Source organism: Bufo bufo, chromosome 6, assembly GCF_905171765.1.
Source record: "Bufo bufo chromosome 6, aBufBuf1.1, whole genome shotgun sequence".
Lineage (NCBI taxonomy): Eukaryota > Metazoa > Chordata > Amphibia > Anura > Bufonidae > Bufo > Bufo bufo.
The window spans coordinates 92,492,606-92,564,694 of NC_053394.1; positions in this window are offsets into that span (position 1 = coordinate 92,492,606).

Here is a 72,089-nt window from a genome sequence, read left to right on the forward strand (position 1 = left end):
GGTACAAATATTCGCTTTGCTTTTTGCATCTATTTTCTAGCTTTCATTGTCTTCTATACGGTTATAGTAACGGCATCCATTTCTTTCATTTTTACTCCTCTCTTCCTGTTTCTATCTCCCTAACTCCGCCTTGTCTCAGTTTCCTCCTTTGAGGTACTCTATGTCTGTCTTTCAATGTATAAACATCAAATAGCTCACCCCATTCCAGGTTTATATACATTATTGGGAGAACTGGCAGTCATATACTCTTAGCAAATATCATTAGGCTAGTTTCACACTAGCGGCACGGACCTCTGGCAGGCTGTTCCGGCGGGTGGACATCCTGTCGGATCCCTCCTGCCGCTAGTGAATGCGTGCCCCTGGACTACATGTCGTAGTTTTATTCCGGCGGCCTTTCGGCATGCACTACCGTTCTACCGCCGGAACTCCGCCCCGCCCCCATTATAGTCAATGGGGCCAGAGCAGTAGTCCAGGGGCTCGCATTCACCTGCCGGAACAGCCTGCCGGAGGACTGTGCCGCTAGTGTGAAAGTACCCTAAGTCATACAACTCAGGATAGCTGACAGTAAATGTATACTCAGCACTGGACTTCTCCATTGTATCCACTCCCCCATGCTCATTTTTTCCATCCTATGCTACTTTGAAACCTTTCCTCCTTGTCCTTGCCTTCCTTGTTTTCCCCTTATATATTCTATAGCCAAAAGTAAGACCAAAGGTTTGCGACATACTGTTGTGTGTATTTAGTTGTCTTTATGTCCTTTTTCTCCAGATGGACCAGAATCTGTCTATGGAACTACATTACCATGTTGCTTATATCATATTTCTCAAACCAATCCTTAAAGGGAATGTGCCATCAGAAAATGACCTTTGGTTTAAATCATGCTTTTATCTTAAAACTATTTTTAAAGAATTGTTATTTTTAATTTTCCATTTCAACATTTATAATTAAACCAAAACCATAAAAACATGCAGTTTTCGCACTGGTCACTAAGCCTTATAATAAGCGCCACTTGTTCTGTACAGATCACTTTACTGCAGTCATATATTATTCTAAACCTGCCTGTAATGATATCACCTCTGTTTATAGATAAGACTGGATCCACCATTTACAATAGGTGATTGTCAAACCTTATCTATTCTTTCCTTGTACAATGACCTCTGCACAGGTGACAGTACATGCCTAGAAAACTCTCCCATAGAAGTCAGTGAGGTCCCCTCCTGTCCATTGCTTCTGGACCATGTGGCTGCCGTAAAGCAATTGTTTTAATGCTGTGTAAATGCTGTTAGGAACAGCTCAGGCAAGATGGCCGCCCTCATTATCCTGTTCAGGAACTAGAATAAATAAATTTGCAATCAGAAAATAAAAACAGGTTAGAAAAAAAGGATTTGTGTTGCTATCTGAATTTAACTGGCAGATGAAGTTTTTGCTGACTTATTTTCTTTAAGTGGCTTGTCCCAAGATCTCCTTGGTGAGAGCACCTTAATTGACATGAGGAGACTTATAGGCCATACATGCTTCTCTGCCTCTAATGCCACCAGATGTAAGGCAGCTAGTACTTACCAGATTCTTTACATCTGATGGCATTAGAGGCAGAGCTTGCTAAGAGCTGACTTTCATCCTTTTCTTCCCAGAATTCCAGAGGAGCTTGTATAGCCTTTAAGCCTCTTCACGCAGATTAAGGCGGTTTTCCCAAGGAGAGATAGTACCCCCCAAATCCTGACTTAGGTCTTTCACCCAGTTAAGCCAGTACTTTGCTCTGCAATCACCACTGGCTGGCTTTTTTAATATCCAAGTCATGTCTCAAGGCCTATTTAAAGGGAACCTGTCACCGGGATTTGGGGTATAGAGCCGAGGACATGGGTTGCTAGATGTCCGCTAGCACATCCGCAATACCCAGTCCCCATAGCTTTGTGTGCTTTGTGTGCAAATTAACTATTATCAGAGCTTGAAAATATGACTCTTCTCTGGTCACACAAGTAAGATATGACTCTTTTATGTTAATTTGCATATGTATCAAATCAAGTTTTTTTACACAATAAAAGCACACAGAGCTATGGGGACTGGGTATTGCGGATGTGCTAGCGGCCATCTAGCAACCCATGTCCTCAGCTCTATGCCCAAAATCCCGGTGACAGGTTCCCTTTAAAGGGTTGAACGTTGATTTATAGGATAGCTGCCTTACGGCTGGTGGTATTCGAGGCAGGGCTTGCTAAGAGCTCATATGCATCATTTTGTTCCAAGATACAAAATTACAAAGAGTATCTGGTTGGTGGGTTTCTAGCAGGGAGTATTGTTTCCCAGTGTGAATAGAATAACAAGTCAATCATATGTGGCCCCTCTGTTTATTATCTATTGGGCTGCTAGAGACGGCTAAATACAGTGCTCGGCTATTTCCACCAGGACTATAGAGAATGAATGGAGTGGCAGCATGCATGTGCGAATGCCACTCCATGCAGGGACCCCTGATCCTGTGATAGATGGGGGTCAAAGGTGTCGAACTCTTATTGTGCATCCTGTGACTACGGGCTAAGTTTGTATCTTGGGACATTTAAGATGGCCCACAAGTTATATATTGGGGAAGTCTCCAAGAGACGAAATGCAGGTGTTAATTATTGATTTAGAAAATGAAGTCACAAGTCACAGTATTAAGGACTTGACTTGTTAAAGTTTCTTGAGAACTGGATTGAAAAACTCTGTTTTAAGCAATCAACGTCACAATTTAGTGATTGCTACAACAGGAATTGCCAAATATGTCTTCTCATGAGCAAATATAGTAATCTTTATCTTCTATGCAATAGGTTATTTGTGAGCAAAACAATACCCATCATCTTGCCTGGAATTATGTTTTACAGTTATTAGTACAATTATGTTTCCGCTGTCTTCAAGACAATCATTGTCTAAACAAATGGTTATTAGTGTTTACTTATGCTTTGGAGGCGCATCATCAGACTATTACTATACACGTTGAATATGACAGCTTTCAATTGCTTTTTTATCAGCTAATTAAAAAGTGTTTGCATTTGAAAGCAATCCGGATGTATTCAAGTCTCTGAAATGATGGATGCTTTCTTCGCCACAAGAAATTTCTGAACTAAATGACAAGACAACACCTACTTTTGTTTTGGTTTTCATTTCTTTCAGATTTCAAGATAAAGTTCCTTGTTGTAGCAGTATGTGCAGCTATGTTTGAGATGTCATTTTATGTATACTAGCTGTCATCTTTAAAGCCTTTCATACAAGGTCAATATTGACTTTAAAGGGGGGGAGGGGGCATTTCTCAAAGCAAAACAACAAGCCTTCCATTGAAATCTAATGTGTCTGGTGTTGAGGAGGGAATTCCAGAAAGAAAATACTAGCACGGGAGGCTTTCTGGATTTTCATGTTAAATAGTAGAGCCCCAGGGGCATAGCTATAGGGGGTGCAGAGGTAGCAGTCACTACCGGGCCCAGGAGCCTGAGGGGGCCCAAAGACCCTTGTGGTGCATAAGAAGACACCGGTATTATAGAAAGTCCATGCTGGTCAAGTTACACCTCTGGCTCAAGGGAAGGGGGTTAAATCAAGAATTTGGCATGGGGGCAGGGGTGCAGTTTAAATTTTAGCCTCGGGCAGCACGAAGGCTATGCGCTTCCTGCCCTTGGCCACAAAGCACTGAGGGAAGGGGGGCCCCAAGCTGAACTCTTGCACCAGGGCCCATGAGCCATTAGCTACGCCCCTGTAGAGCCCCATATGGTCTTAACCTTAGGAAGGATATTATGCATTTTTATTGATAATTCATCTTTAATTATCAATGCCAGCACATGTCCATAAGCGCACGAGGTGTTACAGATATGCTGTGTCCCTTTTTTTTTTTTTTCTCCCCTTCATTTCCCCTTCCCCCCCCCCTCCTCTCTATCCACCTGGGGCGGGAAGGTGTGAGCCTTTAAGTTCTGGATCAGTTCACACACACCTGAGGCCACGACCAAGAGCCTAGGCGGCTCGAAACATGTCGGCTAAACGGGAGTAAGAGGGAGAAGGCTGCTCTATGTCCTGTCCTGTTCTATATATATTCAGTGCAATAAAGAAATGTCGAAAATAGGACCCTTCAGTGTCGGATCACCTTTGTTTTTACGTGACTATAGAAGTTTGACTTCAACTTTTGCCGTGAACGACGGAATTACAGGTGAGCTGGACTTTTGAAACTATTGATCTGGTGTTGGTAGTCACACATGTGTAATAGCTCAGATTGAACGTCTGGATCTTCTAAGCTTACTTTCACACTTGCGGCATAGGATTCCGCCAGGCAGTTCCGTCGTCGGAACTGCCTGTCGGATCTGGCAATCCGGACGCAAACGGATGGCATTTGTCAGATGGATCCGGATGACAAATGCATTGAATTACCGGATCCGTCTCTCCGGTGTCATCTGGAAAAACGGATCCGGTATAATTTTCTTTTTGCATTTTTAAAGGTCTGCGCATGCGCAGACCGGAAATCCAGATCCGTTTTGCCAGAACACTTAATGCCGGATCCAGCACTAATACACTTCAATGTAAACGGCATTCCAGCAAGTGTTCAGTATTTTTGGGCGGAGAGAAAACTGCAGCATGCTGCGGTATTTTCTTCCTTCAAAAACGTAAGAGGGACTGAACTGATGCATCCTGAACGGAATTCTCTCTATTCAGAATGCATTAGGATAAAACTGATCAGTTTTTTTCCGGTATTGAGCCCCTGTGACGGAACTCAATACTGGAAAAAATAAACGCTAGTGTGAAAGTACCCTTATACAAGGAAGGAAGAGTAATTCTATTTTATAGACTGGCCAGTAACAATTCACACACTAGACACAGCTTGTTATCATTATCACTAGACACAATGGGCCAGATTTATCATTAGCTTAGGTCAGAATAATCGAGTGAAAAAGTCCCAAAAAAAATCCCAAACGCTAAAACTGCACACAAATTTGCGACTTTTTTCTGCTCTGCACTATGCTCGCCAGTTTTCTGAAAGTGGGCGTGTTTTCTTATGTAAATGAATCTCTAGACAGATTTACTATTGGGACGATTTAAAAAGTCGCAAAAAAGTCGCAATTTCACTCCAGTGAGGACCATGCTTATCTTATGAGACTTTTTAATAGAACATGCGACTTTTTCATAAAAACGTGCGACTTTTTTGTAAAGATGTGCGACTTTTGTAAAGCTGCTTACTGACAGATAAACTGCTACCGTCAAACCACATTTATTACAGTCTTAAAGGGCCGATCATAAATCTGACTTGGCTAAAACTGACTTTAGCCATATGTGAAAGTGGAGTGAGCTGTCAGTCATGATAAATCTGGCCCAATAAGTGGAGGAGGAATAAAAACAGGTGGCGCCATAACAAATATGTTACATCAGTAGCTAGACAAAGGAGCATTAAAAAAACATACAAAAGTGTTTTCTGTGAACTTACAAGAGAAATAGTTCATATTTTTTGCTTTTTCCAATCGTAGCTCCTGGAGGTCTTGTTTCTTGCATGAAATGTCATTAAATTTTTAGGCATTATTCTGAGTTAAAGAACAAGTAATTCAGCCATTGCTTTTTATCTTTTTTATCCTTTGTTCACCATTCCTAGATTAGTTATAGCGCAAAAGCTTTACAGTATGGGTTGATATTAATACATGGATATAAAATATGTATATGTCTTTATGTCTATGCTACTTTTGTAATATTTGTAAAAAAAATAGTTTGACTCATTTTTTTAATCTAATTATGTTTATTTTGTGTTAGTTTTGGTTTTTGCTTTTTTTCCAGTCCCCAGGCTTTAGAACTTGGTGATAGGCAGCAGGAGCATTGCCTTATATCAGTTCCATCACTGCGCTCATTCCATTTTGCTAGTTTGTATATACAGGGAGTGCAGAATTATTAGGCAAGTTGTATTTTTGAGGATTAATTTTATTATTGAACAACAACCATGTTCTCAATGAACCCAAAAAACTCATTAATATCAAAGCTGAATATTTTTGGAAGTAGTTTTTAGTTTGTTTTTAGTTTTAGCTATTTTAGGGGGATATCTGTGTGTGCAGGTGACTATTACTGTGCATAATTATTAGGCAACTTAACAAAAAACAAATATATACCCATTTCAATTATTTATTTTTAGCAGTGAAACCAATATAACATCTCAACATTCACAAATATACATTTCTGACATTCAAAAACAAAACAAAAACAAATCAGTGACCAATATAGCCACCTTTCTTTGCAAGGACACTCAAAAGCCTGCCATCCATGGATTCTGTCAGTGTTTTGATCTGTTCACCATCAACATTGCGTGCAGCAGCAACCACAGCCTCCCAGACACTGTTCAGAGAGGTGTACTGTTTTCCCTCCTTGTAAATCTCACATTTGATGATGGACCACAGGTTCTCAATGGGGTTCAGATCAGGTGAACAAGGAGGCCATGTCATTAGATTTTCTTCTTTTATACCCTTTCTTGCCAGCCACGCTGTGGAGTACTTGGACGCGTGTGATGGAGCATTGTCCTGCATGAAAATCATGTTTTTCTTGAAGGATGCAGACTTCTTCCTGTACCACTGCTTGAAGAAGGTGTCTTCCAGAAACTGGCAGTAGGACTGGGAGTTGAGCTTGACTCCATCCTCAACCCGAAAAGGCCCCACAAGCTCATCTTTGATTATACCAGCCCAAACCAGTACTCCACCTCCACCTTGCTGGCGTCTGAGTCGGACTGGAGCTCTGTGCCCTTTACCAATCCAGCCACGGGCCCATCCATCTGGCCCATCAAGACTCACTCTCATTTCATCAGTCCATAAAACCTTAGAAAAATCAGTCTTGAGATATTTCTTGGCCCAGTCTTGACGTTTCAGCTTGTGTGTCTTGTTCAGTGATGGTCGTCTTTCAGCCTTTCTTACCTTGGCCATGTCTCTGAGTATTGCACACCTTGTGCTTTTGGGCACTCCAGTGATGTTGCAGCTCTGAAATATGGCCAAACTGGTGGCAAGTGGCATCTTGGCAGCTGCACGCTTGACTTTTCTCAGTTCATGGGCAGTTATTTTGCGCCTTGGTTTTTCCACACGCTTCTTGCGACCCTGTTGACTATTTTGAATGAAACGCTTGATTGTTCGATGATCACGCTTCAGAAGCTTTGCAATTTTAAGAGTGCTGCATCCCTCTGCAAGATATCTCACTATTTTTGACTTTTCTGAGCCTGTCAAGTCCTTCTTTTGACCCATTTTGCCAAAGGAAAGGAAGTTGCCTAATAATTATGCACACCTAATATAGGGTGTTGATGTCATTAGACCACACCCCTTCTCATTACAGAGATGCACATCACCTAATATGCTTAATTGGTAGTAGGCTTTCGAGCCTATACAGCTTGGAGTAAGACAACATGCATAAAGAGGATGATGTGGTCAAAATACTCATTTGCCTAATAATTCTGCACGCAGTGTATAGTGTCACGAACAAGCGGGTGTGAACCCACTGTGCCATGTGTCCTACCTCCTCTAAGGACGTTGTCTAAGTGAATCTCTCGATCTTCACAGTTCCCCTGATGGTGGAGATAGACTTTCCCAAGGGGAACACCAGGTCGCTACCTCTTGAGGAGGATAGGAACATGAGCAGCTGGTCCAGGTGGACCAAGAGGTACCTAAGAAAGGTACCAGAGGTGCAGGACTGAAGGATGAAGCAGAAGTGTAGTCAGACAGGCAAAAGGTCAGGGCAGGCGGCACAGGTACAGGTCAGGGTATCCGGATCGGCAACAGGAGAGTCAAGGCAAGCAGGCAGGGATCTAACAGGTAGCAGAGTCCAGGAATACTGGTACGAGTCAGGAACACCAGCGGAAATCAGGAACCTTAGCAGGACACAAGGACCTTGACACTGAGGTATCTGGGAAGGGGACTGATCCACTTATATATGCACAGTAGGGCTAGGATTGGTCAGCAAGGTCACATGACCTAACCCATAAAGCCCAGGAAGTGACGCTCGCCAGCCCTTAAGGAAGTGCTGCATGAAACAAGCAGCAAGCATGCTGTGGCCAGGGCTAAGAGGAAACTGTGGAGCGAATCCCAGAACAACAGTACCTACACAGACAGAGCCCAGGACTGCAAGGGTGAATGGGAAGCACTGGCGGCAGATCACCGCAGAACACGGCGCCCGGGACAGCGGTGGTAAGCAGGGGAACAGCGGCGCACAGCAGCCACTGATACATATAGTCAACCTAAGACAAAACAAAGAAGGACATTTGGTATTAGACAATAATAGTATTAATTGCATTTACTACCTATAAGAAACTGATTAATATGGACTAAATCCGAAATTCACTCTTAGTGTGTTATTATATTTATATATTTACCAGTTGATTTGCTGCTTTGAAATACTTAGTATATCAGGAGATGATGAATTACATTCCCTCATTATCAAAGCACCTTGTGTAGTCTTCTATTCCTTCTTCTGACAGATTACTTTACTTTATGATGTGTTACAACAAGCACATTGAGACAACAAAATCCTGTGTGATTTATTCATGGATATTCCTGTGTGATTTATTCATGGATATTATGGAACACTAATGCAATGCAATAAATCTTTATTGGAGGATATGCAGTTTTATAATTATTACGGTCTAGAAGTAAATCTTAAAATACTTACTGAACACATTCATTTTCACCTATTTGTTCAGGCGATCAAATTGATTTACAAATCTGCATGATTTATTTTCAAAAAGGCAATTATAAAATAGTCTAGATTTACTTTGGTAGGAAACCACCAGAAATATTGACATTGATTTAGTTGGGTTGTGTACTGTAGTGGTTTCACAACAGAGACTGTCTGTGTGTCACATTCTAACAAAAGAACGTCATAGAGGGGATCCCAGCTTGAGATCCACTCTAGTAGAACTTGAAAGTCCAAGCCTCACAAGGATGGCCATTGAATTTAAGACATATTCAAGTTTTTATTTTATGTTTATTTCTTTATATAATAGGAAATAATCCAACTTTCTAATATATATATACCTTTCATATATCAGGGAGTTGACCCCTATATCCTGTAAAATTGTATAGCCCATATATCAGTCCTGTGTAATGCATCCTTGGCCTAACTGAAACATGAAATCAGTGATGTGACACCCTACACTTCACGTAATCTCTGACATTCTGTAAGCAACAGAGTTACATGACATTCAAGTGGTGGGGCAGCACACAGGGCACATTCATCTGATAATTAAATAGGACTAGTGTTGGAATAATGATTTTTATTGTGGTTATTAGGCCCCTTTCACACGGGCGAGTTTTCTGTGATGGGAACGCATTGCACCCGCACTGATTCCGAACCCATTAATTTCTATGGGGCTGTGCACATGAGCGGTGATTTTCACGCATCACTTGTGCGTTGCGTGAAAATCGCAGCAAGCTCTATTTTGTGCGTTTTTCACGCAACGCAGGCCCCATAGAAGTGAATGGGGCTGCATGAAAATCGCAAGCATCCTCAAGCAAGTGCGGATGCGGTGCGATTTTCACGCATGGTTGCTAGGAGACGATCGGGATGGGGACCCGATCATTATTATTTTCCCTTATAACATGGTTATAAGGGAAAATAATAGCATTCTTAATACAGAATGCATAGTCCAATAGGGCTGGAGGGGTTAAAAAAATAAATAAAAATTTAACTCACCTTAATCCACTTGTTCGCGCAGCCGACATCTCTTCTGTCTTCTTCTTTGAGGAATAGGACCTTGGATGACGTCACTGTGCTCATCACATGGTCCATCACATGATCCATCACCATCACCAGTGACGTCATCAAAGGTCCTTTTCCTCACAGATGAAGACAGAAGAGATGCCGGCTGCGCGAACAAGTGGATTAAGGTGAGTTCAATAATTTCTTATTTTTTTTAACCCCTCCAGCCCTATTGTACTATGCATTCTGTATTCAGAATGCTATTATTTTCCCTTATAACCATTTTATAAGGGGTAATAATACAATCTACACAACCTTGAACCCAAACCTGAACTTCTGTGAAGAAGTTCGGGTCTGGGTACCACATTCAGTTTTTTATCACGCGCGTGCAAAACGCATTGCACCAGCGCGATAAAAACTGAACAACGAAACGCAATCGCAGTCAAAACGGGTTTGCCGCAACGCATCCGGACCTTATCCGGACACGCTCGTGTGAAAGAGGCCTTACAGTAGCTAAATTACCGTATGTATTTATATTGCTGCCTGTCTCTAGGTGATATTGTAAAATGGCTGACTGTATATTAGTGAAAAAGCAGCTGACTGTTTCAAATTTCTTATCCTAGACCAGCAGAGGGCAGATATATACCATGAAGTTTCCACGGAATAGACTGAGTACCTAAGGAGGAACCCTCACACACTGCTGCAATAACCCTTGCTCTCCCTAGATTATTCCTCTCTCTAGCTAAATTCCTCTCCCTTTAACCCTCTCTTCCCCTGCTAATAATCCTATCTTCCTCTCCCCTAGGAAACATCAGGACTGCTGCTGCACTCCCTCTTTGCATCCCTTCATCTCCCCCTTTTAGTGCCTATAGCTCCATACCCTGGTTATCCTTAATTTTCCTCAGATTCATGGATAGTGAAGAACTTCCAGATAAGAGAGCAGCAGTTCTATGCAAGAGTGTTTGTGAGTGTGTATAGCAGTGGGTCAGTGGAAAACATACTGTGTTTGTACTGTGACTATAACCACATACAGTATTAGTATACTGACATCATATTAATCTTTATGTATTGAAGATTATTGACATTCTGCTATACATGTGTATTGTACTAAGTTTAATACCTGGTGTGAGTGATAGATAGTAAACTTGTTATATTTTATTATAAACGTCGGTCTTAATAACCCCTGTGTTGGAGGGGGATCTGCCAAAGTTACAGATGTAGCAGGGTTAACACACAAACTCTTAACTCAAATCTCTTAACTCATTGTGTTATCTTGAAACAAAAGCCCTTGAAAAGCAATTGAAGTGTTTGCATTACGCATTTAGTTTATAGTTTAGTTAACTCTTCTACATCTGTATGTAAAGGCGCTGGCATCTACATAACTTCACTGCAGTGGCGCAAGTAGAAATGACTTTTTTTTATATTTTTTTATATTTTTTTTATTTTTTGTGTGTCTCTCTCTTTCCCTCCTATTATTAATATCCTTTGTCTCAAATAATCTTTCTTTTTTGGACTAAGCTGAAATGTAGGGTGTCTAATTGGATTGCCCGTTACAATATTTAATTATATTGCAAACTTTAGCGTTATTATATGTTAACAGATATATTGTTTCTGATTAAGATAACTATACATCTGTATTTTCGAGATAATTGTTGGGAAGGGTTGTGACAGTGGTGGGTGAAGAGAGAGGAGGAAAGGAGGGAGAAAAATGGTAGTGGAGGAGGTAGCGAGGAAAGTGGAAGTGGAAAAGGGAAAAAGAGAGAAGAGTAAGTTTAAAAATTCCCCCCAAGAAAAAGGAGGAACAGCATAGCCCTACTGGTGTAAGTGGTAGGAGATCAGTAACAGGGTTAGAGAGTGGGTCCAAACAACAGGGTTTATATAAATTTCTGGTCCCTAACTCCCCAGGTTCCAGTTCTCTACAGAAAGAAAAAATAATAGATACAGAGTCCCATGTTTTGATGCAGGAGAACTGGACTACGGGTGGAGTGGGAGAGCGGGGATCCTCTGCGGTACCCACAGAGATAGATGTAAAAATGATGAAGGACGAGGATGGAAAATGTAATGGGTAATATAGTGACACAGATCGGGGCAGTGCAAACTGATGTTAGTGTAATACGGGATGAGCTGGAGAAAATAAGGCAGCGACTACAGAAACAAGAGGGTTCCAGGGGACTATCCCAGACATATGTTGGTGAAATGTTTACTTGCTAAGGATCGAGACATAATATTGGCTGATGCTAGAACCTCCGAAAAATATCAGATACATGGTGAAAAGATAAGACTCTTCCCAGATTACTCAGCTGACACTAATGTACGTAAAAAAGAGTTCATAACCGTTAAAAAGAGACTAAGGGAGGCAGGTTTGAAGTATAGTTTGCTTTTTCTGGCAAAATTAAGAGTGGAATACAAAGGAAGGATTGATTTTTTTAAGACGCCAGTAGAGGTCAGCGAATGGGCGGACGGGATGGGCCTTTGAGGGGGGGTGAAGGGGGGATAAGGAGCCATTATGCTAAGTAATGGAGCCGCCCCGACTGCTGATCAGCAGAGGGGGGGCTATTCAGGGTGGGAGGGGGAGGTATTTTGGAGAAGAGGGGACGTGGTTGTGTTTTTTTTTTTTCTTCCCTCTCTGCTAGATGGTTAGGATTCTTTTATTGAACGTGAGAGGTTTACGAGAGAGAGTAAAGAGATATGCTATCCTTGAGTGGATGAAGAGGTTCTTGCCAGCCATCATTTGCCTCCAAGAGTCACACCTAGATAAAGAATCTTTAAGGTGGTTGGAGAAGAGATGGATAGTGGAAGGGTTCCATTCGGTATATACTACTTATTCAAGAGGGGTCTCAATTCTGATACACGATAAGATTAAATTTGAGTGTGCTGCATACGAGGCCGACAACTGTGGTAGGTACCTCTTCTTACAATGTAATATAGAAGGGGTTAAAATGGTAATCGCAAATATATATATTCCACCACCATATAAGCCAGATGTCTTGTATGAATTGCATAGATTCATGTTGTATAGACAAGAATGCATAATGATTGCGATAGGAGACTACAATGCTGTAATGGATCCACTCAGGGATAGAATGTCTAGCAGAGGGGGAAGAACACAAAATGTAGATTTGTTTAAACTGGCCTTGGAATTTAACTGGATAGATGTTTGGCGCTATCAGAACCCGGAAGAAACCATGTATTCCTGTTATTCTAAATCACATCAAACCTGGTCAAGAATAGATATGGTCTTGGGAAATAAAAATCTAATGTCCCAAATTTAGGATTAAGATAAAGTATTTGCCTATGGCTTTATCCGACCATAGTGCTGTGGTAATGGAACTGGATCTGAACAGAAAGAATAACTTGCCAATGTTTAAGTTTAACTCTCATTGATTATCATTGATTTCAGATAAAGAAAGTATAATGGTGGAATTAAAAAAAAAATTCCAGGAGAATAATACCTCCGCTAGCAGACTGATAGTTTGGGATACTGCCAAGGCGTACTTAGGCCTCATGCACACGACAGTATTCTTTGGCGGTCCGCAAAAAGCTGTTCCGTTGTTCCGTGATCCGTTTCCGTTTTTGTTTCCGTGTGTCTTCCTTGATTTTGGAGGATCACCAGACATGAAAAGTGAAAAAAAAAATCAAGTTTGCCTTGCAAATGATAGGAAAAAAACGGACGCGGATGAAAATCTTGTGTGCCTCCGTGTTTTTTCACGGACCCATTGACTTGAATGGGTCCGCGAACCGTTGTTTGTGAAAAAAATAGGACAGGTCATATTTTTTTGACGGACTGGAAACACGGATTACGGACGCGGATAACAAACGGTGCATTATCCATGTTTTCAACGGACCCAGTGAAAGTCAATGGGTCCGCAGAAAATCACGGAAAACGGAACAACGGACACGGAACACAACAACGGTCGTGTGCATGAGGCCTTAAGAGGACTGTTGTTTAAAAAGGTGAATTACTGGAAGAAAAGTACTAAAGAAAAAGGTAATGTACTGGAAAAAAAATTTGAAGAAGCAAGAATAGCATGTATAATGAACCTCACTGAAAATAATAAGAAGGAATTGGAGGAGGAACAGGAAAAGTTAAAAATACATCAGTTAGATAGAAGTAGGAAAGAATTGCTTTTCCAAGGGTTTCGGTTAGCCTGAGAGGGAGAAAAGGTTGGTAAAATTTTAGCATGTATTGTAAAAAATCAAAGAGGGAAATCCTGGATAGGGCGATCAGAGACAATACGGACAAAATAATTAGTTCACCTGAAGGAGTTAAAAAAGTTTTTGTGGACTATTTCCAGGAACTTTATAAGTCTGGGGTACAATATTCGAAAATAGATTTGGACCTATATTTAGACCAGATTGCGTTGAGAAAGATATCCCAGGCCCAAAAGGAATATCTGGAAAAATAAATAACGATTTTAGAAATAAATGAGGCTTTGGGTAAGGTGAAACCTGCACAAACACCAGGGTATGATGGCCTCCCCTTTGAAATATATAAGACTTTTGCCCAGGTATTAATACCAGAATTAAAAATAACAATGTGTGAGGCTCAAAAAATAGGGGACTTACCAGATTATATGAAAGAAGCAATTATCACATTAATTCCAAAAAAGGGTAAAGAACAATTAGACCCCGGGTCATATAGACCAATATCTTTGTTAAATATGGACGTTAAAATTCTGGCAAAGGTCTTGGCAGGCAGGCTTTCTAAGGTGATCATAGGTATAATTCATGAAGATCAGACAGGTTTTATACCCGGTAGAACGATTTATTCAAATATAAGAAGGTTGTACCTTAATATTGAGGCTAATAGAACAGAAATTGGTGAGAAAGCTATACTTTCATTGGATGCCCAAAAGGCATTTGATTGTATTGAGTGTGAGTATTCATAGGCAGTCTTGAAATGGGTTGGCATAGGGGAGGGATTTATAAGATGGATTCAACTTATATATTCCAACCCGAGGGCTAGGGTGATGGTGGATGGGAGCTTGTCCCTGCCTCTTGCCCTCTATCGGGGCACTAGGCAGGGATGCCCTCTCTCCCATTACTATTTGCTATTGCGATTGAGCCCTTGGCAAGCATAATAAGAAATGATAGGGAGTGTAAAGGTTTTCAATATGTGGAAGGAGATGAAAAATTATTAATGTATGCTGACGATATTTTATTATTTATGCACAATACTGGGGATCAGTTTAATAGAGTAATAGATATAATAGATACGTTTTTTTTTTCTGGTTTAAATATTAATTGGGGGAAATCCCATATGATGTTATTAGGAGACGGGCAATCACAGAGGGACTCAAGGGTGCATGTGCTTGAGAAACACGAGAGTTTTAAATATTTAGGTATACAAATCTCCGGAAATATAGAAGAATATGAAAAGTTAAATGTACTCCCCGTAATAAAAGAACTTAGAACTAAAATACATATTTGGAAAAGATTACCACTGTCAATTCAGGGTCGGGTAAACCTAATAAAAATTATTTTTCTTCCAAAAATACTCTGTCTTACAAAATGCCCCATTGAGGATGCCGCAGAAGATTTTTAGGTTATTAGATAGTCTAATGGGGGATTTTATTTGGAAAGGTGCTATCCCTAGGATGAAAAAAGAAGTGCTTCAGCTCCTGTAAGAATTAGCTGTTCCTAACAGTTTTTTTTATTATTTAATAACACAATATAGTCAGATAAAAGGTAGTTTGAACGGTTTAGTAGGAAGGCAGGAATTAAATAAATTGGGTTGGAGAGTGGAATGGAATCACTTAGAGGTATTGGAATCGGGCACACTAGGGAAAAATATTATAGGAAATAGAATACTGAATTCATTGGAGTACATATGGGTGGAAGTTAAAAAAATAGTTTTTTTGCAGTATACACCTATTTGGAAAAATTTTAATTTAAAGGAATTGCAAACGATTAGGATTTATATAGACTGGGAAAAAAAGGGGATGAAATATTTAGGTCAAGTATTTGAGGAAGATAAACGGGTTACAATACTTGCCAGAGGAAAATGGGAAAAAGAACTTCAGTCTTTTACGGAAGAGAAATGGAAAGATGCTCTCAGAAGTTATACTATGGTGTCGGATAGGGGTTCACATAAGATATCCCAGTTTTTTATAGTGCATACACCGATCTCTTCGGATGTTAAAGAGAATGGGTGTGAGAACTTCAGATAAGTGCCCAAAATGTAGGGGAGAGAATGCAGATCTTATACACTGTTTTTGGAGATGCCCTAGACTTTTTAGGTATTGGAAAGAAATAGCAGAGATTGTATTAGTATTTTTGGATGTTCAAGTTTTTGAAGACCCAGTAGTCTGCATATTAGGGGCAACTGAACATCTGAAGTTAAATAAAGAGATACGATTGGTTTTGGGTAAAGTACTATTTCAAGCTAGACTCCTTATACTTAGGAAATGGGTAAATGAAGATCCCCCTACAGTGGGACAGTGGCGAGAAGCAGTTGTCAATCTGATTAAAGTAGAACGGGTGACTGAGAGCTATACTAAAAAATCATGCTTATGTGTGTTTTTATTTATTTATTTTTTTTATTTTTTTTTCTCTCGTCCCTCTCTCTCTCTCTCTCTCTCTCTCTCTCTCTCCAAGGGTGGCGGGTGGGTATTTGGAATAAAAAGTTATTATAATATTTACTAATATGTAATATGGACTTTTGTATTGTTGCATTGTTGTGATTTTTGTATATGTTTTTATAAATTGAAATAAAAAATAATAAAAAAATAAATAAATAAATAACTAGGCGCCAAAGCAAATTTTTTGAACAGGGCCCCCAGCAACTTTTTTGCAACCCCTTCCTCCTGTGCAACCCTACTCTTGTGGCAAGTCAAGATCTCTTTCTCAGACAAGGTCCGGCAGCCGTTTTGTCCGTTTCCTACAGTGTATCTGTATGTAATATCATTTTATAATACTGTTGAGGGGAGCTCTGACAATAAAATATTTTAGTCCTCGTCAGGGGTGGTCCCCTTTTCTGTAGCTATGCCCCTGCTTTGTTGCATCCACCGCCGGTCTAAATCTACACCAGCTTCCTAGCTGGCATAGATTTAGAAAATTTTCTATGCCTAAAACAGGAGTGGAAAATGATAAATGAGACAGGCCTGATGGCTTGACCCCTTCCCCACCCCTTCTCCACCCATACCACACACCATTTTTTAGACCTGTGGTAAGTGGGGAAAATAACCTTTGAACCGCAATCTGTGACAGATATACGCCAGAAAACTAAGTGTCATGTATCCCCATGCATATCATAGTATTGCAAGGGAACAGGAAAGCGTTTGTATAAGGGAAAAGGAAGGAAACTAGGAGATCCTATTGACCCTTGTGCATAGGCAAAATATTAACATTAGCTTATTATGAACATTAATTATTGATATTGGACATTAATATTATTAGTTAAGATTGCACCCTTTTACATTGTCAAGCCAGCCAGGAGAATATGGGTATTGATTATTAATATTCGATATTAATAATTCATATTTAACCCTTTTACACTGTTAGAGAACAGGTGGCCCATGCCATCCATTTCAATGAAGTGTTGGTTTAGCATGCACACCACTGCACCATTTGAAATTTATGGGAGTGTTGGAGATGGCTGAACACTGTACTTGTCTGCAGCAGTTCCTTTGCAGCTGTGTCATATCAAGTAGATGTGGATTCAATAAAAGTGAGCAATAACTGAAAAATATTAAATGGTTTAAACAATAATCTTAAAAGGGGGCATGGCGTGCAAATGGTTAGAAAAAATAAAAAGCATATACTCACTGATCCTCTGCCATTTCAGTAGGTCATTGTTGTGATATATTTCCTACTCCTGTTCTTGACACATCAGAAAATGGCTGGGAATATTAATCAGCCAATTACTAACTGCACAGATGACCCACCTCAGCCAGTTATTGGATGAGCAGCTTTTGCAAGCATTTACTGCCAGGTCGAGAACAGGCGCAGAGAAGGGAGCAAAGTGGGGAACCAGGAACCGAAGGAACAGCAGTGGTGGGGGATAACAAGAATAGAATAAGCATTTAATTTTTTTTTTTAACCATTTGCAGGCCATGTCCACACTTTCTGACTATGCAGAAGAGTGACTTATTAGTGATGAGCGGCAGGGGCAATATTCGAATTCGTGATATTTTGCGAATATTTGGGCGAATATTCGCCATATATTCGCGAATTCGAGAATTTGTTATCTCAGTCATTATTTTCTTGATTGCGTAAATCGGCAATTGAAAAATTTGCAATAAAAATTTGCAGTACGTAAATTCGCAATCAACACTACTCCTAAAGTCAAAGATATTGCAGCCTTCTCATTGGCCCACAAGCTAGAAGCAGGGAGGGATCATGTGTACTGTTTAAAAAAAAATCTTGAATATTTGAAATTACGAATATATATCACTACATTCTAAATATTCGCGAATTCTCGAAGTACTGATATTCGCGATAAAAATTAGCAATTCGAATATTCGTGATCAACACTATTAGTTATCTGCTGAAATAATTTTCCAAAATGTATTGTCTATGTGTGTATATTTTGTCTATCAATTGTATAACTAACATTTTTCCAAAAATGTCCAGCTTTAGAATCCAAATGTGTTTAGCAAGGATGAGCGAATTGATTCTAAATAATTCCGATTCTTTACAAATTTCTAAAATACTTGTCTACCAAACGAATCCAAAGTTTTTGCAATTCACTTCAGACAAATATAAAAATGGTGCACAGTTCCATTTTGCTGTTAATTTTGGCAGGGAAAAATCATAAGGGAGGAAGAAGATGGAGAACCACAAAACACTGGGAGGAAGTGGGGGGCAGGCTGATTTGCTCAGAAGCTGAAAGACAGCATAATAGGGGAAATGAGAGATTCCTATACTGACTAAGAAGAAGCATCATACTGTGTGCAGTTTCTGAACTGGTAGGAGTGTGTGTGGCAGTGTCTGCCAAAATAATTAGAGTCAGAAGCAACTATTGTAGTGTGATAGGGACACTGTAGGGAAAGTATAGGGAAAGAATAGAAATATATAATTGCATAGATTTTAGAGAACATGATCAGGGAAAGCTTTGAGTTAAAATTTTGAGTTGAGCACAGGTGGCTGGTCACACTGTGCTTAAAGCTACTTGCTGCTGCAGCAATTCAGCCTAATAGTTCTACAGTACATTACAATACCAATCCCCTGCAAGAAAAAAAAAACCTTTTTATATGAACAGAGAGACAGCCTTTTTTTTCAAGACCTCACGTATCTACAGTTAATTATTGCCAGCCCAGCACCCTAATACCATTCTGCTGTAAATGCTGAGCCAATGCATTTTTTTTTTCGAGTGCATTATATCCATCCATGTTGGTAAATGCATTGCATTTAGGGATGAGCGAATCAATTTCGGATGAAACATCCTAAGTCAATTTGCATAAAACTTCTTTAGAATACTGTATAGAGCGAGCACTCCGTACATTATTAGAATGTATTAGCTCCGATGAGCTGAAGTTATTATTTCGCGAAGTCTCGTGAGACTTCGGGTAATAACTTCAAGAATTCATTTCTACAGTTAAAACCTTTTTACCGAACTTGGTTTTGGTTCCAAGTTACCTGAGTCCAAGATACCTGAACCTGAGTTCGGTAAAAGGTTTTTTACAGTAGAAATACATTTTTGAAGTTATTACCCAAAGTTTTGCCAGACTTCGCGAAGTAATAACTTCAGCTCATCGGGGCCAATACATTCTAATACTATACGGAGTGCTTTTATGCAAATCGACTTAGGATGTTTCATCCGAAGTCAATTCGCTCATCCCTAGTTGCATTATAGCCAAAGTACTTTATGGCAATAATTATATTTTTATACCAGTGATTCTGAAGAAGAGTTCAAAGAAATTTCACCACCAATACTGCATCATTATATTGGTGGTAGCAGGTGCGTTATTGTGTTTGAGGGTACAAAAATGTCATTGTTGAACCATTGATATTAAATGCCAATTGCATAGATCAAAAAAAAAATACTGCCAACACTGCAATGTTATTTTTGTGGCAGCAGGTGCATTATTGCATTGCACTGTGTGTTTAATGGTACAAAAATTTTATTGTTTATTGAACCAATTATAAATTCATACAAAGAGATTTCAGTGCCAACACTGCATTGCTATATTTATGGTAGGTGGTACATTATTGTATCGCACCATGTGTTTTATAGTACAAAAATATAATTGTTAAACCAGTTCAAATGAGCTCTTAACAAGCTTTGCCTCTAATGCCACCAGATGTAAGGCAGCTATCCTATGTCAATATTCAGCTCTTAAAATAAGCCTTGAGACATGACTTGGATATTAAATAAGCCAGCACCTCATCTGCAGACAGCTGTTTCAGGGTGATTGCCCATCATCAGTGCAGAGCAGAGAGTACTGGTTTAATTGGTTAGGAGGCCTGTGTCCGAGCAAGGGGGAACTAACTCTCCTTAGGGAGAGAGCACCTTAATCAGTGTGAGGAGACTTATAGGCCATACATGCTCCTCTGGAATTCTTGGATAGAAGAAATGCAAATGAGCTCTTAACAAGCTTTGCCTCTAATGTCACCAGATGTAAGGCAGCTATCCTATAAGTCAATATTCAGCTCTTAAAATAAGCCTTGAGACATGACTTGGATATTAAATAAGCCAGCACCTCATCTGCAAACAGCTGTTTCGGGGTGATTGCCCCTCATCAGTGCAGAGCAGAGAGTACTGGCTTAACTGGCTAGGAGGCCTGTGTCCGAGCAAGGGGGGGAACTAACTCTCCTTAGGGAGAGAGCACCTTAATCAGTGTGAGGAGACTTATAGGCCATACATGCTCCTCTGGAATTCTTGGAGGGAAGAAATGCAAATGAGCTCTTAACAAGCTCTGCCTCTGATGCCACCAGATGTAAGGCAGCTATCCTATAAGTCAATATTCAGCTTTTCAATTTTAAGAGCTGAATATTGCTTAACCCAGTTCAGTAATATGAAATGCAGACATAGTTCCAAGAAATTTAACCTCCATTCCCAAAGTAAATTGCCAATAGCAGTGTCCAATATGTTTGTAGAAGAGGACGGACGGAAATAAAAGCTTTAGTATAGCCACCTTCCACCTGAAATGAGCTGTGTTGTACCTACATAACAGGTAGACAAGGTCTACACTGAGCAGAAAAAATTCTGCAGGAACTTCTGTCCTGCATTCAATTGATTGATGGAGGTGCAAGAGGTCACTCTCCACTGCTCTCTCAATAAACTTTGTCAATATACCACTATATCTTGAGATGGGAATAGCCCTTTTATACCATATTGTTTAATTACTATTTTTTCAAATCCCTAAAAATTTCAGATAAACATCTGATAAAAGTAGTTTTCCAAGATTGTGATCACCCATGTCATGTTCAGATGCAGACTTCAGTTAGATTTTACTACAACCACTAAATGACCACACTTTGCAAGTCCCTTTTCCTAGGACTCTGCCAATCAGCTGTGTGAAGAGGCCCTGGCACTCTGTAAGTGCTTAGGCCTATTCCTAGGCCATGTGCTGTCATGTTCATAAGTCACATGGCCTTGGAGCAGCTCAGCACCATTCAAGTAAATGGGGCTGAGCTGCAATAATAAGCATAGGCGTTATACAATGTAATCCAATGGTGCTGTGTTTGGCAGGCTGTGGGGCGGCCATGGCACTCACAGGAGTGCCGTCGTCTCCTCAAACAGCTGGTCTTCAGGGGTTGGGCCCCCACTGATCTCATATTAATAATCTATCCTGAGGATAGGTTATCAATATATAAATCCCAGAAAACTCCTTTAAGCAAGGACCAAAAATTGGTATTTGTTACATTATCGTCATTTGTATTAAGTCCAAGCTTTTAAATTATTACTGTGCCTATGACGGTGACCATGACATGTTTAAACTAGGCATTTTGGTACTGGTGTGCACATCAATCTGATTACCTAATCTCGCTCCAAATCTGTTATCAACAAACTGCAGCCTCTCGAAGATGTCATTGGGGAAATTTATTTTTTAGAATGCTAGATTCAACAAAATAATCCCACAGATAAAAATTACATTTCATCTAAAAACGCAATGGAGGATTAAATAAAAGGTTTAAAAGTAATATTCAAAAAGAACACACGATAAAGCACTAATTAATTAGTGGAAGCAATGACTACATCAAAAGTCCCTTTTTAAAAATAAAATGTGACAATTTACAAAACTGAAAGCTATTAATAATTGCACATAAAATGTTCTCCTTATCAAGATAAATGCAATCTTAAAATTTTTTTAATGAGATTCAACTTCACAAAAAATCTGCATGACCTTCACCTTACAGTATGTTTCTAGGGCTCTTGCACAGTTTGTCACAATATTCTGCTAGTCACAGGATCTTATCTGTGAAATAAATAAATAATAATCTGCATACTGATCTTAAATTAGCTTGTCATCATGTATAGTTAATTATCTGCATTTAAACTTGAAAGATTTTTTTTAGTACCACAAGAGAATCTGTCCTGGACTTGAAAAGGCTGAATAATTATTTTCATGTCAGTAAAAGAGAGATGTTACAAGCAATGCTGATGCATGACACTCTGACACCCTCGAGAATGGCAGCGATAATGTTCTTTCAAGTTACAAATTTTTAGGAAACTGTACAACGGTGACATCCTGTGGATGAGAAGTATGTTGGATTTTTTTTTATATATATATATATATATATATATATATATTTGGTTTTTATTTGATTTTTTTTTTTGGTGTCTAGACTTCTTGAGTTCAAAAGACAAACTCATTAAGTAATCATTGTTTGTGTTGAACAATTAATGCCGTATTTCCAGCAATATATACTTATCTAGGCAAACACTGCAAATGCCTAATTGCAATTAGCAGAGGACGTGCATCTTAATGACTTGCTACAAAATTGATGGAGTACTCAATTTAAATAAGAATGTGTGTACGCATTGTCTAGGTTCACATTTAGATGCAGAATGGCCTAGTTCACGTTCAAGTATTACTTGCTTATTGCTACAGCTTTACTTTTGAAAGCTCCAAAATGTATTTAACTGAGTTTCTATTAGAATTGTATTAAGTCGTTCACCAAATAATAACTGGCAAAGCTGCATAAAAAATAAATCCCCACTAAATACATACTCTGGGATGCTGTAAGCATAAGTAGCCAGTAAAGCCAATCATAAGCATTAGATGGCTGAGAGTAGATTGTGCAATTTTTAGCTTTTGCTCTCCTGCAAGAAAAAAGGGTAAGAATACGGCCACATGTGCAGGTTTTGTTAGGCTGAGTTCACATGGGCGAGTATTCCGCGCGGGTGCAATGCGGGAGGTGAACGCATTGCACCCGCACTGAATCTGGACCCATTTATTTCTATGGGGTTGTGCACATGAGCTGTGATTTTCACGCATCACTTATGCGTTGCGTGGAAATCGCAGCATGCTCTATGTTGTGCGTTTATCACGCAACGCAGGCCCCATAGAAGTGAATGGGGCTGAGTGAAAATCACAAGCATCCGCAATCAAGTGCGGATGCGGTGCGATTTTCACGCATGGTTGCTAAGATGACAGTCTATTCACTGTATTATTTTCCCTTATAACATGGTTATAAGGGAAAATAATAGCATTCTTTAATACAGAATGCTTAGTAGGTGGTCAATTGAGGGTTAAAAAATAAAAAATAATTAACTCACCTTCTCCTCTTGATCGCGTAGCTGCCGGTCTCTTCTTACTTCTTTAATCATGAGCTGCCGGCTAAAGGACCTGTGGTGACTTCATATCACATGGTCCAATCACATGATCCATCACCGTGGTGATGGACCATGTGATTGGACCATGTGATCTGACGTCACCACAGGTCCTTTAGCCGGCAGCAACAGGAACGCCCGGCGGCCGACACAGCTCGCAGGCGGTCTCTTACAGCAGGCCGGCCCGAGATTGTGTGAGGCGAGCCTGGCGAGCTGAGCTACTGCAGCTGCCAGGTCAGGTTCCGGAGCGTGGAGGAGGAGCTTAGGGGCGCAGGCGCAGCGTCAAAGTGCTGCACCTTCACAGAGAGCCGCGGAGGGATCCGCTCAATGTGTGAGGTGAGGGCGGCAGCCGGTGCTCTGCAGACAGGGAGGGAGCAGAAGACTTCAAATAGTGAGTACCTGTTCTTATTGTTTTTTTTTTGTTTTTTTTACCAAATATCTTTCATTAAATGGGGCAGGGTCTAAGTTAGGGGGACAGGGGACTGGATAAGGGTGACAGACACTGGGTATGATTAAGGGGCAGGGGACTGGCTTTGGTTGACACTGGGTATGATTAGGGGGGCAGGGGACTGGGTAAAGGTGACACTGGGTATGATTAAGGGGGGCAGGGGACTGGGCAAAGGTGACAGGGTATGATTAAGGGGGGCAGGAGACTGGCTATGGGTGACACTGGGTATGATTAAGGCCCTTAATCATACCCAGTGTCACCCATAGCCAGTCTCCTGCGCCCCTTAATCATCCCCTGTCACCTTTGCCCAGTCCCCTGCCCCCCTTAATCATACCCAGTGTCACCCAGAGCCAGTCCCCTGCCCCCTTAATCATACACTGTCACCTTTACCCAGTCCCCTGCCCTTCTTAATCATACAGAGTGTCACCCTTACCCAGTGCCCTGCCCCATCAATTAGACACTGCCCCCCTTAATCATACCCAGTGTCACCCATAGCGAGTCTCCTGCCCCCCTTAATCATACCCTGTCACCTTTGCCCAGTCCCCTGCCCCCTTAATCATACCCAGTGTCTGTCACCCTTAATTTAAGGGGGGCAGGGTCTAATTAAGGGGGCAGGGGACTGGGTAAAGGTGACAGGGTATGATTAGGGGGGACAGGGGACTGGGAAAAGGTGACAGGGTTTGATTAAGGGGGAGGCAGGAGACTGGCTATGGGTGACACTGGGTATGATTGTACTTGTTTGCACTTGCACTTAAATTATCTGTAATAAAAAAAAAATGTTTGTTACAAAGATTGTTTTCCTCTTTGTGTATGTTTAGGTGAACCGGGGGGGATTGGGGGGGGGGGGGTGCCACAAGATTAGCCCGCACAGGGCCCTGAACACCTAAGGCCAGCCCTGTTCACAGTCACTGTAGTCAGCTGCGTGACAACCTATGGCTGAGGGATCAGTCACTAGAAAGAGCAGCCTGAGTACTAAGAGCCTAAGGGAAGCATCTAGCGACTGAACCTTACTACATAGAAGTTTATTTGCAGTAGTGTCTACTAATAAACCCCAGAATTCTGTACACAAGTAGAAAAGTGAAAGAAGACCAAGGTGACTGAATAAGTAATAAAGATCTATTCCAGGTTATTATTAGTGATAAGCGGCATCGGCAATATTCGAAATCGTGATATTTCGCGAATATTTAGTAGAATATTCGTCATATATTCAAGATTATATTCTCGATTGTGAAAATCGCCAATGCATTATTCGCGTAATGCGTGCGAAATACTGGCGTGGGTCACTTATGCTATATTTTTCAAGCTGGTATAAGTTTCCTGAGACTGGAGAAAATGGTTGGCACGGCAGAACATTACAATAGCTTTATATGCAGATAGAGTGCTCCAATATATTCGCGCTTGAGAATTTTCGGCAATTAATGATGCGCATATTTTTCCACAATACGTGCAACTTGTGACATCACAGCACTATGTCTGTAGCATATATGTATGGACAGCAGAACTTATAACACTGCCTAACACCCTGCACTAGAACCTATCAGCTACACTGTAGATCAATCTAACCTACACTGACTATCTCCCCCTAACTATCTGAATTATATATATAAGTTAACTGTCTAATGTGATACAACAAAGCACAGAGCACAGCAACGACACTGCTGTCTCTTTCATAACTGCAATAGACTTTAGAAAATTGCTGCTGGGGAGGTTCTTATATAGCAGTGATGTCGAACCTTTTAGAGACCGAGTGCCCAAACTGCAACCCAAATCCCTCTTATTTATTGCAAAGTGCCAACACGGCAATTTAACCAGAATACTACAGTCCTATAGTATATATTCCATGTACTTTATCACTTATCTAAAATATCCTGCCTACATTCAGCGCCCTGCCTGTGCTGTTCATAGTGCGCCCTGCGCTGATGAATGCCAGGAGAAGTCTAAGGCATATTGGTACACTGTAGACTTTTTCCAGGGGCGGGTTTGCCGCCTCTGGCACCCGTGCCATAGGTTCGCCACCACTGTTATATAGTAAGGGGTAGGCAACTTTTCTATTGGCTGCTAGGGATGTTGCTAAGCTGTGACAAAGCCTTCTCATTGGCCCACAAGCTAGAAGAAGGGAGGGATGATCCCCTGATGTGTACTGTGTTAAAAAAAAAATGTATAAAATATTCGTCATTACGAATATATAGCACCATATTCTAAATATTCGCAAATTCTCAAAGTACCGATATTCGCGATAAAAAATCGCTTTTCGAATATTTGCGCTCAACACTAGTTATTATGTTTTATAGCAGTTAGCCCCAAATTATAAAGGTGAACTTGGGCTTTAACAAGTAATATTGATGCTTTTACAAGAAATAATTGAGAAACCATATTCTTTATAACACAAATAACCAGTGATATTTCGCATACTTCTTATTCATAGCTTTACAGAAATACTTTATTCCTAAATGGAAAATACATAATAAGAATTGTCCAGATTTGACAAACAAGATCATTACTAAAGCAAATCATTTCCTTTATACTGTAGCAATCCTTTACATAGCGCAGCTTCTGACAGTAATAAGCACACACCTTTCCTTGCAGACTTGCAAGTTCCAAGGGAAAATATAAGACTCTCAAGTCTTTCAAAAAAACACACAGTTCCCTATGGTTCCAATTAGAAGTAAACTGTATCTCGGAATGACAAGGTTCCGTAATTTCTGAGCAAGATTTTGGCGACCGCAAGCTTTTGGATTTCCCTTATTCTGACAGAAAAGGCTTGCTCAATAAATAATGCAGCGAGCAATAAAATATTTATTTGCACAAAATTGTAAATACATCTGATACATTGACAAGCAAAATATATAGTTAAAATATAAGCTGGCCAATTATCTGTGCCTTCCATGGAGTTGATGTTAAAGGGGCTGTACTACGAAAAAGATCCTACATTTTTCAAACCAGCACTTGGATCTGAATACTTTTGTAAATGCATGTAATAGCCAGTGAGTTAGGGTCTAGTCACACATCCGTATGTGCATTTCACATTTTGCGGACCGCACATCGCCGGCGCTAAAATAGAAAATGCCTAATCTTGTCCGCAATTGGGGAAGGCACACGGGCGGCATCCGTGTGTATTATGGGCCTCGGTCAAAGATTTCTTTAAAAAAAGGACAAAATCTTGCAGCATGCTGCTCTATCTTGTCCAGTAAGATGACAGGCACTATGATGGAAACCATATGGAACCAATTATAGTCCATTGTGCATTGTTGGTGTTTATTATGTGACTAATCTATATTTTTTTTATGCATTACATTTTTATGTTCTGACGATGGAACAGAAGAAGAGAATGCCACATGGATATGTGATTAAAGCCTAAGATGTGCATGTGGCAGCCATTTTACCCAAGGATTCTAACGATTAGTTTCACAGCAGGTAATTGGCCCTAAAACACTAAGGAAAGTCAGAAAACTGGTCCAGAATTACTATACAGTTTATGGCAGTTTTGGGCATAAACTGCTGCAAATATTATAAAAGGGGGGATAGGACAAATCTGTTAATAGTGACTTTTCTAGTTAGTCGTCAACTTGCCCCCAAAGGTATGCATAGCCTTGAAACATCTTCCAGCTGCACGCAACTGTTTCTTTAACTCCCATAGCAGTGAATTTGTAAAGACTTACAGTGTGGTTAACAGTATTTACCCAACTGGATCAGATTGTAGTTAATACTTCTTTATCATTTTATCAAATCTAATAATAGGAAGTAAGTGACTACACTAAAGATATGATTGTAATTATTAAAAGTAAAGTATATAAAGTTTCCATTATTATGTAGTTACATGTCAAGGTATTTAAAGGGTTATCCGGAAAACAAAATAAAAGTTTGAAAATATTGAAAAAACACATGTTAGGCCTCTTTCACACTACCGTATGGCTATTTCAGTGTTTTGCGGTACGTTTTTCATGGATCCGTTGTTCGTTTTTTTTTGTTTCCATTGTGTTTCCGTTTAATTTTTCCGTATGGCATGTACAGTATACAGTAATTACATAGAAAAAATTGGGCTGGGCATAACATTTTCAATAGATGGTTCCGCAAAAAAACGGAACAGATACGGAAGACATACGGATGCATTTCCGTATATGTTCCGGTTTTTTTGCAGACCCATTGACTTGAATGGAGCCACGGAACGTGATTTGCGGGCAATAATAGGACATGTTCTATCTTTCAACGGAACGGAAAAACGGAAATATGGAAACGGAATGCATACGGAGTACATTCCGTTTTTTTTGCGGAACCATTGAAATGAATGGTTCCGTATACGGAACGTATACGGAACGCAAAAAACGGCCCGCAAAACTGAAAAAAAACAAAAACGGTAGTGTGAAAGAGGCCTTAATGTGAATACATTTCTAAATTCCTAATTTACTGTATAACAGCTGATTTTGTCTAGGTGTGATCAGTGGCTGCTGTCAGATTCCTTCATATGGAATCTGTCCCAAAGACAGCAGGATGTCTTAAGTTAGAATGTAGCACAAGGAGCAGGAGATGTATGAAAGCTTGTCACCTGTGCCTGCCTTGGAGATCATCTCTCACCCATACTCACTGGCGTGAAGAACCAGACACATGCCGGGAAGTGTTTGCTAATGACAGCCCTCCCCCACAGCAGCATGCCAGTCTGGTCCTTCATTCCAGTAGCACAGATGGAGTAATAGTACTCAAGAATGGACGTGTCCTCACCAGTAAAGTGGTCAGAATATGACAGGCTAAACAATGAGACGAAGCATAGTCAGGACACTGCAAAGGGTCAGAGCCAGGAGTAGGACAGGCAGACAATCTACAGTGTGAAGTAGAGGTAGCCCCGGAGCAAGGCGGAGGTAATGGGCAGGATCATAATTAAGCGTCCAAATCCACAGAAACAAATAGGCAAGAAAAGGATTGTACCTTAATCATTAAGTTCTTTTTTTTTGGATGGGGGGGGGTTGTGGCACTCACATTTTAAGATACTGCTCTGTGAATTTTCTGTTTGTATGTCTGTACGTATTTAAAGAAAAAAAAAGAAAAAAGATTTTGTACCCAAATTGTAGCAGTAAAATTGTTATAATTAAGTTGAGCAAATCGTAGTATCTGAAACATTTCAGCACAAAGGAAATTTCTTTGTGAAATTTGGTGAAGCCGCTGAATCGAAGTTTTCATAATTTTACTTAACACTAGTTATAATCTTACAATTTTATGAATCCCTTAAAGGGATTAACCCATCTGGGACATAGATAGATTATCACTAGGATTTGCTATTAATGTCAAATTGGTTTGGTTCCACCCCTATCTCCAGAACAGGACCCCCGAAAGTAAACAAAGAGCAGCCGCACATGCACAACCATACTCCGTTCACTGATACTAGAGTTCCGAAAATAGCCATGCACTAGCTCAGCTATATCCTGCAGTCTAATAGCAGTGAATAGTGTGACAGCCGCGCTATGGGTTTTCCGTCTGGTTTCCGTTATGCAGGAGTCCTCTTCGGTACAGGGAGGAGGAGACGGATGTTTCTCTTTCTCCCTGGCTGTGGAGAAAGAGAATTGTAGCGGAGCATGTCATAGGCCGGGATAAAGAGAAACACGGCCGTCTCTTCCTCCCTGTACCGAAGAGGACTGATACATAATAGAAACACGGCCATCTCCTCTTCCCTGTACCGATGCTATTAATTAGCATACAGGGCACCAAAAGAGAACAGGGTGCACAACAGAGGAGCGGAGCAGCGTATCTGAAAAAAATAATAGTGCACGGACATGTACTGATCACGCCCTACACTGCCAGGTGCTAATATTGTAAAGTCAGGACCAGTGAAAGTTCCTCTTTAAGTTCTAGTCAATTAAACCTAGAAGGGTGACATATGTATGCATTCTTTTGGTGGGTTTATGATGACATTTCAGAAGCATAGATTCTTAAATGTTAGAAACTATGTACAAAGGATGAAAGCTGTGTAGCTTCAGAATATGTATAGGCTTGTGGTTTTTTTTCTAGGCCTATAGTATGATAATATGTGAGTTTTGTTATTTTAAAGTCACATATATTTTGCCTAGATTTATTGTGGCAACATTTACATATGGTAAAGGCTTTTGATACTGTCCCTCATAGACATTTAATAGGTAAAATTAGTTCTAAAGGCTTGGAAAGTATAGTTTGTAATTGAATTGAAAACTGGCTTAAGGACCGTGTCCAGAGAGTTGTGGTCAATGATTCCTATTCAGAATGGTACCAGGTTATAAGTGGTGTACCCCAAGGTTCAGTGCTGGGTCCTCTATTATTTAATGTATTTATTAATGATATCGAGGATGGGATTAATAGCACTATTTCTATTTTTGCAGATGACACTAAGCTGTGTAGAACTGTACGGTCTATGGAAGATGTCCATATACTACAAGCTGACTTGAACACTCTGAGTGATTGGGCATCAACTTGGCAAATGAAGTTAAATGTGGATAAATGCAAAGTTATGCATCTTGGTAGTAATAATCTCTGTGCTTCATTTGTCCTAGGTGATGTAACACTGGGAGAGTCACTTACAGAGAAGGATTTGGGTGTACTTGTAGATGGTAGATTAAATAACAGCATACAATGTCAATTAGCTGCTTCTAAGGCCACCAGGATATTGTCATGCATTAAACGAGGCATGAACTTGCGGGGCAGGAATGTGCAGTTCAGTTCTAGGCACCAGTCCATAGAAAGGATGCTTTGGAACTGGAAAAAGTACAACAAAGAGCAACTAAACAGAAGATCTTAGTTATGAAGAAAGATTAAAAGAATTACATTTATTTAGTCTTGAGAAGAGACGTCTAAGGGGGGGACATGATTTGCCTATAAAAATATATAAATAGGCCGTACAAAAAATACAGTGAAAAACTGTTCAATGTAAAATGCCCTCAAAAGATAAGGGGGCACTGCCTCAGACTGGAGAAGAAAAAGTTCAGTCTCCAGAAGCGTCAAAGCTTCTTTACTATAAGAACTGTGAATCTGTGGAATAGACTTCCTCAGGACGTGGTCACAGCAGGAACAGTGGACAGTTTAAAGGGTTTAGATGAATTCTTAAAAGTAAATGACTACTGCTTATAAAAACATTTTTAAAAAAACATTTTTATTCATAAAAAAATACCAAATTTCCCCAAAAATTTAAAAAATTTCCAAATTTCAATTTCTCTACTTTTATAATAGATAGTAATACCTTCAAAAATAGTAATTACTTTACATTCCCCATATGTCTACTTCATGTTTGGATCATTTTGAAAATGACATTTTATTTTTTGGGGACGTTAGAAGGCTTAGAAGTATGGAAGCAAATCTTGAAATTTTTTGGAAAATTTCCAAAACCCACTTTTTAAGGACCAGTTCAGGTCTGAAGTCACTTTGTGAGGGTTACATAATAGAAACCACCCAAAAATGACCCCATTTTAGAAAATGCACCCTCAAGGTATACAAAACTGATTTTACAAACTTTGTTAACCCTTTAGGTGCTCCACAAGAATTGATGGAAAATGGAGATGAAATTTCAGAATTTCACTTTTTTGGCAGATTTTACATTTTAATAATTTTTTTCCAGTAGCAAAGCAAGAGTTAACAGCCAAATTAAACTCAATATGCATTACCCTGATTCTGCGGTTTACAGAAACACCCCACATGTGATCGTAAACTGCTGTACGGGCACACGGCAGGGCGCAGAAGGAAAGGAACGCCATATGGTTTTTGGAAGGCAAATTTAGCTGAACTGGTTTTCAGATGCCATGTCCCATTTTAAGCCCCCCTGATGCACCCTCACAGTAGAAACTCAAAAAAGTGACCACATTTTGCAAACTACGGGATAAGGTGCCAGTTTTTTTGGTACTATTTTGGGGTACATATGATTTTTTATATTACGTTTTTTGTGAGGCAAGGTAACAAAAAAATTGATGTTTTGGCACTGTTATTATTTTTTATTTTTACAGCGTTTACCTGAGGGATTACGTCATGTGACCTTTTTTTATAGAGCAGATCGTTACGCACGTAGCAATACCTAATATGTCTACTTTTTCTTATTTATTTAAGTTTTACACAATAATAGCATTTTTGAAACCAAAATAATGATCTTTTAGTGTCTCATAGTCTGAGAGCCATAGCTTTTTTATTTTTTTAACGATTCTCTCAGGTAGGGTCTCATTTTTTGTGGGATGAGGTGACGGTCTGATTGGTACTATATTGGGGGGCATACGCCTTTTTAATCACTTGCTGTTGCAATTTTTGTGATGTAATGTGACCAAAATGCCTTTTTCTTTACACAGGTTTTTTTTTTTTTTTTTTTTTACGGTGTTCACCTGAGTGGTTAGGTAATGTAATTTTTTTATAGAACTGGTTGTTACGGATGTGGCGATACCTAATATGTATATTTTTTTTATGTATTTCACTTTAACACAATAATAGCAGTTTTGAAACCAAAAAAATGATGTTTTAGTGTCTCCATGTTCTGAGAGCTATAGTTTTTGGGCGATTGTCTTAGGTAGGGGCTAATTTTTTGCGGGATGAGGTGACGGTGTTATTGCTACCATTTTGGGTGGCATACGCCTTTTTGATCGCTTGGTGTTGCACTTTTTGTGATGTTTTTATTTTTATTTTTTTTATGTTTATCGGACAGGGTGGATCATGTGATATATTTATAGAGCCGGTCATTATGGACGTGGATATACCTAATATGTGTGGGTTTTGTTGTTTTTTTTCAGTTTTTTATTATAAAATAAGGGGAAAGGGGTGTTTTTTTTCTTTTTTACTTTATTAATTTTATTACTTTATTAATTTTATTAAAAACACTTTTTTTTTTACTTTACTTTATTTATGACATTTACTTTTGGGGGTCTGATCCCCTCTGCAATGCATTACAATACATCTGTATTGTAATGCATTGCCTGTTAATGTATGACACTGAGTGACACACTAATAGGTTGCCTAGGAGACCCAGCCTGAGGCTGGATCTCCTCGGCTCCCGTAGAAGGCAGTTCCCGATGCCATGCAAGGCATTGGGCAGCCTCTGCACGGCATCGGGCTGCCTTGTGTCGCATCAGGTCCCCGCCACAGCAGCGCGGGGACTCGATGCGATCATTCACCTGACACAAACCTCTTCTATGTCGCGGTCAGCGCAGACCGCGGCATAGAAGGGGTTAATCCCCCGGCATCGGCTTTTACAGCGATGCCGGCGGATACAGCAGGTGCCCGGCTACCACGGACTGCCGGTCCCCTGCAGTGATCGTGCGTGCACTGCTCTGGTGCCCGCGTGATCACTATGACGTACTATTATGTCAAATTGCGGGAACTCAGTGGTTCCTATGACGTAACAGTATGTCAAAGGTCGGGAACGGGTTAAAACCACAAATCTATAACTTAAGAAAACATGGTCATTTTGGCTCAAGAGGGGTACCAAGGAAATTATTTATTTGAAAGATTTAATATGCTTTAAAGATGAGGGGGTCAGCCATTATTAACCAAGCATAATGCCTGGTAAGGTGGATCCTGATGCATGAAACCATACCTTATTAAAGTGTCTCCATTGCACCATTCCTAAGATATAACACTTTTCAGTGATATGTAAATCAGGTGCTCAGTGCACCAAGGGGTGGGTCCAAGCAGCTTGGAGCACTAGAGCTCCTCTTCCCTGCCTCTCTTGCCACTCACCCATTTCCTTGATTGACACAGCCAGGCACACTACACCATTGATGCATGTGCAGTGCATATTGTCAACACCGATAACACCTGACAAGATATGTATGCTACCAGCAAGAATGGAACGATGGAGGGTCTTGTGACCAGGCAAATCACCTCCATGTAATGTCTCCTCCCTTCAAACACACTACTCCCTCTCTAAAATCCCAACAGAACAAGTGCAGATGGCAGGTACAGTGTCGTTCAATAGAGAAGGCATGGCATGGAGGTGATTTGACTGGTTATATGACCCTCCATCAGCAGCCATTTCATGGACAGGACCTCTGTGTGGACAGCACAAAAGACTTGGCAAAAAGGGGACATGCCTAATGAAATATAGAAAATGGTGCAGAATTTCAACAAAGACTATATCAGTAAGTGCCATATAATCATCTCGCAAACATATTGGTCAACAATATCCAGAAAGAGGTCAACTCCTTATGGTATTTTAAGATGAAAAATATCTAATTAAAATGATAAAACTCTTTTTACGCAACATCTGAAAGATTAAATATTGACTCAAGCTCGGACAAAGTGTGAAAATTTTTTTTTTTTAAATGTACTTTCATATTTCAAAAAACCCTGTTTATTACAACAGCTGTTAAACTATACAGCAATTTTTTAGCTAGATAGGCCACTTAGCATCACATAATAATGGATTATATGGAGCTGGACAAGTTATATGGTACAAGTAAATTATTATTATTATGGAAACATTATTGCATAAAAGCCTTAAAAGTACTTGAGTACTTCCATAAATAAGCTTTTAAAAAACTGAAAAAGCTTCAGCTAGCGCCATTGCTGTTTCCTAAGTAAACATTGAAAATGGAACAATGTTTAACCTTGAATATACTACATTTGCTCCTAAATGAAAGTTTCAAATGTCTTTTTTATTTTTTATTAAATCTACATGAAATGTAGAAGCACTTGTTTTACTTCTATAGAAACAGTCTATTTGACTGGAGATTTCATGGTCTTTTATTTTCATCCTATGAAATAAAAAGAAGCTGAAGTAAGAAAAGCAGACAATGTGTACTTCAACACTTTCTTAATCTACAAAAATGTGGTAACAGGGAATCTTAGATGGACACCTAAAGACAATTTGCTTTTCCGGGGGGTCCAGGGGGCCAGTTGGCCAGTTTATATGACTAAAAACATACAACTCACTGGCTGATGACTGCCTGCGAGAAAAAGTGGGACCAAATGTAATTACATACACCAAACCAGACTAAAAGTCCCCCACAACAAAAATTCATTAACAGATACTGTGTAAAAATATCTTTATTAATTTACATTAATTTATAAACATATAAAATCAATCTCAAGAGTGGCATACACATATACAGTTGCAAGAAAAAGTATGTGAACCCTTTGGAATAATATTTATTTCTGCACAAATTGGTCATAAAATGTAATCTGATCTTCATCTAAGTCACAACAATAGACAATCACAGTCTGCTTAAAATAATGACACACAAAGAATTAAATGTTACCATGTTTTTATTGAACACACCATGTAAACATTCACAGTGCAGGTGGAAAAAGTATGTGAACCCCTAGACTAATGAAATCTCCAAGAGCTAAATGGAGTGAGGTGTCAGCCAACTGGAGTCCAATCAATAAGATGAGATTGGAGGTGTTGGTTACAGCTGCCCTGCCCTATAAAAAAAAAACACCAAATCTGGGTTTGCTTTTCACAAGAAGCATTGCCTGATGTGAATGATGCCTCGCACAAAAGAGCTCTCAGAAGACCTACGATTAAGAATTGTTGACTAGCATAAAGCTGGAAAGGGTTATAAAAGTATCTCCAAAAGCCTTGCTGTTCATCAGGCCATGGTAAGACAAATTGTCTATAAATGAAGAAAATTCAGCACTGCTGCTACTCTCCATAGGAGTGGCCGTCCTATAAAGATGACTGCAAGAGCACAGCGCAGACTGCTCAATGAGGTGAAGAAGAATCCTAGAGTGTCAACTAAAGATTTACAAAAATCTCTGGCATATGCTAACATCTCTGTTAGCAAATTTACGATACGTAAAACACTAAACAAAAATGGATTTCATGGGAGGATACCACAGAGGAAGCCACTGCTGTCCAAAAAAAACATTGCTGCACGTTTGCAGTTTGCACAAGAGCACCTGGATGTTCCACAGAAGTACTGGCAAAATATTCTGTGGACAGATGAAACCAAAGTTGAGTTGTTTGGAAGAAACACAAAACACTATAGGTCAGATTTATCATTAGATCACGTCAGAATAATGGAGTGAAAAAGTCCTAAAAAAGTCCAAACGCTAAAACTGCGCACAAATTTGCGACTTTTTTCTGCTCTGCACTATGCTTGCCAGTTTTCTGAAAGTGGGCGTGTTTTCTTATGTAAATGAATCTCTCGACAGATTTACTATTGGGACTATTTAAAAAGTCGCAAAAAAGTCGCAATTTCACTCCAGTGAGGACCATGCTTATCTTATGAGACTTTTTAATAGAACATGCGACTTTTTCATAAAAACGTGCGACTTTTTCGTAAAGATGTGCGACTTTTGTAAAGCTGCTTACTGACGGATAAACTGCTACTGTCAAACCACATTTATTACAGTCTTAAAGGGCCGATCATAAATCTGACTTGGCGAAAACTGACTTTAGCCATATGTTAAAGTGGAGTGAGTCATGATAAATCTGGCCCTATGTGTGGAGAAAAAGAGGCACAGCACATTAACATCAAAACCTCATCCCAAATGTGAAGTATGGTGGTGGGGGCACCATGGTTTGGGGCAGCTTTGCTGCGTCAGGGCCTGGACGTATTGCTATCATCGAAGGAAAAATTAATTCCCAAGTTTATCAAGACATTTTGCAGGAGAACTTAAGGCCATCTGTCCACCAGCTGAAGCTGAACAGAAGATGGGTGTTGCAACAGGACAGCGACCCAAAGCATAAAAGTAAATCAACAACAGAATGGCTTAAACAGAAGAAAATATGCCTTCTGGAGTGGCCCAGTCAGAGTCCTGACCTCAACCCGATTGAGATGCTGTGGCATGAACTCAAGAAAGCGATTCACACCAGACATCCCAAGAATATTGCTGAACTGAAACAGTTCTGTAAAGAGGAATGGTCAAGAATTACTCCTGACCGTTGTGCACGTCTGATCTGCAACTACAGGAAACCTTTGGTTGAAGTTATTGCTGCCAAAGGAGGTTCAACCAGTTATTAAATACAAGGGTTCACATACTTTTTCCACCTGCACTGTGAATGTTTACATGGGGTGTTCAATAAAAACATGGTAACGTTTAATTCTTTGTGTGTCATTAGTTTAAGCAGACTGTGATTGTCTATTGTTGGGACTTAGATGAAGATCAGATCACATTTTATGACCAATTTGTGCAGAAATCCATATCATTCCAAGGGGTTCACATACTTTTTCTTGCAACTGTAGAAAAGTAAGGAACAGCGGTCATGTAGTAAGTAATTTCATGCATTAAGCGGGCTTGATTCATCTTAATAAAGTGTTCAAATCCATTGTCAAACTTCATGGGTACGCAGAATTTAATTAAATATAAATTGCTAGCCAAAAATGGAAAATACTAAAAGTATATTCCCCAACACAATAGAAAATGAAAGCAACAATGCATAAAGATCAATAGTGGTTTTGCATGTTATAAAGACAAGGTATAGCCCCTCGTGGTGGAGGCACTTTGGTCTGAATCTGACAATCATGCTGGGCTATACCTTGTCTTTATAACATGCAAAACCACTATTGGTCTTTATGCATTGTTGTTTTCATTTTCTATTGTGTTGGGGCATATACTTTTTGTATTTTCCATTTTTGGCTAGCACTATGCACTTTATATTTAATTTAATTCTGTGTACCCATGAAGTTTGATGGTGTATTTGAATGCTTTATTAAGATGAATCAAGCCCGCTTGATACATGAAATTACTTACTAAATGACCGCTGTACCCTCCTTTTCTATATGTGTATGCCGCTGTTGAGATTGATTTTATATGTTTATAAATTAATGTAAATGAATAAAGATATTTTTACACAGTATCTGTTAATGAATTTTTATTGTGGGGAATAGTTTGTATTAATGGCTGCTTGTGTGCTGGTAACATTATATGCATGCAGCTAGTAGTAAGCATTATTAAACCTTCTGCACTGATGTCCAAACATTGGCAAGTGCTGTGCCAGTACTGCAGATCCCAGCATGAGAACGGCCATAGGAGGAGGAGAAGATAGCATGGAATAATTGTACTGTGTCTGCTCTCCACTGAGAAAGGACCTTCAGCAGAAGTGACAGCGCTGCTGCTCTAAGTAGTGTCTGTTCCTATATTGAGTGTGAGCAGCTGCCACAATGTAGATGTAATAAAAACTGTAGGACTGGGTTGGAAGCCCAAATTTTTCCTGAATTCCTTGCTGACAATAAAATGATTAAAGGGGTTGGCCATTTACTGCCTACTGTTGACCAATGTGTCTGTAAGATGATTATATGACAGTAATATAGCTTTTGTTGATTTTCTATGCTGTGTGCTACATTTCATAAGTCATAAGTGTCTCCTTGTTGGGCAAATCTTCTGTGCTGTCCACACAGAAGATCTGTCCATAAGATGGTGGCTAATGGAGGGTCATGTGACCAGGCAAAAATAACTCCAGACACATCCCTCAGCCTTTGCTGCTCAAATCCATTACATCTGCCCTCTGCACTTAAGAATTGGAGAGTTTAGTGCAGGTGTAGTGTATTTTAATGGAGGAGACTGAATGATTTGCCAGGTCACATGACCATCCATCAGCAGCCATTTTATGGACAGGACTGGTGTGTGGACAGCACAAAGAACTTGGCCAATAAGAGAGAATACCTTATGAAATATAGAAAATGGTGCAGAATATAAACAAAGGCTATATTAGTAAGTGCCATATAATCATCTTGCAAAAACATTCATTAACAGTAGCTAGAAAGTGGCCGACCCCTTTAAAGGGGTTTTCTCATCTCAGACAATGGGGGCATATCGCTAGGATATGCCCCCATTGTCTTATAGGTGCGGGACCCGCACCTATATCGAGAACGGAGCCCCGAAAGTGAAGGAGAGCGCACAGCACATGTGCAGCCGCCCTCCATTCATTTCTATGGGGCCGCCAAAAATAGCCGAGCGCTGGCTCAGCTATTGCCGTCTGCCCCATAGAAATGAATGGGAGCATGGGCTTCCCTGATAGCTATGCCACTAGGTGATATCTTTATAGGCAGGATTAGAATGACAGATAAGACAGGATCCAATGGCTGACTATTGTGTCTATGGACCATGGGGCTGCCCTAAAGCTAATTTTTCAATGCTCTCTAAATGCTGTTAAGAATAGTTCACCCAAGATGGCAGCCCCCATAACCATGTTCAGAAAATGGAATTTATAAAAATCTGCAATCAGAAGATAAAATCAGATTAGAAAAAAAAGGATGTATTATCTGGTTTTAACTGGCAGATAAACTTTTGGTGACACATTTCCTTTAAATGAAGCATTTGCTGATCTCTAGTACCTGGTAAGTAGAGTTGAGCGGACACCTGGATGTTCGGGTTCGACGGGTTCAGACGAACTTCGGAAAAAAGTTTGAGTTCGGGACCCGAACTTGACCCGAACTTGACCCCCGAACCCGAAGCCTATTAAAGTCAATAGGGACCCGAACTTTTGAGCTCTAAAATGGCTGTAAAAATTTCATGGAAAGGGCTAGAGGGCTGAAAATGTCATCAAAATGTGGTTAAGAGCATGGCAAGTGCTCTGCAAACAAATGTGGATAGGGAAATGACTTAAAATAGCATAAAATACATAAAAATAAAAAATAATAATCTTGATCTAGGAGGACCAGGTCCATATGGAGTAGGAGTTTGAGGAGGCGGTGGATGTGGCGGTGTAGGTGGAAGTGGCGGTGGAGGAGGAGGAGGTAGCCTACACTGCTTTTTGGTTTAAAAATTATTTATATTTTTTTAAATTAGGGTACACCCCAAAACATTGGGAAATATAACCCTCCAGTCGTGCTAAACACACGTTCAGACAATACATCGGCTGCAGGGCAGGCCAGCACCTCCAAGGCGTAACGGGCAAGCTCAGGCCATGTGCCCAATTTGGAGACCCAGAAGTTGCAGGGGCGTGTGCATACTTACTGCCCCACCATGTCGCACGTCCCCGTGATGTTCACAATCCAATTTGATATCTGCTCTATCAACTTTTGGTGTTCTTTTATGCGCCTACCATGGTGATTACGGGTGGCGGGGAATCGGGGTTCCAGGTCGGAGAGGGAGCGTGAGAAAAAGAGACCAAATTTAGGGGAGATAAATTTATTTTAAAAAATTGGGATCGAGAAGAAATGTGGGACAAATTACAGAAGCCCAAATGTGGGCCAAAAGAGTCAAGCGGAATTGTGGGAAAAGCTATTGAGGCGCAAATGTTGGCCAAAACAGTATAGCGCAAATGTGGGACAAAGTATTGAAGCTTAAATGTGGTACAACTTGTTTAAGTTTAAGCATTGAATCAAAGGAGGTGGCGCGCATCAATTAAAGAAGCATTTCAGAAATTTTATTCCCTGTCACCTATGCAGAGCAGGGGTTTATTCACGTCTAAAATTGTATAATGTCAACCCAAGAATGTAACAGAAAAATTACAGAAATTAATTAACCTGTCTACCTGGTAGAGCAGGGGTATATTACACCCAGAAATTGGTGAATTTGACCCTACAATGTAACTGACAAATGTTTTTTTTGTTTTTTTTTTACCGGTCTAATAGGTATAGCAGTGGTACTTCACACCAAAAGAATTGCTGAATTTCACCAGAAAATGTTAATGACAATTATTTTTATTTTTTTTAACCGGCCTCCTAGGTATAGCAGTGGTACTATACACCCAAAAATAGGTATAGCAGTGGTACTTCACACCAAAAAAATTGCTGAATTTCAACAGAAAATGTTAATGACAATTTTTTATTAGTTTTTTTATCCGGCCTACTAGGTATAGCAGTGGGACTATACACCCAAAAATTGGTTAATTTCACCAGAAAATGTTAATGACAATTTTTTTATTTGTTTTTTTAACCGGCCTACTAGATATAGCAGTGGGACTATACACCAAAAAATTGGTGAATTTCACCAGAAAATGTTAATGACAATTTTTTATTAGTTTTTTTATCCGGCCTACTAGGTATAGCAGTGGTACTATACACCCAAAAATTGGTTAATTTCACCAGAAAATGTTAATGACAATTTTTTATTTGTTTTTTTAACCGGCCTACTAGGTATAGCAGTGGTACTATACACCCAAAAATTGGTTAATTTCACCAGAAAATGTTAATGACAATTTTATATTTGTTTTTTTAACCGGCCTACTAGGTATAGCAGTGGTACTATACACCCAAAAATTGGTTAATTTCACCAGAAAATGTTAATGACAATTTTTTATTTGTTTTTTTAACCGGCCTACTAGGTATAGCAGTGGTACTATAAACCCAAAAATTTGTTAATTTCACCAGAAAATGTTAATGACAATTTATTTTTATTTTTAATCGGCCTACTAGGTATAGCAGTGGTACTATACACCCAAAAATTGGTTAATTTCACCAGAAAATGTTAATGACAATTTTTTATTTGTTTTTTTAACGGGGCTACTAGGTATAGCAGTGGTACTATACACCCAAAAATTGGTGAATTTCACCAGAAAATGTAAATGACAAAGAAGTGAAATGATATTAAATAAAACACGTTAAAAAATAAAACATGGATTTATGAGGTGGAGTTCCATATGGAGTAGGAGTTTGAGGAGGCGGTAGACATAGCGGAGTAGGTGGAGGCGGCGGTGGAGGAGGACGAGATAGCCAACACAGGTTTTTGGTTTTAATTTAATTTTGTAAAATTAAGGTACACTCCAAAAGAGTGTGAAATATCCAAAATACAAACATGAGCAATTGCGCTGCAATATAACAATGGCTGCTTATTGCCGGTATACATGTCTATTCTGCACAAGGTACGGACAAGTCCTGAGGGATCCATGCCTGGTTCATTTTAATGAACGTGAGCTTGTCCACATTTGCTGTGGACAGGCGGCTGCGCTTGTCTATGATGACGCCCCCTGCCATGCTAAACACACGTTCAGATAATACACTGGCTGCAGGGCAGGCCAGCACCTCCACGGCGTAAAGGGCCAGCTCAGGCCATGTGCCCAATTTGGAGACCCAGAAGTTGAAGGGGGCAGACCCGTCATTCAGTACGTGTAGGCGTGTGCACACATACTGCTCCACACCATGTTGGTGAAATGCTGCCTCCTGCTAAGACGTTCCATATCAGCTGGTGGGCTGATTGTTGTGGCGTGCTGACAATGCTTTTCCACATTTTGGCCATGCTAACACTGCCTTTTGAGGTGCTGGCGGTGCCCCAGCTGCGTTGGCGACCTCTTCCTCGTCCTCTGTCTCGCCTTGTGCTTCCACTCTGCCCCCGCTGTCAGGTGGGAATGCCACCAGCAGCGCGTCTACCAGTGTGCGCTTGTACCCGCGCATCTTACGATCACGCTCCAGTGACGGAATTAAGGACGGTATGTTCTCCTTGTAACGGGGATCCAGCAGCGTGCGCAGTACCCTACTTGGTTGTGAAGGGAAGAGATGGCTCGCCTGGAAAAGTAGTGGCGGCTGGGCACGACGTACTGTGGGACAGCCACCGCTATAAGGCCTTTAAAACTATCCGTCTCCACCAGACGGAATGACAGCATTTCAAAGGCCAGTAATTTAGAAATGCTGGCATTCAGGGCTAGGGATCGCGGGTGGGTAGGGGGGTACTTCCTCTTTCTCTCCAGCGTTTGGGATATGGAGAGCTGAATGCTTCCGTGGGACATTGTGGAGATGCTTGGTGACCCAGGTGTTGGTGTTGCTGGCAGATCCTCTGTTTGCGGGGTGCCAGGTGGCACTGTCACTTCAGAGGTGGATGAAGAGGCCGCGACTGCAGCAGAAGAGGAAGCAGGAGGAGCCAGAGACCTTTCTTGGTTTTTGAGGTGTCTACTCCACTGCAGCTCGTGCTTAGAACTTAAATGCCCGGTCATGCAGGTTGTGCTCAGGTTGAGAACGTTTATGCCTCGCTTCAGGCTCTGATTGCACAGCGTGCAAACCACTCGTGTCTTGTCGTCAGCACATTGTCTGAAGAACTGCCACGCAAGGGAACTCCTTGGAGCTAGCTTTGGTGTGCTTGATCCCTTGCTGCGGTGGGCAGTAGGAGGCGTACTGTCTAGAGGACGGCCGCTCTGCTTTTGCACCCTGCTCCCTCTTCTGCTGTGCTGATGACCCTAAATGGGTGTTTAATTAATAGTAGAATAGAACGACAGTATGTAAATGGTGTATCTCACACGGTCTGAACCAGTGTAGGCCTGAATTAAATATTTTCCCAAAATGGCTGTATTTCAAATGGCTGATTCAAACCCCTGTATGTAGAGGAGGTATCTCACACGGTCTGAACCAGTGTAGGCCTGAAGTAAATATTTCTTTGCCCAAAATGGCTGTATTTCAAATGGCTGTATTTCAAATGCCTGAATCAAACCCCTGTATGTAGAGGGAGTATCTCACAGGGCCTGAACCAGTGTAGGCCTGAAGTAAATATTTCTTTGCCCAAAATGGCTGTATTTCAAATGGCTGTATTTCAAATCCTTGAATCAAACCCCTGTATGTAGAGAGAGTATCTCACAGGGCCTGAACCAGTGTAGGCCTGAAGTAAATATTTCTTTGCCCAAAATGGCTGTATTTCAAATGGCTGTATTTCAAATCCCTGAATCAAACCCCTGTATGTAGAGGGAGTATCTCACAGGGCCTGAACCAGTGTAGGCCTGAAGTAAATATTTCTTTGCCCAAAATGGCGGTATTTCAAATGGCTGTATTTAAAATGCCTGATTCAAACCCCTGTATGTAGAGGGAGTATCTCACAGGGCCTGAACCTGTGTAGGCCTGAATTCAATATTTCTTTTCCCAAAATGGCTGTATTTCAAATGGCTGTATTTCAAATCCCTGAATCAAACCCCTGTATGTAGAGGGTGCATCTTACATGGTCTGAACCAGTGTAGGCCTGAATTCAATATTTCTTTGCCCAAAATGGCTGTATTTCAAATGGCTGTATTTCAAATCCATGAATCAAACCCCTGTATGTAGAGGGTGTATCTCACACGGCCTGAACCAGTGTAAGCCTGAATTCAATATTGGTGCACCAAATGGCGGTATTTAAAATCTCTGAATGTAACCCAAATGTATTAAGGGTGTATCTCAATAATGACATCTGCATCAAAGGCTGCCAACTAAATTTTTTGTGCCCAAACTGAATTTGACAGCAGTATATAAGCCTGTATTTTCACACGTGCTGATGCTGCAAGGCCTGAAAATAGTGTTTTTTTGTCAAAAAAGTGTGGTTTTCAAACCCCAGAAAATGATCGGTGTATTTGTAGCTTAAATTGCACACTTACCAATCCAGATGTTGTAGGTTGCCAAAAAAATTGTGATTTGCTATGTCCCAAAAGCTTAGATGCAGTGCTGGTGCACTGAGCTTGCATAAAATGGCCGCCGCCGCCACCCACCCACCTAACTAACAGAATTATAAAAGTTTTTTTTTGGGTCAATGGCCTCAGGGCAGGGTAAAACAATTGTGCCCTGCACCCACACAACTATTTCTCTGTAGATTAGTAGGCATGGATGTGATGGCTTCTAAGGTCAGACAGTTAACCGCTTGTTGATTGGCTGCTGTGCAGCCTTTCAAAAACCGCCAAGAAAGCGCCGAATACCAAACCCGAACCCGATCTTTTTTTACGGAAATGTTTGGGTTCGGGTCCGGGGTCCAAAAATCCTAAAGTTCGGTACGAACCTGAACTTTACAGTTTGGGTTCGCTCGACCCTACTGGTAAACTTTATTTCACACCTTTAACAACACCAAAAGCGTCCAATACACTTCCAGCAATGGCCCACATGACTACTGTGCATGCACCAACGGTGTAAGGGTCTGTGATTGGAAAATGATGATGGGCTCCACCTCCCAGTGGTATTATCAAAAGGAAAGAAAAACAAACGAACCAGCACCTCCATAGTATGTAAATTTGAGAACGCAGGTGCACGCTACCTTGGCTGAAACACAATGTGATTAGTAGAACTACAAGTAACAGCACACTGCTAGTAATTGCACGTTTGTTTTTCTTTCCTATAGATACTGGACCACTCATAAGAAGGACTGAGAAAATACACCATATAAAGCATAGACCATTAAAGGATTGTTCTAGCAATAGAGATATCATTGGATTTTCCCCATAACAGATATTGCACAAATATATTTCACATCTGCACATTTCTTTTACTACCCTTATTAGTGTGGCTATTTTATTACTATCAAATGCTTTATATGCATTGCAGTCTTCTCAATTTATTGAACAAATTGCACTTCAAAGATGTCTCTGCATACGCTGTGTAAAAGCTAACATAGCTATTTTACATTTCACAAGACGTGACAACTTAATTAATTAGTTTTTAAACTTTAAAAAGAAAGCAGCACTGCTATTTAAGTGACAGGGGCACAGACATATTGCGTTTCAATTTTTCTTTTAGGTAAACATATTAAACGGTTATTGTGATTAAACGTGGAGAACTTTAAAGGAACATTACAGTCATTTTTACTTAACGCTATGTCAGTAGATTGCCATGGGTCACATTACATTATATTTAAAGTGTTAAATTCTAAGTAATATTCTTTTTTGAAATTCTAAGTAGTAGCACATGGGCTATAAACCTCTTTTACTCTGGGCAAGGAGCTATAGGGTTTTGTTGGGGTTCCACACAGGAAACACTTAGTAGTTAACAGCAACTTAAAGAGGTTCTCCAGGAATTAAGAAAATAAAATTACGGAAAATACTTAAATATTACTTTATTATAAATATATTCCCATGTACCTTTCATTACTTATAATGGCTTTTTTTGTCTGGGGACCAACCATTAGGAAAAATAAAATGGCCGCTGTTATCCGATTAGTAAACACAAAACCTATCCTAATCACACAGGAGGACAAGTTACTTCAGAGCACTGAGCTAAATAGCTGCCTCATCCTCCTCTCCTACTTTATGATTCTGATTCTGATAAGATCTTTACCTGAATCTCTGTAGAAATAGAGGTCATGAGGAGGCATGAAGTATAGAGAGGCGGGTGGGGATAATGAGCAGCAGCACTTGTAAGCAGTCTCCATTACCACAGCCCCACATTACCATAGCATGTCCTGTCTGTCCTCTCTGTCCTTTATGTCTCCTCATGAACTCCATTCCCACAGAAATTCAGTTAAGTTCTTTTCAGCTGTATAACCCCAGATCAGAGAGGAGGAGGATGTAGCTCTTTATTCAATGTTCTGAAGTAACTTGTTCTGCTATGTGATTAGGACAGGTTGTGTGTACTAATAGGACGGATTTTATTTCTTCTTATATATCATTTTTTATTTATTTATAATTTTTTTTTGAGAATGGGTAGGGACAGTGATGGAGAATATTTTTCTAATATACTTTATTTAGGAAAAACTACAGGTAAATGAATTTCTCAAAAATTTGATTCGGACGGTTCGCCAAATTTCCCAAAAAGATTTGATTCGATCTGAATTTATTCATGACAAATCACATTAAAAAACAACTATTTCCTGGCTGCTGAGAGCTTGTATAGTAGTGTAGAACACTGCATTGCAGAAACACGCATAAGGCTGCTTTCACACTTGCGGCAGAGTGATAAGGCAAGCAATTCCGTCGCCGGAACTGCCTGCCGGATCCAGCAATCTGCATGCAAACAGACAGAATTTGTTGATGGATACGGATCCTTCTCACAAATGCATTGCAAGAACGGATCCGTCTGTCCGTTTGTCATACAGACAAACGGATCCGTTTCTATTTTTTTTCTCACATTGTTAAAGGTCTGCGCAATTTTGGACGGATATAAAACTGCAGCATGCTGCGGTATTATCTCCGTCCTGAAAAGTCAAAAAGACTGAACTGAAGATATCCTGATGCATCCTGAACAGATTTCTCTCCATTCAGGATGCATCGGGATAAAACTGATCAGTTCTTTTCCAGTATTGAGCCCCTAGGACGGAACTCAGTGCCGGAAAAGAAAAACGCTAGTGTGAAAGTACCCTTAAGGAGACTGCTGTGGTAGTAAAACAATACTGTGAGTCAGTATGACACGCAGATGACAGGCGTCACACTTAGAATCACTTCCCACTTCACTTTGTTTGGTCAGTTACAGGCCAAAAACTGACCGAATAACTCAGGTCAATGTTAGTGTCAGGTATAAAGAACCGTGCAGTGGCCCAAGATTCTACTATAGAGTGAAAGAGTGCACTCCTTTTACATTGTCATCAGCTGATTCCACATAGATTTCTATAGAACCTGTTCTGTTACATGCTGAGACAAGTATTGTCCCACTGACAGAGTGGAGAGGGTGTCAGCAGCAAGTTTGTGTTGATGTGACTGTTTACTTTTCCCTTCTTCTCATTTGTCATAAGAACAACTCAAAAACAACAGATCCTGTCTTTTGAGCATCCCCTTTCACACAGCCAGCATTTGCTCAGTAATCCATCAGTATTGCTAAGGCAAAAAAAAAAAAACAGTAGTGGATCCAAAACAGAGAGAACACATGAATGGAATATTTGCATGTCTTCTGTGTTTTTTACCCACTCTCGCTTTTGGCTTCCAAATTATGATCCAATCCTGATGCAAAATAGAGACCATGTGATGCAGGCCTTATGGCTGCTCCAAAGGCAGGATCCGTTGTGATTCTCATTTTTCCATCCTTCTGACAGATCAGAAGAAGGGTAAAATAAATGATGATGTCAACAAGGCTAAACAGGGACAATAACGGCCCAGTGACAGAGTGGTGAGGTGGTAACAGCATGAGGAGTCAACACAGTGGCCCAGTCACAGAGTGGTGAGGTGGTAACAGCATGAGGAGTCAACACAGTGGCCCAGTTATAGTGTGATGAGGTGGCAACAGCATTTATATGAAATAAAAAATCTTTCCACTTCCTCCCTTGCTGCCACACTTAATAAATGAAGGAAAATGTTATCCTCGGATGTGCAATTCAAATTCCCCTGGAACAAAAGTTACAACTATTGACTTCACATGGGTCGTGTCTAAAGAAACTGTTATATTCAGATCTATGTCGCCATCATGTATCAGGGATGGTAATCAGGGGACCTTAAAAAGTATGCGTGGAGAGAGGCTCCAGGATAGTCCTTTCCATAATGGTAGGCATGAGTGTGGTTTCTCCTAAAGTGAAGTAAAGAACAGTGTGGCTGCAAGGGAGGAAGTGGAAGATTCACTAAATGTGGACCACCCACACCTCCCATTTTGTAAGTTTTCTTTAGGCCATTTCATTGGAGCATTATTGACTCCTAGGCTGCGCCAGTGTATGTGCAAGTCATTTTGGTCAACCGCAAGGCAGGCTTACCCCCATAAAAGGGGCGAAATAACAGACTGGATAACATTTGGACCCGTGAGTGTGAAGTGACTGTCTAGCCCCCATGCCCAGGAGTGAAACCACTGGACATTTGGGGCACTCTGGACTAATCACAATGTATGAGTGTGAGCAGCCTCATTTTGGCCTTTCTCTTTAGTCCCTCTGCCCTGTCACCGATCTCACCCAGGACTGCAATTCATTCCCTATAGCCCTTTTTCCACTATAGCCCTTTACTATAGTTGCCGATATAAGAGCCGTGCCCATCAGTCTGTACCACTTTATTTAATTGTTTCAATTTTCTTATTGAATAAACTAAGCAGAAACCAGGCACCGTAGGTCAGTATCTATGCCACACATCTCCCCTAAGTATCTCCTCTTATCCCCACAAACATTGCCTGCACCAGGGCAACTTGGTCTCCCGTCCGTCAATACATTCTATTACTGGTACCGAGGGAAGCGTCCTGTGTAGCTCAGAAACACACCGCTCCGCGCGTACGTGGTATGTTTTGCCTACCGTCCGATGGTACATTCTAATACATGTATGGGACAGCAATATTGAAGAGCGCCAGTGCCACTTCAAGTACGCTGGCGCTTGGTATAACTTACTTTAAACATACAGCAGGCTTTTAGCCATGGAACAGCTGAGAAGCCAATTGTCCCATTACTTTCTGTTCCTTAACAAGTGGGAGGCACATATGCAAACTGTTGTAATTCCTACCCCGTTCACCTGATTTGGATGTAAATGCCCTCAAATTAAAGCTGACAGTCTGCAGTTAAAGCACATCTTGTTCGTTTCATTTCAAATCCATTGTGGTGGTGGTTATAGCCAAAAATGTTAGAATTGTGTCAATGTCCCAATATTTATGGACCTGACTGTATGTCATGCACTGCTGTAATACACTTGCTTTATAAAGACTCTGTGAAGTCAAAACGTCGCACAGTTGGTGAATAAAATCTCTATACTACTGAAGACAGTGAGTGCCACGGTCATCAATCCTTTCTACAATCATCAGGGGCCTGACGGGCTAGGGCTCAACACCGCTGGCACCGGCACCATTGGAATCTACCAGAGTGGTTGTAGTGAGTAGTGCTGTCTCCCTTTTACATTATTCCCTACAATGTGGATAATGCCTCGCTATCCTTATTTTTTGGAGTAAACTCTTTCCTAATCACTGTCCCTAGTGCTTGCAACGTCTCTCCCTGCACTAAGTTCACTGTAAAATGGCAGAGAGCGGGCATGAGGAGGCTTTTTATAGGGCTGTGACATCACAGGGGCTGGCTATCTTCTGATTGGCTGTATGAATTGCATTGTGGGTGCTCCCTTGTTCCCGGGCTTCTTACCTTCACTTTGTAACATGTGCAGCAGCCATTTTAGAAAAAAATATATTCGTTACCACGAAGTGCGAGGAAATTCGTCTTCAGGACGAATCAAATCAACTTCGATTCGGTCATTTATAGGAGAAACTAGGCTTGAAATGTTCCTTAGCAGTGATCTTTTTCAAGCCCATTGCTAAGGCACATTGGTCTTCTTAACAGTGCAGTGCTGTATTAGGGAGATGGGCAGTGCTGGGAGCTGGCGGGCATCTGCCCTCACTGCTCCCTCATATAGTAGAGGGGCAATACAGTTATTATACAGTAGATTAAATATGTATTACTATGTAAATAAATATCTTTATGTTCTTCCTGCTCAGTGACCAGTGTGGCCAGCGCAGTCAGTGAGTTCTACCCCTGTACTTCTGGCGCATTGTGTGATTAACCAGCCGCCGGGAGCGATGCCTGTATGAGCAGTCAGGGTACTTTCACACTTTCAAACGGATATCATTTGTAGACGGATCCGGATGCGGATCTGTCTGACAAATGCATTTAAATTCCGGATCAGTCTCTCCGGTGTCATCTGGAAAAACGGATCCGGTATTTATTTTTTCGCACTTTTAAAGGTCTGCGCATGCGCAGATCGGGAAACCGGATCCGGTTTTCCGGACCACTTGGTACCGGATCCAGCATTAATACATTTCAATGGGAATTAATGCCAGATCCGGCATTCCGGCAAGTGTTCCAGAATTTTGGCCGGAGAAAATATTTGCTCCAGCCAAATACCGTAAAGGGACTGAACTGAAGACATCCTGATGCATACTGAACGGAATGATTTCCATTCAGAATGCATTAGGATAAAACTGAAGCATTTTTTTCCAGTATTGAGCCCCTGTGACAGAACTCAATACCGGAAAAGAATAACGCTAGTGTGAAAATACCCTAAGAGCTCACTACAGGCAATTCAGACAGGCAGGGGGAGACAGGAGGAATGCTTCCCCTTTTTTTAGATTTTTATACAAGGTCGATCTTGGTTGTCGTTCCATAGGGGGATTGCACCTAATTCATTTCAGTGTGATGCTTTTTGCTTTTTTTTCAGATAGATAGATCATAATTCGCAAGGTCCTTTATTGAAATATCATGCTAGACTATTACTTCGATGGAATTTGCTTTAGTCATTTTTAATCTTGACCTTCCTTTTGCTTTAATATAGATACCTATACATAGATACTAAGACAGAACTACTGGTCTTTTAAATTCTAACCTTTCATTTCAATGATCAAATACAACATGATATTATGTTCACCTCATTAAATTTCCAAAAGATAGCTTTGGTTAAAGATTATATATTCATTCATTTTAATGTTTCTGAAGGCGTATTAAAATCTCTGTCCTTGGAATCAAAGACGGATAGAAGAATCATTATCCAGATAAATGAGTTAAAATGACAATTACGGACAATATTTTGAGTGGGTTGGTAGAGATGTTCACCTGGCAACATTTTGATGGATAACTTATGGATGCTGATACTGTCACTTCATCACTAGGTCAAAATAACAGAGATTCAGAAAATCTATCAGGCGCTGGCCTCTGGACTGAGCAAGTATGTCAAAAGTAATCCAATTGTGGAAGTTATAGTACTTTTTGATCAATAATTATTTAAGGCTCCATTCACACGTCCGTATAATGGGTCCACATCCGTTCCGCAAATTGTGGAACGGGTGCGGACCCATTCATTCTCTGTGGGGGCTCATTTCCGGAGTGCGCCCCCGATCTTCCGGTCCGCAGCTCCAGAAAATGGTGCTCCCCTACAGTAGAAATCCCCCAAAAGTCACCCCATGTTGTAAACTATGCCCCAAATAATATTTTAAGGGTGGTAGAGGGCATTTTGTTTCATAGAAAAAATAGAGACTTGGCAGTGAAGATAAAAAATTACATATTTTACAAGAAAGTGTCACTTTAGGACTACTTTAAGGTAACATGAGAAAATGTTATTCATTTTCTCCTGAATACAGAAACATCCCTTATGTGGTCATAAACTGCTGATTAGGCAGATGGCAGGATTCAGAAGGGAAGGAGCACATATGGCTTTTGGAAGGCAAATTTTGTTAGGATGTTTTTGGATGCCTAGTCACATTTAAAGAGGTATCAGAACCAGAGGTACCCCTAGGGAAAGAACAAAAAGTGACCTTATTTTGGAAACTACACCCCTCAAGGCATTCATTGAGGGGTGTGGTGAGTGTATGGACCCAATAAGTGTTTCATAAAATATAGAAACATTGAGCCGTGAAAAGGAAAAATTTTAATTTTCCAATAAAATGTTACTTTAACCCCAAATTTTTCATTTTCAGAGGATTGTAACAGGAGAAAATGCACCCCACAACTTGTTAGGTATTTTTTCCTGAATACATAAACACCCCATTTGTGATGGTAAACTGCTGTTTGGGGACATGGCAGCGCCCAGAAGGGAAGGAGCAGCATCAGGGTTTTCCAACATCAAATTTGTCTAAATTGCTTTTAGGGCCCATAAAGTTATTTATTTCTTTATTTTTTGTTGACTGAGCTGTGTGATCATAATTTTATTCTGTAGGTCAATACAGTTATGGCGATACCACATTTATAGTTTTTTTCAGGTTTTATAAATTTTTCATCTTAAAATCATTTTTTATGAAAAATAAGTTATATTTTGCATCACCACATACTAGCACCCATAACATTTTTATTTTTGCGCTAACGCAGCTGTCTAGGGGATTTTTTTGCAGGATGGATTGCAGTTTTTATTGGTACCATTTTGAGGTACACATTACTTTTTTGATCACTTTTTATATAATTTTTTGAGAGGTGAGGTGGGTAAAAATGGTAATTCTGTCATTGTTTTTCTTTTGTTTTTTTACAGCATTCACAGTGCTGGATAAGTAACATGATTGTTTAATAGATCACGTTGTTACGGACGTGGCGATACCAAATAAGTGTAGTGTATTTTTTTTCTTAATTTTTACCAATTATAAATGTGTGGATATAGGAAAAAGCTATATTTGTATGCAAATTTTTTCTAACACTTTTTGTACCCAGACCGACTTGGTTCTTGAACATCCAGTGGATCTGTTAGTTGTATAATACACTAGAATAGTGTATTGCAGTATATTGTCACTTACACTAAGCCTGATGAGGCTCCTGCCTCTGGCAGGGGCTGTCAGACTTACAGTACATGGCAAGCCAGGAGGTTTTTGTAAAGCCTCCGGTTGCCAGGGTAACCATTGGGACGCTGCAACGGCAGTGCAGCGGCCCAATGGTAGAAGGAGGGAACACTTTTTATACAGGAGTCTCTGCTGAACGCTGCATGGAAGGGGTTAAATGGCGGACATCCAGAACCGATATTGGCTATTGCAGCAGAGTGTCAGCTGTATGTTACAGCTGACACTTGCTGCTCAGGCTGCCACCATCCTAAAAATGATTGTGGGCGATGGAGGGGTTCCACTCGGATATCCTGAAAGTGAATTGGGGGATCAGTGATATTGGGGGGCTGCAGGGCCCCCATAGGGCCACGTAGAGGACTAGCTCACTCACTGACAGGATGAGATCGGAACTGCACTTTAACATTTGAGCCTGCCGCCAAGCAAGCTCATGCTGTGATTGGTCAGTCAGATTTGAGCAATCGAAGGGACATCTCTGATCAGTCACCTGTCGAGTGCTCAGCTGTCCGTGACACCCATTTAGATCATGACGTATACAGTACGTCATGGGTCATTAAGGGGTTAAACTTGCCTTGTCCAGAGATGGGGAGGATAGAACTGGAGGAGATCTGAACACTGCAAGCACTGTGTAATGTGGCTCATACTGAGCCAGTTGTAAGCTCCTCTTTCCCCTGCTGAGGAGAGACCGAAGGGAGGTTACAGAGTGATGTGGAGGGAAGCTAGCTGAGGTCTGTGAGGGGGAAGAGTGTGAGAGAGCATCTTAATTGCTACTAGCGCTACAGCACTAGTTTTACCAGGTGAGAACTACCGCAAAAAGCCAACATGGAGAAATTGTGCATTATTTAAAGGCAACAAGAAGGATGGGAAAAATACAAGAACACATAGTACACACAATTTCTAGATACCTTCTAAACTATTATACATGTCCAGTAGTGAGTGTGACTTTTTGTAACGCACCTAGTTGATCAGTTAGGATCTCAACTGCGGAAGCAATGGACATGCACTATTATCCCACTGCCCTTGTTCTTGGCTGTGGGATTCGCGGTTACTCAGTATGTACCCCAGGCGTCTCTCTCAGTCTTGGGCGGAGAGTTTGGGGTAACAAAATCATTTACCGCTATCCATCTATTTAGTATTACTGCTGGAGAAGAAGGTCTCCTAGTATTACAGGAGTCACAAGTTAGTATAAGCTTGTGCACAGTTCAGAGTTAGTATCTAGTATGCAATAAGTTCAGGGTTAGTATATAGCATGTCCCCAGTTTAGTATATTGTATGCCATAGGTTCAGGGTTAGTATATAGCATGTCCTCAGTTTAGTATATAGTATGCAGTAGGTTCAGAGTTGGTTTGGGAGTATCGTCTCACACCAGTCAGGAACCACCCCACTCAGAGTTCCAGGACATTAATCAGAGCAGGTAACAGGCATATACTTGCGGTTAGTTGGTCCTGGCTAGGAAGCCAGCAGTGGGGAAGCCAGTGGCAAGAAGGTAGACAGTCCTTCACGCTGTTGTTAGGGATCCAGGTCTGGATATGTGGACAGAGTCCTCAGATGCAGGGGAGCTAGCAGGGTGCGCACTCCATTAGTGGAACACCCTGCTTAGCACCTGTCTTCTATTTAAGGGCCGGACGGTAAGTGGGCGGAGTCACAGGACGGCCCAGCAGCCACTGCGTTCCACGCTGGAGCGCAAGCCAGCGTAACAACACAGGCGGTCGCTGCGTTCCACGCTGGAACGCAAGCCAGCGTATCATCGCAGACGGCCGATGCGTTCCACGCTGGAGCGCAAGTCAGCGTATCGTCACAGGGAGCCGCTGTGATCCAGGCTGTACTGTTACAGTACCCCCCCCCCCTTAAGGGACCCCTCCGGGGTACCCCACTAGGAGAGGGTCGGTTGGGAAATCTTCTATGGAACAATCTTTGGAGTCTGGGAGCATGAACGTTTTGCACATCTTCCCAAGAGTCATCCTGGGGACCATACCCCTTCCATCTAATGAGATACTGGATCTTCCCCCGTCTTCTTCTGGAATCAATGAGCTGCTCAACTTCAAATTCTTCTTCTCCTTGGACCTCTATCGGAGGCAAGGGTCGAGGATCACTTGATGGGAACGGCCTAGATCTAAACGGCTTCAGTAGTGACACGTGGAATGTGGGATGTACCTGTAATCGCGGAGGAAGGGTGAGTCTCACCGTGTTGGGGTTAATAATCCTTTCTATCGGAAAAGGACCCAGGAATTGTCTTCCCAATTTCTTGGAAGGTACCCCCAACCGAAGGTTTTTTGTTGATAACCAAACCGAGTCCCCGACCTGGTAGGGAGGACTTTCTCTCCTACGACGGTCGTAGTAACACTTCTGTCTTTCTTTTGCCGGTTGAAGGTTGTCTTTTAGCGTCTTAAGGGTAGTTTGCAAAGTGGTCAGATAATCGTCTGTGGCTGGAACGTTTGTGGGAAGGCTGGTTTGAGGAAGAGACCTAGGGTGAAATCCGTAATTAGCAAAGAATGGAGTATGTAATGTGGAGGAATTCGTAGAATTATTATAGGCGAATTCAGCGAGAGGAAGTAGGCCCTCCCAGTCATCCTGGAGAAATGAGCAGTGACATCTGAGATACTGTTCCAGACACTGATTCACCCTTTCAGTTTGCCCATTAGTTTGGGGGTGATAGGCGGTAGACATTCTGTGGTCGATTTGAAGTCTGGAACAAAGTGCTCTCCAGAATTTGGATACGAATTGCGAACCCCTGTCTGATATGACCTGGCTAGGAATTCCATGTAACTTAATAATATTAGACAGGAATACCACGGCCGTTTCCTTGGAGGAGGGTAACTTCTTGAGGGGCACGAAGTGTGCCATCTTAGTCAGCAAATCCACTACCACCATGATGGTGTTGTTTCCTCTGGAAAGGGGAAGTTCAACTATGAAATCCATCGAGACCGATTCCCAGGGTCTGTTGGCGATGGGAACACTCATTAGGAGACCATAAGGTCGGTTTCTGTCAGTTTTACATGAGGCACAGGTCTCGCACGTGGAAACGTATTCCTCAATTTGTTTGGTCATCTTTGGCCACCAGAAGTTCCTGCGTATCAGGGTTGTGGTTTTAGCAATGCCGGGATGTCCCGCGAGGGGTAAATCATGGCAAAGTTTGATCACCTGATTGGTGAGGGAGGGTGGTATGTACAGTTGGCTGTCCTTGTAAAAGGAGACCCTGTTGGTTCTGCGAAAGACCAGGGGGGGTATTAGCATGGTCATTAATTAGAGCATCCTTGAGCTGGGTTTCCAACGTTATGGTGGCAAGGACGAGTTTCTTCGGTGGAATGATCCATGTGGGGGCCGTGTCTGAGGTGCGAATTTCAGCCAGTCGTGACAAGGCGTCGGCCTTCCCATTTTTTGAGCCTGGTCAGTATGTAATTTGGAAGTTAAACCTGTCAAAAAAAAAACTCCACCGTACTTGACGGCCTGATAATGTTTTATTGGTTTTCAGGTATTGTAGATTACGGTGATCCGTATAAATTGTGATGGGGTGTATTGATCCTTCAAGTAAATGCCTCCAATTTTCCAGGGAGCACTTTATGGCGAGGAGTTCCTTTTCGCCTATTGGGGTAATTGAATTCGGCGGTATTTAGCGTCCGGGAGTAGAACCCGATAGGATGTAACGGAGTTGAAAAAGAGCTTCGCTGGGACAGAACAGCTCCTATGGCTGCCTGGGATGCGTCTACTTCCAGCACGTAGTGATGGTTCGGATTTGGGAGAGTCAGTATCGGTGCCGTAGTGAACCTGTTCTTTAATAACTCGAACGCTGATTGGGCGTCCTTGGACCAAACGAACTTCGTGTTGACACTAGTTAAGGGGGTTAGTGGTTTAGTGGTAGCGGAGAAATCTTTAATGAATTTCCTATAGAAGTTTGAGAACCCCAGGAACCGTTGAAGAGCTTTCCTGGAATCCGGAATCGGCCAATTTTGGATGCAAGTGATTTTTGAGGGATCCATCTGGATACCTTTGGGTGAAATTATGTATCCGAGGAAGGGAAGAGAGGTAGTCTCGAATACACATTTTTCCTGTTTGACGTATAAGCGATGAACACTTAACCGTGCGAGAACCCAACGGACATGTTTCCTGTGATCGTGTAAGTTGTATGCGCCTCTCAAATCCAGCTTGGTGTAGATTGTTGCTGTTTGTAATCTTTCTATGAGTTCGGATATTAGCGGCAAGGGGTACCGATTTTTGATTGTTACTTTGTTCAAGGCTCTGTAATCTATAATGGGCCTTAGGCTTGAGTCTTTGTTTCTCACAAAGAACATCCCTGCTGCTGCCGGGGAGGTTGAAGGCTGAATAAAACCTTTTCGTAAGTTCTCTTCTAGGTACTGTTTGAGGTGAACAAGTTTTGGTTGTGCCAATGGATAAATTCTACCCGTGGGTATCTCACTACCCGGCAGCAAGTCTATGGGGCAATCGTAAGATCTATGGGGCGGAAGAGATTCCGCCTTCTTTGCGCAGAATACCTCAGCAAAGTCTGCGTATTGGCTGGGGACCTGGTTCACTCCCACGTGCATGAGAGATTTGAGAGGAAAGCAGGTCTCCATACAATAAGGTGACGTAAACTGAACTCTCCCCTGTTTCCATAGGAGGGTTGGCTGGTGTATTTGCAACCATGGCAACCCAAGAATCACGGGAAACAATGGAGAGTGTATGATATCAAGGGATAAGAATTCTGTGTGGTTATTTTCACATGTCACCATGAGGGGTTGAGTCTGACTGTGGATAGGACTAGAAGTGGTACCGTCAATGAAACTCACGGATATCGAAACGTTTTTTCTCATGTGGGGAATTTTATTTCGCTCAACCAGATGCATATCGATAAAATTCCCCGAAGCTCCAGTGTCCACCATGGCTTCAACGATAATCCGGTTTTGGTCCCACTGTAAGGTGAGAGACGTGTATATGTAACCACCAGTACTATTTTTTGTACTGCCTAAGGTACAAGACGTGCCGCTCTTACCTTCGCACTTCTTACGTATCGCGGGGCATCCGTCAACGGTATGGTCAGCAGACGCACAATATAAACAGAGGTTGAGGTTACGTCTCCTGGCTTTCTCTCTCTCGGTCAGAGGACCTCGGATCGCCCCAATCTCCATCATCTCTACAGCAGGACCCTGGCTGGACGGTCTTGGGTTGGGTGTGAAGCCTGAGACTCTCTCGGCTCTGCGTTCCCTCAGCCGTCTGTCAATGGTGGTGGCCTTCTGCATCAAGGCATTAAGTGTAAGTGGTAATTCTCCTCGGGCTAATTCGTCCTTCAGGGCCTCGGAAAGACCTAGGCGAAACTGATTCCTAAGGGTGAGGTCATTCCATTCAGTCTCCCGGGCCCAGCGAGTGTATTCCGCAATAAAGTCCTCTACAGGTCATCTCCCTTGTTTAAGGCTGCGTATAGCGGTCTCAGCGGTCAGCTGTTTACTATGGTCCTCGTAGAGAAGGGCCATTTTTTCAAGGAACAGAGGGAAGGATTCCAGGACTGGGTCTTCTTTTTCTAAATAAGTATTGGCCCATGCTCTGGGCTCCCCCCTGAGGTATGAGATCATGGTAAGTACTTTTGTTCTGTCAGTTGGGTAAGTCCGGTGCTGCAACTCAAACATTAGTTTGCACGCGTTCAGGAAATCCCTGAACTGCCTTCGGTCACCCGCGAATATCTCAGGTGGGCTGACCTTGGGTTCTGGTCCATCACGGGGGTGTCCTGGCCCCTGAGTGACAAGTTGCCCTATTGCCTGGTTTTCTAGCTGGAGATGTTGTATAGTCACATTGAGGGTCTCCACCCTCTTAGTGAGGGTGACGAGGTGACCTGCAACCTCCGCTGGATCCATGTGGGTTCCACTAATATGTAACGCACCTAGTTGATCAGTTAGGATCTCAACTGCGGAAGCAATGGACATGCACTATTATCCCACTGCCCTTGTTCTTGGCTGTGGGATTCGCGGTTACTCAGTATGTACCCCAGGCGTCTCTCTCAGTCTTGGGCGGAGAGTTTGGGGTAACAAAATCATTTACCGCTATCCATCTATTTAGTATTACTGCTGGAGAAGAAGGTCTCCTAGTATTACAGGAGTCACAAGTTAGTATAAGCTTGTGCACAGTTCAGAGTTAGTATCTAGTATGCAATAAGTTCAGGGTTAGTATATAGCATGTCCCCAGTTTAGTATATTGTATGCCATAGGTTCAGGGTTAGTATATAGCATGTCCTCAGTTTAGTATATAGTATGCAGTAGGTTCAGAGTTGGTTTGGGAGTATCGTCTCACACCAGTCAGGAACCACCCCACTCAGAGTTCCAGGACATTAATCAGAGCAGGTAACAGGCATATACTTGCGGTTAGTTGGTCCTGGCTAGGAAGCCAGCAGTGGGGAAGCCAGTGGCAAGAAGGTAGACAGTCCTTCACGCTGTTGTTAGGGATCCAGGTCTGGATATGTGGACAGAGTCCTCAGATGCAGGGGAGCTAGCAGGGTGCGCACTCCATTAGTGGAACACCCTGCTTAGCACCTGTCTTCTATTTAAGGGCCGGACGGTAGGTGGGCGGAGTCACAGGACGGCCCAGCAGCCACTGCGTTCCACGCTGGAGCGCAAGCCAGCGTAACAACACAGGCGGTCGCTGCGTTCCACGCTGGAACGCAAGCCAGCGTATCATCGCAGACGGCCGGTGCGTTCCACGCTGGAGCGCGAGTCAGCGTATCGTCACAGGGAGCCGCTGTGATCCAGGCTGTACTGTTACACTTTTTTGGTAAGGGTAGGTAACTTTAATGTCTCTAGGCTTTTTGACATGTCTTTATAACATACTGATTGGTTGCTTTATGCTGCTGGATATAGAGTTGATCTTTTGCTTTGGGACAAATTTATACAGTGTCTTTCAAAAGTATTTACCACCCTTGACTTTTTTCGTGTTTTGTTACATTACAGCCTTAAGTTCAATGTTTTGTTAATCTGAATTTTATGTGATGGATCAGAACACAATAGTCTAAGTTGGTGAAGTGAAATGAGAAAAAAATATAAATAAAACTATTGTTTAGAAATAGAAAACAGAAAATTGGCATGTGTGTATGTATTCACCCCCTTTGTTAGGAAGCCCATAAAAAGCTATGGTGCAACCAATTAGTGACATGATGTCCACCTGTGTGCAATATAAGTGTCACATGATCTGTCATTACATATACACATCTTTTTTTAAAGGCCCCAAAGGCTGCAACACCTAAGCAAGAGGCATCACTAACCAAACACTGCCATTAGGACCAAGGACCTCTCCAAACAAGAAAGGGACAATGTTGTTGAGAAGTACAAGTCAGGGTTAGGTATAAAAAAAATATCCAAATCTTTGATGATCCCTAGGAGCACCATCAAATCTATTATAACCTAATGGAAAGAACATGGCACAACAGTAAACCTGCCTGGAGACGGCCGCCCACCAAAACTCAAGGACCGGGCAAGGAGGGCATTATTCAGAGAGGCAGCACAGAGACCTAAGGTAACCCTGGAGGAGCTGCAGAGTTCCACAGCAGAGACTGGAGTATCTGTACATAGGACGACAATAAGCTATACGCTCCATAGAGTTGGGCTTCATGGCAGAGTGGCCAGAAGAAAGCCATTACTTTCAGTAAAAAACAAAAAGGCACGTTGTGAGTTTGCGAAAAGGCATGTGGGAGACTCCCAAAATATATGGAGGAAGGTGCTCTGGTCTGATGAGACTAAAATTGAACTTTTCGGCCATCAAAGAAAACGCTATGTCTGGCGCAAACCCAACATATCACATCACCCAAAGAACACCATCCCCACAGTGAAGCATGGTGGTGGCAGCATCATGCTGTGGGGATGTTTTTCAGCAGCTGGGACTGGGAAACTGGTCAGAGTTGAGGGAAAGATGGATGGTGCTAAATACAGAGATATTCTTGAGCAAAACCTGTACCACTCTGTGCGTGATTTGAGGCTAGGACGGAGGTTCACCTTCCAGCAGGACAATGACTACAAACACACTGCTAAAGCGTGTTTTGAGTGGTTTAAGGGAACATGTAAATGTGTGGGAATGGCCTAGTCAAAGCCCAGATCTCAATCCAATAGAAAATCTGTGGTCAGACTTAAAGATTGCTGTTCACAAGCGCAAACCATCCAACCTGAAGGAGCTGGAGCAGTTTTGCAATGAGGAATGGGCAAAAATCCCAGTAGTAAGATGTGGCAAGCTCATAGAGACTTATCCAAAGTGACTTGGAGGTTTGATTGCCGCAAAAGGTGGCTCTACAAAGTATTGACTTTAGAGGCGTGAATAGTTATGCACATTGACTTTTTCTGTTATTTTGTTCTATTTCTTGTTTGCTTCATAAAAAAAAAAAAAACATCTTCTGTAAATTAAATGATGCAATTCCTCAAACAATCCATGTTAATTCCAGGTTGTGAGGCACCAAAATACGAAAAAAGTCAAAGGGGGTGAATACTTTTGCAAGGCACTGTATTTACCCAATTAAGGGTCTATTCACACGTCCGCAAAATGGATCCGCATCCGTTCCGCAAATTTGCGGAACGGGTGCAGACCCATTCATTTTCAATGGGGCCGGAATGTTCTGTCCGCATCCGCATTTGCGGATCCGCACTTCCGCATCCGTGATTCAGTTTCAGCAAAAAAATAGAACATGTCCTATTCTTGTCCGCAATTGCGGACAAGATTAGGCATTTTCTATTATAGTGCCGGCGATGTGCGGTCCGCAAATTGAGGAATGCACATTGCCAGTGTCCGTGTTTTGCGGATCCACAATTTGCGGATCTGCAGAACACTTACGGACATGTGAATGGACCCTAATGCTTGTTTGTAGCTTTTTTACATTAGATGTCAAATCCATACTGTTATGAATGGCCAATAGTGGTCTTTCAATCATACATAGCTGTGATGGTTGCACAGCTGTGAATGACCAGCAGAGGGCGAGCAGGCTAGGACTTTAAAAGTGCACTCCACCTGTAGGTAATTGCTTGGTGATCAACCCTGATTGTGTGTTTTACTTTGACATTTTTTTCCTCTGGTTCCTGGTCATTTTCCTCTGTTTGATCAATTTTGTCTTTGATTTTATTTAAAGGGGTTGTGCAGCCAATAATATAGCCTCAGGATAGGTCATCGATGTCTGATTGGTAGTGGTCCTACTCCCGGCATCCCCGCCATTCAGTTGTTTGAGAATGAGGTGGTGCACGTATGAGCACTGCTTCCTCTTCAAGAGTACACTGTTAGTCATCTCGGAAGTCACGGCTGTGCAGTGCAATTACAAGTGCTTGTTCTATTCAAGTGAATGCCGAGGCGAGACACAGTGTAATCCTGAAGAAGAAGTAGGGAGTGTATGAGCTCCTCCTCCTCTTCAAACTGTTGATCGTGGGTGTGTCGGGAGTTGGACTCCTTCAATCTAAATTAATCTTGTAACAACCATTGTCCTTAACCTGACCTTGTCTCCTGATTAAGATTACCGTGCCTGACTCTGCCCACATGTTTCCCACCTGAGCCTGTTTGACCATACATATCTGACATCTGCAGCCTAACCACCTACCTAGAAATCTTGTCAGTAGTGTCCAAAACTCTTTTGAGGGGTTAATAGTGAAGAATGAGGGATTCCTTCATTTCTCATACAAACAATAGAATTGAGAAATGGGTATCATTCTAAATTAAAGTGGTATTATACCTACTATAAATGAAAAAATAGAAGCTCTTTGCGCACATTTTTGATCAAACATGTGTCTGGCCCATCTACCAGGCGCCTAGGTGGATTCCCCAGACGGGTACCTAACACTAATATACCGCCTCTCTTGGACTTACCTAAGTCTGCAATATTCAGGGCAATGTAGGATCCAGCTACATTTATACTCTGCTCAGAAGCCCCAGGCAGATGGGTGTTGCTCAGTCTAAAAGAGGTGCTACCCTCAATATATACTACAAGAAAATTTTGACTAGCACATTCATGGTCACGGGTGCATATCCATCAAGCGAGCATACAGAGAACTAATAACAGTATCTCAGCACAACATTTCACATGCAAACAATAGTATTGAGAAATGGGGATCATTCTAAATTAAAGTGGTATTATACCTACTATAAATGAAAAAATAGAAGCTCTTTGAGCATATTTTTGATCAAACGTGTGTCGGGCCCATCTACCAGGCGTCAAGGTACCTAAGCCTACAATATTCAGGGCAGTGTAGGAATTCTATTGTTTGTATGTGATATGTTGTGCTGCCATACTGTTATTAGCATTCTGTATGCTCGCTTGATGGATATGCACCCGTGACCATGAATGTGCTAGTCTTTTCTTGTAGTATATATTGAGGGTCTCTTTTAGACTGAGCAACGCCCATTTGCCTGGAGCTTCTTAGCAGAGTATAAATGTAGCTGGTTCCTACACTGCCCTGAATATTGTAGGCTTAGGTAAGTCCAAGAGAGGCAGTTCTGTTAGTGTATCCATCTGCGAAGCCACCTTGTCGCCTCGTAGATGCGCCCGACACACGTTTGATCAAAAATGTGCTTCTATTTTTTCATTAATAGTAAGTATAATACCATTTTAATTTAGAATGATCCCCATTTCTCAATTCTATTGTTTGTATGTGATATGCTGTGCTGCCATACTGTTATTAGTTTTCTGTATGCTAGCTTGATGGATATGCACCTGTGACTATGAATGTGCTAGTCTAAATTTTCCTGCGCTGATGAATTGCAGGAAAAGTCTAAGGCATATTGGTACACCATAGACTTTTTCTAGGGAGTGGGTGCCCACAGAGAGGGTTCTGAGTGCTGCCTCTAGCACCCATGCCATAGGTTCGCCACCACTGCCCTATCCTATAGCAAGGGTCCTACTGCTAGGACCCCCACTGATCATGAGAATTGAGGGTCCCATGCTCTCGGGAGCACCCATGAAACGGACGGAGTGGCTGGTCAGAAAAGAAGTGCCAGAGCTTTATAACTGTTGGTTCAAGCATTAGTTTAGACTATTGGCATGGTTAGACTGCCCAACTAGGCTGGTGGCCCCAGGTTCTAACACAACAATGTGCCCCAAGGTAAAGTAGAGAACAAAGCCATCTGAAACTGATTTGGATTCACTAGTTGGCTTCTATAATTATTCTGACTGGTTTTATTTGCGAATAAAGCAGCTCTCACACAAGTCAATGTCTGATCAGTGATTTCCATCAGTGAGTATGAGCCAAAACCAGGAATGGAGCCTACAGATAGATAAGTTATAATGGAAAGATCTGCACCTGTTCTGTGTTTAAACCCGCATCTGGTCTTGGCTCACAATATCTCACAATATCTGATGGAAATCACTGACCAAAACACTGACTGCGTGAAAGCGGCCTAAGGCCAAGTTCACACTTCAGTTATTTGGTCAGTTATTATGAGCCAAAACCAGTAGTGAAGCCTACACAGAGATAAGGTGTAATGGAAAGATTTGCACCTGTTCTGTGTTTTTGACCCGAAACAGTTTTTTGCTCACAATAACTGACCAAAAAACTGAAGTGTGAACTTGGCCTTACTTATGTATTGATATGCAATGATAACAGCAAAGCATAGGGTGTAATTATAAGCAGAAAAACACACAGTTTTAGGTCTGTTTTTGCTTTGTGAGGTTGTGCCAAATTTATGAAATAGTGCACAGTAATAATATATTCAGTGCAAGTACAATGTGGTGTACGCCTATGTCTACAAGTACACCAGGGGGTTGCTTGACGTGGAGATGGGACTTTTTAGAAACTATAAAAATAAAAATAAATCATAAATAAGACTTAAAGGTGTTCTAAACTCCTCTTCCAAAAGTGTTGAGGATCACCAAATGTCACAGAAATATCCACCAAATCTTGCACACAGGCATCCATTGTGACTTTTAGACCACAAAACTGGCGTAGCAGACTTGATAAACGTCCCCCACAGTCTGTCTAGACAGAGGGTGGATCCCTTACAATAGTTTCTTTGGTGGACCAGGTCAACACTGAAGGGCCCTTTAAACGGGCCAAATTGAACAGATTATCAGTTACTGAGAATTACTAGTAATGCTCGTTAGTGATGCTCTGGCGGTGTTAATGCACTGCTAATTACCGGATGAATGAGAGAAACGCTTGTCCATCGGGTAATTGGATCTTTTGTGCAGCACAAAAGATCATTGCTTCCAAGTGGCAGATCGCGCTGTGTAAACACGATATGTTGCCGAGAAATGACGAGACAGTATGGGGAAGAGCAATGGCATTAGCTATCGCTCCTCCCCATACTCTGGAAGAGCTGGAGGAGATCGCTGCATGTAAACACACTGGTCTCCTCCGCTAGCGATCAGCAGATTGTCGAGAACAGCAATCTGCAAGATCATCGTCCCGTGCAAAGGGACCTTTACTGTTGGTAGATTTTTACTTATCCTTTAATAGTGATTCCTTTCTGCTGATATTGTTCCTATTGGCAGTATTTAGTCAAAAATAATTACCATATTGCTAATTTATTTAAATATGTTAATTGAAGTGTTCACTTCCCAGAATTTCAAAGCCAGCTTCTTTAATTAGATGTTGGCAACTTTAAAAATCCTGTTTTGAAATAAATCAGAGAATGACATTTTCTCTGTGGCTCTGGTTAGAAACTAATTAATGTAGGGTGCACTGTAATACAGTACTTCATTTGATCAAAGCAATGAAAGTAAAGAATATGAAATGCTGGTGCTCCTGACCTCTCCCTTACTAAATACTACCAATATACAAAGAAAAGTTCCTGATATTGAGCTAATATGATAAATTAAAACATATAAATGAGGAGCAAACTAATCTACTGCCATCAAATTAAATAAAAGCTTTTTCAATTGAACTTTAATGTTTCACATTTCTAAATAAAATGGGTTACGCTATTCATCATATTGACAGAGACATTAAAAAGAAATTTGCTCTTTGTTGTTTTTCTTATTATTATGACGCCCCGCCATTTCAAAGGTAGCACTGAGTTTATTTTCAAGCATGAAGTACTGTAGTATTAGTTAGCTTCAACCCATAAAATGTGTCAATTTCTTTTAATGTACATTTATTTACTACATATAAGGAAACTGACAGGATGCTACATTATATATTTTCCATTTTCCAAAATGTTAATCTAAAATCAACTGTCCAAAAGGATACAGCACTCTGTCAGGCCATAAGAGGGTACTGCAGACTTTTTCAATGCACAGTATTTAATTCATACTGCTCATCGTGAACACGGTTTTCTGACTCTTTCTAACTGATGACCTGTCCTCTGGATAAGTCATCAGTGTGAGTCTTAAACAAAACAATAGCTGATCTTAAGGAGACCAGCTAAAGAAAACACTGTGGAGCCTCATTTAAGAGTCTCGACACAGCAATCCAAAGTGCAAAGCTCCCTGGGAAAAAGTAATATGAAAATTAACTGTGGAGCCCCAGTTATGGGTCTTCAACACAGTGAAAGCCAGATATCCCTCAAAGGAAGGAAAACCAAGCAAAGGGGTGTCCCCATTACAGAGATCACCAGATCCACCATATTAAGTGGCCCTTATGTCAAGATCCCGCTCTTTTACAAGCTTTAAGGATGTGACGGGGAAGACCTAAGCCAGTTATCCATCCACAGACAGCTATTTTGGGGTGTTTCCCCTCATCAGTGGGGAGTAGGATTCTGGCTAACCAGGAGCAATGCCTTGGAGACTACTCAAACAAAACAATAGCTGATATTAAGGAGACCATCTTAAGAAAACAATGTGGAGCCTCAGTGTGATCAGTGTGAGTCTGACACCCTGTACCCCCACCAATCAGCTGTCTGAGAAGATTCCAATGAGCACCACAGCCTTCTCGCAGTTTACCAAGCACAGTATCATACATTGTATAGTGGCTGTGCGTGATATTGCAGCTCAGCCCCATTCCCTTGACTCGGGACAAAGCTGCCCAAAGGCCATGTGACCTATGAACATAACATCAATGGTTTAGGGTAAGCAGCTAGAAGGCCGCGGCACTCACAGGAGCTCAGGTTCCCTCTGAAACAGCTTATTGGCAGTGGTCCCAGGTGTCAGACCCCCACCAATCAGACACTGATGACCTATTGACATGATAGGTCATCAATTAACAATGGTCAGAAAACCCCTTTAAAGATTTGAACTAGAAACATGAACATTAGAGATGAGCGAAGTTCTGAAAACTTCGATTTGGCTGCTTCACCAAATTTCTCAAAGAAATTAGCTTTGTGACTAATTACTTTGTCACAAAGCGCATTTCTTTGTAACTAGTGGGCGCAATGACAGGGACTGGAGATTGCCCCGTCATTGAGCCCCTCAGATGCTGCGTTCATCGCTGATCACGGTATCTGATGTAAGAATGGAGGCCTTTGATGGGTTAAAAAAATAATAATACTCACCTCATCCGATTGAACGTGAAGAGGCCACCGCTGCCATCTTGATTGAAGATCCCGCGCGAAATCCCGAGGGGTGCATGACGACATCATGATGCTGGCTGGCCTGGTGATGTAATACATCACCGCACATGAGATAAAAATCTCATGCGCAGGATATTCTATCAAAATGGCTGTGGCAGCCTCTTTGCACTCAAATTGTTGAGATATGTATTTTTTTTTACGCCATTTCAGGGAAAATGTATTTGTTACCATGAAGCACAAGGACATTTGGATCACAGTCCACTGCAGATACTTTGATTCGCTCAACACTAATGAACATGATATTAGAACATCAGAACTAATTTGGTTAGTTTGGTTTATTTTACTTACTTTTTCTATTCAGGCACAATAGCAATTTTTGGAAAAAGTGATGTCAATAGGTTGTCCTTTTTTAATTATCTTTTTTGAAACTTCAAATCTAATTTTATTTTTGTGAAATGAACAATAAAAGAACAACTTCGACATCAGTTCCAGAGAAGTTAACTCAAAGGTGAAAAAAAACAATATGGCTGCTCTTCGTGTTGCCACTGTAATGGCATACACATGAGTACAGTGTATATTTATATGACAAAAAAACATAAAGAACAAACTTCGGCTATCCCTCTTACTTTTAATTTCCAGATATCAGTATTTGGCCATTTTACATTGTTGGTAGAAAATCTATAATTCAATAGAATCTGTCATAAGTTTTGACCATGTAAAACTGCTGACAGCACTAAGTAGGGGTTGTGCAGAAAGAAAGACACAAAATATACCCTTTGAGGCACTTTATTATTAGGAGTAGTTTGAATATGAAATTGTATTCTTCCAGGCACTGCTGCGGCAAGTGCACTGGGGGCAGAGCTTCACTGTGAAATGCTCTCTGCAGTGCGCTGCTTTACAACCCTCCCCCTCTGATTTGATTGATAGCTATAGTGGTCTCCTGGTGCTATGGGAGATTCTGCTCCTGCAGAATCGGGCACAATAAATGTTCAGACTACTCCTGACAATAAACGTATGTTTGTTCTGCTCTCCTAGTCCCTACCCAGTGCTGTCCACATGTCTGCATGGTCAGTACTGCTAATAGACTCCCTTTAACAGCTTACTCCACTCAACACCTAAACACTTGGAAGTTGGATTGAGATGGGTTTTTAAAACACTATCTTTTGCAATGTACGTTAAAAATATGAAAACTAAAGTTGAGCTATCAGTTAGAGGCCTGTAGCTTGAGACTGCACTATGCTTCATAAATGGTTAAAAATACAACCACATAAATGCTACATATCTATGAATCACATCATATGTTTGACAATATAAAGATATAAACCAGAAAAGTAATTTCTTATAAAAAAATTGTAATAAGTTAAAATATTTGAAAATTCCCTCCACTAGATGAACACCTAAAAGTTATGGTGACTGGGGGAAACTAGTGGGTGCGAGGGGCATGTGCCCCAGACACAGAGTTCGATAATAAGGTGGTAAGACATATACAGTCGTGGCCAAAAGTTTTGAGAATGACACAAATATTCGTTTTCACAAAGTTTGCTGCTAAACTGCTTTTAGATCTTTGTTTCAGTTGTTTCTGTGATTTAGTGAAATATAATTACACACACTTCATACGTTTCAAAGGCTTTTATCGACAATTACATGACATTTATGCAAAGAGTCAGTATTTGCAGTGTTGGCCCTTCTTTTTCAGGACCTCTGCAATTCAACTGGGCATGCTCTCAATCAACTTCTGGGCCAATTCCTGACTGATAGCAACCCATTCTTTCATAATCACTTCTTGGAGTTTGTCAGAATTAGTGGGTTTTTGTTTGTCCACCCACCTCTTGAGGATTGACCACAAGTTCTCAATGGGATTAAGATCTGGGGAGTTTCCAGGCCATGGACCCAAAATGTCAACGTTTTGGTCCCCGAGCCACTTAGTTATCACTTTTGCCTTATGGCACGGTGCTCCAGAATGCATTGTTCTTCACCAAACTGTTGTTGGATTGTTGGAAGAAGTTGCTGTTGGAGGGTGTTTTGGTACCATTCTTTATTCATGGCTGTGTTTTGGGGCAAAATTGTGAGTGAGCCCACTCCCTTGGATGAGAAGCAACCCCACACATGAATGGTCTCAGGATGCTTTACTGTTGGCATGACACAGGACTGATGGTAGCGCTCACCTTTTCTTCTCCGGACAAGCCTTTTTCCAGATGCCCCAAACAATTGGAAAGAGGCTTCATCGGAGAATATGACTTTGCCCCAATTCTCAGCAGTCCATTCACCATACTTTCTGCAGAAGATCAATCTGTCCCTGATGTTTTTTTTTGAGAGAAGTGGCTTCTTTGCTGGCATTCTTGACACCAGGCCATCTTCCAAAAGTCTTCGCCTCACTGTGCGTGCAGATGCGCTCACACCTGCCTGCTGCCTTTCCTGAGCAAGCTCTGCACTGGTGGCACTCCGATCCCGCAGCTGAATCCTCTTTAGGAGATGATCCTGGCGCTTGCTTGACTTTCTTGGACGCCCTGAAGCCTTCTTAACAAGAATTGAACCTCTTTCCTTGAAGTTCTTGATGATCCTATAAATTGTTGATTGAGGTGCAATCTTAGTAGCCACAATATCCTTGCCTGTGAAGCCATTTTTATGCAACGCAATGATGGCTGCACGCGTTTCTTTGCAGGTCACCATGGTTAACAATGGAAGAACAATGATTTCAAGCATCACCCTCCTTTTAACATGTCAAGTCTGCCATTTCAACCCAATCATCCTGACATAATGATCTCCAGCCTTGTGCTTGTAAACATTCTCACCTGAGTTAACAAGACGATTACTGAAATGATATCAGCAGGTCCTTTAATGACAGCAATGAAATGCAGTGGAAAGTTTTTTTTGGGATTAAGTTAATTTTTATGGCAAAGAAGGACTATGCAATTCATCTGACCACTCTTCATAACATTCTGGAGTATATGCAAATTGCTATTATAAAAACTTAAGCAGCAACTTTTCCAATTTCCAATATTTATGTAATTCTCAAAACTTTTGGCCACAACTGTACATAACTTTCATTTAGTTTAGCCTCCACTGGGTTCATGCTCCAGCATTCCAACTCTTCTTGCTTTGCTTTCCTTTCAGTTCCTGCATTTCCCCTCTTGTTCCTGTCTTCAATTCAGCCAGGTGTAACCTGATTCAGGCAGCAGCTCAGAGCTAGTGGTCGAGGCAGGCAGAAGTAAGAGGAGGAAACACCCAAGAAGAGCAATCCAGGATGCTGTTAGTTCTGCCCATAACTCGTCATGGCTCCTTCTCCACTAATGTACGTGTAATATGCATATATCTGTTCATGTATGACAGCATATACAAGTGTAAGTTATGCTATATGCTCAGGATAGGCTAGCAATATCAGCAGGTCCTGAACCCACGTCGATCAGCTGTTCTTTGTAGCCCCATTGCCTGAAGTCGGCGTCAGAGCTACAGAGCACTCAATGGGAGCAGCTCTGCAATGACAAGTGATGTCCATTACAATGTTAATGGTGAGGTAGTTCTGGTGCTGACTTCCAGCTACAGCCAAACATCTGATCAACAGGCATCCAGGGTGCCAAACAGCTAGTGATAGCCTAACCTGAGGATAGGCCATCACTTAAGAAATGCTATACAACCCCTTTAAATGTACAGTGGCAGAAAAGTCTGTGAAATGGGGATAACGTCCTGGTAAGCCAAATACCTGGCCTATAAAAAAAGTTAATTGCAAGCCGTCATGCCTATGACATCCCCACGTTGCATAGCACGTTCCTGTATCCAATAAGTTGATGTCCCAAGAACCTCATGGTCAGACCCCCCTATAAGTTCTGGGAGAATGCCTCAACCACTGAAATATAGAGGACCAGCTGAACTGTATGGTAGTTAGCTAGCAATTGGTGCGCCACCTTAGAAATCCTTCTCTGGCTGAGGTTTCCTTTGATATCACCGTGTAAATTTTGATGCTATTAATTGCTGCTCTTAATCTTGAGACTCTGTGCTTCTGACATGCTTCAATGTCTATTGTTCTTTTCTGCATTTTATGGTAAAATCAATAAAAACAATTTTTGAAAAAGGAATCCAGCTAGAGGTGACAACTGTAGCAGAGGGGAGTATTGAGCCAACCATAGCGCTTCATAGTCCTGGCAAGCATCCAGAGGATATATGAATTCAGAGGATATATGAATATACAGGTCAGGAGTAATAGAGCAATAAGCGTGCTGCTCTGTGTAGAGCAGGGGTGCACAACCTTTTTTGATCTGGGGGCCGCATTTTCACATTGCTCTATTTTAAGGGACCGCAAAAAAAAGTTAATCAGCGCTTGTTTGCATCAGCCTATTACACAGGCCAATGCAAAGTGAATGGGGAGCTGTTCACATCCGGCTGGCTATGGGTATAGTCACATGCTCCGCTCCAGCCAATGACTGGCTTCAGTGGTGATGTGGCCGCAAGCAGCGTTTCACCGATGAAGTCAGTCATTTTCTGGAGAGGTGCTCCGGGAGATGAAGACAGCGAGACAATAACCAGTAAGCACTTTCTTTCACCGCAGAGGACGGCGCTCACTGGTTATTACCTCCTCCTGCCCCCAGTTATAGGGGCCCTGCAAAAACCAGTAAGCACTTTCCCTGAGGGATCACGCACACGGCCAGTGTTTTGGTCTGCATCCGAGCCGCATTTTTTGTGGCTCGGCTGCGGACACAAAAAATGCAGACAGCACTCCGTGTGTGTTCTGCATCCGTTGCTCCATTCCGCAAAATGCAGAACACACAAGGCTGGTATCCATGTTTTACGGACCACAAAAAAGGCCTTAATGACCAGTCACTTTTTTGTGGTTTAGCGCACGGAGTTCAAACACTTGTTTATTTGTTTGGACTACCAAAATAACTTGCAGCTTTTTATTATATGACACAGGCCTTTTTAATATATTTTTTTGTTTTATTTGGAGAAAATTGTACCATATTTTTTAAAATCATTTTTATTCAAACTATAGTTCATTCTTTAAATATGCAAATTATTATAATTAGTGTTGGAATGTTTTATTATATACACTCACCTAAAGAATTATTAGGAACACCATACTAATACGGTGTTGGACCCCCTTTTGCCTTAAGAACTGCCTTAATTCTAAGTGGCATTGATTCAACAAGGTGCTGATAGCATTCTTTAGAAATGTTGGCCCATATTGATAGGATAGCATCTTGCAGTTGATGGAGATTTGAGGGATGCACATGCA